Genomic DNA, 72,089 nt, shown 5'->3' on the forward strand with positions numbered 1-72,089 from the left:
GGCCTATAGGTGAAGTGACATGGAGTCTGGGACACAGACAGGCCTATAGGTGAAGTGACATGGAGTCTGGGACACAGACAGGTCTATAGGTGAAGTGACATGGAGTCTGGGACACAGACAGGTCTATAGGTGAAGTGACATGGAGTCTGGGACACAGACAGGTCTATAGGTGAAGTGACATGGAGTCTGGGACACAGACAGGTCTATAGGTGAAGTGACATGGAGTCTGGGACACAGACAGGCCTATCTATAGGTGAAGTGACATGGAGTCTGGAACACAGACAGGCCTATCTATAGGTGAAGTGACATGGAGTCTGGGACACAGACAGGCCTATAGGTGAAGTGACATGGAGTCTGGGTGAGTCCATATAACATTGCATCCTGATGTCCAAAACAATATTTCTAAGGTTGTTATGTGTACAGTATATGGAGTTATGGACAATCACAATCAGTTGGGAATATTTCATTTAGATATGGTATATGCCACACTGACTATCACAAAAAGTAAAACATGGGACTTTATGTGAAAACTATTGCAGACCCCTGCGGTACAGTACAGTACAGTACAGTACAGTACAGTACAGTACAGTACAGTACAGTACAGTACAGTACAGTACAGCACAGTACAGTATGGCCCCTCTGGAGTGAGTGTGGAAATATAGCGGCCTCTGCCGTCTCTTTTCCAAACAACCTGGATACAGCGCACGCACGCACGCACGGACACATACATGCACACACACACAAACAGACACATCACCTGTTGTTGACTGAACAGACTCAAAGAGATGTATTTATTGTAGAGTGGTAAATGGAAACAATACTAGACTTAAGGTGACAAAATAAGCACACCTGGGGCCTATTTCACGAAACTTGGATTAGAGATTAAGCCGGGCTTTAACACATATCCTGGCTTAATATATCCTGGATCAGCGATTAACCGGTTTCATGAAAGCTGGTTGATCTTGCCAATTAACTTAACCAGTTAACCTGGATATGTTGAGGCTTGATTCGGTTTCAAGAAAGTGATGCTACATAAGTTACCATGGGAACTTATGCTTTGGACTTGCTAACAGCCAGGTTTAACCTAATCCTGATGTCTTTACTGTTCATTAAGCAGTCAAACTGATCACAAACCAATGATGTTTTCCAGATTTATTCAATTATTATGGGTTTATGTTGCCTTATTTGTATCGGTCTGCATTAAAGGACTAATTTAAGCACTATATAAAATCAAATAACCAAAATATATAGGCTGCACAACATCGTGACAGCTTGTGAGCTTGTAGATCAGCTGCTTTTGATGAATGTTCCCCACGAATAGGTTTGCTGTCGTGCAAGTGCACGGTTAAGAAGAATTATTATTTATTTTTATTTTTTTGTAAAAGTGAAAACCACTAAATATTACCATTACTCATTGTTTTACAACATATTACGATTATAACGTTTCACCCATAGTCCTACATACTTACACCTAGAAACCCCATTCAAACCTATTTAGGTTCATTCTACGGTGGACATGTGTGCCTGAAAAGGAATCTTTGAAATGTTTCATAGTTTTAGAAATATAGTGCTTTCAAATTTGAGACATTTATAGGCTCAAATTATGATGGAATAATACATTCTGAAAAATCGGTAGGCTATTGCCATGCCATGCAATCGTGACACTACAGTGCATGCAGACAGATAGACAGACAGACTTAATGTAATGTAACATTTCATGGCGCACAATACATGTAGATTAGTAGGATATAATTCCATACCGTACCGAATCCGGAGCGCACTCGCCTATTAGTTTGGCGTTTGCATTGCACAAATGAGCTCAGTGCGCTATTTCGAGAAAGTGCCCTTAAAGTTTAAACTCGTTTGGAACTATAGCTCACCCTCCACAACTCGGGGCTATAGGTTCACTGAATTATATATTTATGGACTTCGACTATACGCCTGTTAGGATATAAAGTTCAACTGGAGCCACAAACCACCAGGATTCAGGATTTTGTATTATCCAGTTTTATTTGCAGGATAAAGGTTGACATTTGCATGAAGATTGCCTTTATGGTTCTATAAATAAACAAAGAAAGGAAACAAATTATAATATATATTTCTATATAAACATTAAATTATAAAGTATGGCCTTTAGTTCATATTTATACATTTCCTATTGTACGGACGGCCCGGAGGCTGGATAGGAGCGGAACTGGCCGCCCCAGTCAGGAACGGAGGGTGACCAGGTGGTCGGGATCCAGGGGACCACGGCCGTCGACACTCTGGCGGTCGACTACTGTACGGGAGCCAGACTGGAAAACCGCCGACCCTGGCGGGGCCATACTGGAGGGCAAATTCGGTCTCTCTGCCACTCTTGAACACAGGAAGTGATGGCCTGGGTATCCCATATGTAGAGGCTATAAACAGATCCATGGAGTTGGGGGTTTGAACCTGTGAATAAGCAGATTGTGGCTGCTGGTATGATGTGGCTTGTAGCATTGGTGGTTGGCTACTACTGATGGAACTGGGCTGTATAGGGCCAGGCATGGGCGCCGTATAGGCTGGGGCATGGACGGTAAATGGAGGTGGACGTACATGGTGAGTAGAGAGGGCAGAGTGTGTTACACTGGCAGCTGCATGGTGACTGGAGGATGGCATTGTCTGGGCAGACATGTGAGGGATGGACGGCGATGCAGCTTGGGCATGAGCTACATGGGGAAAACTAAGAGCCTGAGTAGGGCCTAAGGGCTGCATAGTGGCTTGGGCATGAGCTACATGGGGAAAACTAGGAGCCTGAGTAGGGCCTAAGGGCTGCATAGTGGCTTGGGCATGAGCTACATGGGGAAAACTAGGAGCCTGAGTAGGGCCTAAGGGCTGCATAGTGGCTTGGGCATGAGCTACATGGGGAAAACTAGGAGCCTGAGTAGGGCCTAAGGGCTGCATAGTGGCTTGGGCATGAGCTACATGGGGAAAACTAGGAGCCTGAGTAGGGCCTAAGGGCTGCATAGCGGCTTGGTCAGGAGATACATCTTGCTGTCTTGATTGAAGCATGGGGGATGTTGGAGATGGCTGAGCAGTAGGGCTGTCAGAACGAATTTCATAATATGAAAGAAATTCGAATATTAAAAAATATATATATATTCGAAAGCTAAAATTGCCATTCGAATGGAGCTTTTATAATTTATTCATTCTATTTAATATTATTATTTAGTTTTATGTTATTTTATCCGCTCACTAAATGTATTGAGTAACGGATCTACCGCTGTGAAATCTCCCCGCCGCTTCCACTGGGTGTGAAAGGTGCACGCCGGTCACGTCGCAGAAGAGGTCATTGATTGGCTAACGTAGGGCCAGATTTCAGGGTAAGCCAATCAGAGACAGTCTACAGGGTGGGCGGGCTTACTGGCTGTTGTAAACAGTAGCACATTTAGTCACAGACACACAAACCCTTGTAACACATACATAGATACTAGTATACTACGCAGACAGAAATCGCCGGTAGAACGAAAATCATAATACAGTCTCACGAGTCACGACGCAACTTTATTGCACATCTGTGCTTGCCTTTCATCCACGCTTCTATAGCCTTTTAAATCTCATTTCCCATCCACGGGCACAAGCAAAGTGATATCAGCATCTTCCACCCGATCTGTGGTGTTGTTTCTGACGAGGGTAGCAACTAGTTAGCATGGGAGCTAACATTAGTTTAACTCTGGTCCATATCGTTAGAAGCCAAGGAGTCCTCCTTAATAACACACTCGATGCTGCGTTTACACGGGCAGACACAGACGAATGCTAATATCATTTGGAGCAGGCCGAGCAGCTACTGTACACGTCTGTTTGCATCAACATGTTGCTGGCTTCACAATGAATGATAGATTTTATCGTTGCCTCTGCCCGTGTTTAATGGTCAGGATTTCACTGTCCACAGCAGGCTTTTTTTTCTCCTCCCTGGAAATAAAAACGTCTGGGTTTCCGAGGCTAACAGCAGGCAGACCTGTCAAAACTATGCACTTCCCAAAACTCACAAGACATGCCAGCCACGTGTATTATTATAGGCTAAATATGAGCTAAAATAAACAATGTAAATATTCGAATATTTTCGAAAATTACAAATAATTAAGCAATGGAATTTGAATTGGATTATAGAGGTGAACTGACAGCCCTACTGAGCAGTTGATGATGTTAGGGGATGTGAGTCAGCATTCATCGTTCTTGAGGAGGCAGGAGTGAATATGGGAGGCAGGCCATAGAAGGAAGAGGTGGCTTTTCCATCAGGAGAGGGAATGAGCGCAGCAGCTCCCTCAGGGTGCTCATCAGAAATCATATTCTGATGAATAAAGCTGGAAACAAGTTGGGCTGATTGAAGCTGGTGCTCTTTCATGCGGATGCGTCGGTCCATGTCGACCTGTCTGACGATTCTCTCTCTCTCCTTATGTGCATCTTCTTGCGTGTGCTGAGCAGCTCTGGCTCTCTCATCAATTGTCTTACATTGGTCATCAAGCTGCTTTTCCTCCTGTCGTTGCCTTTTAAGCTCCTCTAGTTCATCTCTCCTTTTCTTCTCATCCAGAACACTGATTTGGAGATCACTTAAGTGTGACGCATGGCTACTGCTGCTTGAATGCCTACTTATTTGAGACCTAGCCTGGAAACTAAAGCCTGATTTTGTTCGAGTCCTCCTGCTGTGAGAACTTAGGGCACAGAGGGACAGTGCAGGTTGCCTTTGCTGTGAAATACCATACCAATCAGGTGGGCGTCTATTCCTTTTAGGTCTAACATCAGGACCTGGAATGGCTTCACCAGGTGGTGAAGGGTTTTGATCCTCTTTGTGAGAGGAAGTAGATGATGGCTTTGGTGAAAGGTGAGGCTCTGTTTGTGTGTGAGTTATAGTTGGACTACTAGGTGTAATAGTTTGAGACTGTGGGGTGGCTTCTTCTGTGAAGAGCTGGGTTGAGTCTGTTACACTAGTAGCAGGTATACTCTCAGTGGACAGAGCTTCTTCACCATTCTGTTCGTCGGCCATTTTAGGTGGTCACTGTGTGGTTGTGGCTCAGTTTCCGGGTCGAAGGACCATTTTGTTAGGGTATAAAGTTCAACTGGAGCCACAAACCACCAAGATATCAGGATTTTGTATTATCCAGTTTTATTTGCAGGATAAAGGTTGACATTTGCATGAAGATTGCCTTTATGGTTCTATAAATAAACAAAGAAAGGAAACAAATTATAATATATATTTCTATATAAACATTAAATTATAAAGTATGGCCTTTAGTTCATATTTATACATTTCCTATTGCATATTCAAATAATAATTAGCCACATATGTAGTATAAGTTCATACTATAAATCAGAATATCAGTTATAAATCAAATGCAGTCTTAAATATAACCCACATCATGGAGGTGACTTACATTGAAACAAGTTCAAAGACGCATAGGAAATCATCTGCATCATGCACACAGCAAACAAGGGTATGGCTGTGTGGTTGGGGATAAAGGGACAAGTGAGCATCCAGGCCTGCTTTATTGAGAGGAAGTGAGGAGGAGGAAGTGAGGGAAGCAGTGAGGCACTGCCACAAGTCCTTCCTGAACCACTGTGGAGTCTCCTTGTGGAGCGGAGGGGAACTTGCCCTTTACAGTTTGTGACAACGCCTATAATATGCTTTACAATTTACACGTTCAATCTGTCGGCAATATTTTGCCACGCTCTCTCCCTCGCCTTAATTAATGGCGCTTGTGTTTCCCTTTTTTTAATTATTTCCTTGGCTTCCGTAGTATATCATAAGATTTTCTTGCTCCTCATCGGTGAAAGCCGCAGCTCTCCCTGCAGATTTGCTCGCCTCGCTCATGATTGGTCTCGCTCAAGAAATCTATGATCGGCATCATGGCTTTTCAAGGAATGCGTGCACGCGCTTGTAAGCGAGGCTTGCTGAGCCCGGCTCGCCAAATCCGCCAATTCTGAGCCTCGCTTGGCTTTAGTGGAACGGAATAAACCAGGCTGTAAAGATCAGGATTTTAAAAGCCTCGCTTTGGCCTATATCCTGGATTAGTTAATCCAAGATTCGTGAAATAGGCCCCTGGCCAACTTAGATAAAATGTCAATGTTATTAAAATGCATCAAATGTACCAAATGATTTATATTGTCAACCCCCCCCCCCTGTCTATTTGTACATCTCTACAAGTGTAATGCTTTATTGAGTCGTCCACTCACAGTTAACTCAGTCGTTAAGATCCATCCCTTACGGGATTATAAGACACCAACAACATAAATAAACAATATCACGTTCACTTCCCACACAGAAGTTTAGATCATTTGATCAAAACAAAAACAGAAATAAGCATTAATGCATTATCATAAAATAAAGTGTATTGAGTCGTGCTTGAAATGTACTGTAATTATCCAAACTGTTTATAAATATTTCGATCAATCGATCAAATGTTTGTTGGATCACATGAGGAGTTCTAGTCCAGTGCTGTAGTGACCTTTACCTGTGGTAGTTCTGGAGGTAGTCTTCCTCAGTCCCAGCGGCTGGCGTCTGCAGGCTGCAAGGCTCACACGGTCCAGATCCTCCTGGGTCCAGTTCAGGGTCCAGCTCATCTCCAGGACCTTCAAGTGGGTCAGATGTGGGTGACCGATGTCCCGCGTTGTGTCCTCATGTCCTCGTATGGGGTCAGAGACAACACAGACAGACAGGTTGTTCTGCACCGTGGATGGAGACAACACAGACAGACAGGTTGTTCTGCACCGTGGATGGAGACAACACAGACAGACAGGTTGTTCTGCACCGTGGATGGAGACAACACAGACAGACAGGTTGTTCTGCACCGTGGATGGAGACAACACAGACAGACAGGTTGTTCTGCACCGTGGATGGAGACAACACAGACAGACAGTACAAAGGTAAACTGCAGTGATTCTCAGAAGGCTTTCATTTCAAAGACCCACAGTTTGATATGTGTTAGACTAGTGGTTCAAAGACCCACAGTTTGATATGTGTTAGACTAGTGGTTCAAAGACCCACAGTTTGATATGTGTTAGACTAGTGGTTCAAAGACCCACAGTTTGATATGCGTTAGACTAATAATAACAAACAAATAATGTTTTTTATCCACGAGTTTAGTGGGTCCCACTTGCTCCATCAGTAATGACAGTTCTTATTGGTGTCCACGTTTAGAGTGGTGTCAGTTTAACATGAGACATGTCCATGAGGTAAGATGTGTTCCTCAGCACACTATACTTTCAACAAGAGTCTGTATGTTTACTGTGATACTGTGATGAATATTAGTTGTTCTAAAACATGCTAAATGTACCAACATGAAGTTGTTTTGTACATGTTTTCAATTAATTATTTTGACATACTAAACTGTAAACTGTTTATAAAAAACATGCTCTTGGTCACGTTGCTAATTCTGTTATAGATAGACGTGCTGAGGATTGGGTGTGTTACACAGACAGAAGCTGACCAGATACGTCTGTGTATTTTATCAGATTAAAAGCTGTCAACAAAGAGAGAAGTTGTCCGGAACTTCATTATTCTACAACACAACGCAGATCACACGTTACATATACATGCATATGAATTATGAATGTCCTCTTTGACAGTCGAGCTGTCTCTTTTAAGTGTCCATAACAGGGGGGCAGTCAGACGGATATTTTGTGAAGCCACTAAGGAAATGAAAGTTCATATAATGGCCTGTTGTGGCGCTCTCATTGGGCTCAAAAAAACCCATAGCCCCATAGAAGTCCATGTATTTGGGCCCAACTTCACCTAGACTGTATTACCTTAATAAACATGGTCATGAATACTTTTTGCTTCCAGTCACTAGTTTAAAGTCTCATTTCTAATGTCATAATATTCTTTTTGGAAAATTATGGTCCCATTTATTAAAAAAATGACCATAAAGTCGCGCATGTTCTGAGGGGCGTGGCTACCGTTACAGTCTATGAACGGGATCCCCCACCCACTCGAGTCAAAATAAAAACCAACGAAGAAGAAGGGGGAAGTCCCGCCTCGTTGTCTGGGCCAGCCAATGGGCCAGCTGGCCTGAACTGGGCCAAAACGGATCTAGAAAGATGGCGACTTCCATTGCAAGGACTGACAGGCTTCATTTTACGTTCACGTTAGACCCGCGGAACGCTTTGTCCATATTTTTTACAGTCTATGGTCCATAATCATGAAATCGTCCATGTTCATAAATGTCCACATTATAAACAAACACAATGAAATGTCCATTACATTCACATGTTCACAAACGACATGACAACAATACTGTTTACAAACAAAACAACAACATGTAACATACCGTGTGCACCTTCTGCCAATTATTTTAGGAGAGTTAGTTAATTTTAATCCTTATTTATTTATTTTAAGGACACTTGTTTGACGTAGTAAGAGCTCCACCACTGAAACTCTGTTTGTTCTGACTGAGCCTCTAGCTCACACAGGTGCACTCAATGCTGCTCAACACTAATCAGAGGACTCTGCCCCTGCATGCCCTACATTGGCTTTAATACATATTATGCTATACCAGGGCTCCCCCTGTTGACAACTGTTGATGGTGCATTCCAGCACAACTGCATGTGCACCATGCAGCCTGTATATGCTCCCGCTTGTATTCATTCAGTAAATAACCCGGCATCCAAGTGTCCATTCATAAATACTTACAGAACCCGATATATTACAATAATGAAGCGAATATGGTTTCATCTGTGGGTTTGAGTAAATGGTGCGCTGTGTGACTGGCCAGTCGCTGTGATTGACAGCCTACACCTATAAACCTAACCCTAACCTTAACCTCAGTAAAACTATACCATAGTTTTACATAGGACGCACGCACGCACCTTAGTCGTTCTGAATTTGAGCCGCTTTCTGCAGACATTCAGAAGTGACTCTGCATTCACCTTGCCTGTTGCCTCCATGTGGACCCTTGCCTGTTCCCTCCAGGGGGAGGTGCTGGTTGCTCAGCTACACACAGAGCACAAAGATCTGCTCCAATCACTATCCAATTAAATTCAATTCAAAGGGCTTTATTGGCATGAGAAAACATACGTTTACATTGCCAAAGCAGAAAGAACAATACAACAATACAGCAATACAATCAAAACAAAAATTATGTACTTTGAAGGTCAGAATCTTCAATAGATCAACTTCTGTGTACCAAGATCACTGGATGCAGGTATAGTGCAGGAATATACACAATGATTAGTCTTTAGGGTGGTTGTGTTCCATTTGATATCCTTCTCCTATCACAGCAACTCACAAATCTTGCTGCTGTGTTTGTTTGCACATTGTTGTACTTCGCCCAGCAGATATGAGAGTTTTTTGTCATTGGTCATGTTTTCAAAATCTCCGTGTGTGGTTGTAATCTGTGGGAAGTACAGTATGTGTCTCTGATGTCTTGGTACAATGGACAGATGGTTAGGAAGTGTAGCTCGGTTATCCACAGCTTCACTTCCCTCCTCCTGGGCTGGGTGACTGACAACCACCGTGTGTGTGTGTGTGTGTGTGCGTGTGTGTGTGTGTGTGTGTGTGTGTGCGCGCGGCCGCGCGCGCATGTGTGCGTGTGCGCAGGTAATTGTCATTACACTATAGCTCTGTTAATAAAAGTTAACGAAGACCTGGAAGAACGACTGTGACAAGATAATGTGCTTTATTTTGCCAAAGCTTGACCGCATGGTCAAAGTGCTCCAGTACGTTTTATTTGGGTCGTCTTGGGTCGTGTCCACTAGGGGGCATTCACTTCTATATAGTCATTTTTACTAGTTGACTATAGTTGCCTATAGTGCAGTAAGCTGCTTTATAGCAGAGACAGTTTGAGGGTCCAATGGAGTTAACCCATTTTGGTGTTAGCATTACGTTATGCTTTAGCTATTTAAAAATAGCAGATCTACAAGCTCATAGCGCGCCACCGAGTGGCGCGCTACGAGCTTGTAGGTCTGCTATTTTTGAAAAGAGAAGAGCGACTGACATAGAAGACATTCTTTTAGAATCTGATCTCAGGTCAGAATGGAAAACTGTCAGGATGTAGAAGACATTTTTTAGAATCTGATATCAAGTCAGAATGGGTTAAAGGTAGGCATGTAACGATACACTCAACTCACGATACGATTCGTATCACGATATGAGGTTCACGATACGATTTTTCACGATATTTTAAACAAATTATTTTCCAGACAAAAATGACAGAAGAACATTTATTTTAATTTCTCTTAAACAAATCCAGTACTTTCTTTTGCAATACGGTTTGTTCTCAATACTGTATAGCAACCACAAATGACAGGAAACTTTTAATTTCTCTTCCACAAATCTCAAATCTTTTTTTTAAACAATACTCACTCTAGTCTCTTACCCTCTTTTCAATAATGTAGGCTTTAGGGCCTAAAGCCTAATTATGGATATTAACAACACGACTAGCCTATTAATACCTTTTATATTTCATATTGTGAGTTTGTAGAACTGTTGAGTGTTGCCACGTCTAGTCATTATAAACTACTTTGGACTTGTTTATCTGTACATTTCTTAGAATATTAGTGGTCCATGACATGAAAATGTTTGAGAACCACTGCTCTAAAACAACATTGGACAATGATGTTTGACAGTCAGCAATATTGTTGCTTATTCTAGATTTATTTTCTGACTTTTTCGGATTTTCTGACTTGATATGGCCTGTTAACATTTTCATAGACCTGGTTGCTTGTTTCCCTCTCAGTCAATGTCAGGCAACCCTGCGTTGTTGACTGTGTTGTGGTTCCATATGATAGCTTAGCACACAACAGCTAGGAGAATGCCTGCCGTCACGTTTAGCAGTATTTTGCGCAATTTATGTCCCCGAATTTATGGATATGGAGCTCCATCGCTGCCTCTTTCTTTAGTAGAAATATAAATTTAACGTGTTGCTGACCGTTTACCGTCGCGCACAGCGCGCGCGCGCGCACACACACACGCACACACACACACACACACACACACACCGCCTCCTGGCCATGACTGAGTCACTTTTCCCCCTCTTTTCTCTCTCTTTTCCCCCTCTTTTCCTCCTCTTTTATCTTGCTCTCTCTCTGTGTGCTGCCGCCCGTCTGCACTCCACATTAGCCTGTTCTTGTCTTTCTTTCCCCGCGGTTCTTCTATCATGGACGCTGAACAAGAATGGGAGTTTAACGCTATTGCGCCCTCTGCTGTTTGGATCGCGATATATGCATTTAATAAATCGATACGTAGCGTCAACATTTTATATCGATATATATCGATCTACGATATATCGTTACATGCCTAGTTAAAGGTAGAGTCAGTGATTTCACTTAATTCAAATATCACTTATTTTTTTGTTTTGTTGTGATAATCCTCTCTACTATAGAGTGTGCTGACCATATAAGGAGTTCCTCCCTGTCCCCAGTTAACCCCTGGGGGTCAAAAAACCTTAGGTTTCGTTTTTGTTCTCTATCCTGATTGGATGAAAGCTTGTGTCCCAAGGCAAAAACGAAACCTAAGGGTTTTTGACTGAAATCACTGACACCCCCTTTAAGAATATAAAAAAACAGAGGTGGCTATACTAAACAGAGGTGTTTTCCAAAGCGCAGCTCTTCTTCCTCAGTGGTGGATGGTGGATCATGTTGTGGATCCACCAGTTGACCTGCACGGTCCAGCCCTTGTCCTCGCACAGGTCGATCTGCCGCAGGAAGTGCTCCCTGGCCACGTCCTCCGTGCGCTCCTCCTGCAGCGCCTCCCGCAGGTAGCGCATGTCATCCGTCTCGGCGCTGCTCAGCTTGGGGATGCCCGTCAGCAGCATGAGGGAGAACAGGGTGACCAGCAGGCGCTGGTGGGAGCGCAGAGACAGGTAGGCCTCCACGCACATGTCCTATAGAGAGGAGGGGAGGGGAGGGGAGGGGAGGGGAGGGGAGGGGCGGAGAGGGGAGGGAAGAGGGGAGGGGAGAGGAGAGGAGAGGAGAGGGGAGGGGAGGGGGGAGGGGAGGGGAGGGGAGGGGGGAGAGGAGAGGAGAGGAGAGGAGAGGAGAGGAGAGGTTCAAGTTTGTTTAGTGTCCCCAAAGGGCAAATTGGGTTGCAGCATAGACAGTACATTAAACAATGAATGAAACAGTACAAACAAACAAACAGTTCACATAGCGGAGGAGAGGAGAGGAGAGGAGAGGACAGGACAGGACAGGAGAGGAGAGGAGAGGAGAGGAGAGGAGAGGAGAGGAGAGGAGAGGAGAGGAGAGGAGCAAAAACAGAAAAGCATATAACCAACTATATATCATATGACATACACACACACACACACACACACACACGTCAAAGCAGGCGTTCTTCTTACCCTGAACCGTTGGAAGTAGAGGCTGGTGCGACCCTTGACCCGGCCCATGACAAACAGGAAGTCAGGCGTGAGGACGAAGGGGACGCGCTCCCTGCGGACACCCCGGAAACTCTTGATGTTGCCCAGGATGTGACCGAAGTCTATGTGGAACAGGTTCCCTGAGGAACCAGAAGATCTAAATCAGGATGTGACCGAAGTCTATGTGGAACAGGTTCCCTGAGGAACCAGAAGATCTGAATCAGGATGTGACCGAAGTCTATGTGGAACAGGTTCCCTGAGGAACCAGAAGATCTAAATCAGGATGTGACCGAAGTCTATGTGGAACAGGTTCCCTGAGGAAGCAGAAGATCTGAATCAGGATGTGACTGAAGTCTATGTGGAACAGGTTCCCTGAGGAACCAGAAGATCTAAATCAGGATGTGACCGAAGTCTATATTATGGTAGCCTGAGCTAACGTGTTAAGTTTCTGGTCTATAGGGGTGGGTCGAAACCCAACAGCTGGAACGCTGGAGGGAACACTTCCACGAACTCCTAAACAGACCTCCTCCAGAAATAACACCAGAGATCCCCATGGTTCCAAACAAAACCCTGAAGATCAACTGCGGGAGGATCTCAAAGGACGAAATAACAAGAGCCATCAAGAAGCTGAAGGCTGGAAAAGCACCAGGAGTTGACAACATCAGCCCTGATATCCTGAAAGCTGACCCCAAGGCAACCACTGAGGTTTTATACCTCCTTCTCAACAACATCTGGGATACGGAAGTCATCCCAACAGAGTGGAAAACCGGCCTAATGGTCACCCTTCCTAAAAAAGGAAACCTTAGTGAATGCAGCAACTGGAGAGGCATAATGCTATTGTTTATCCCTAGCAAAGTCTTCTGCAGGATTATTTTAGATAGGATACAATCAGCCCTGGACAAACAGCTAAGAAAAGAGCAAGCTGGGTTCAGGAAAGACAAATCATGCACAGACCATATTGCAACCCTGAGAATCATCATCGAGCAGTGCGTAGAGTGGCAATCCCCCCTCTATGTAAACTTTGTAGACTTTGAAAAAGCTTTTGATAGCCTAGACAGGGAAGTGCTGTGGAAACTGCTAGGGCACTATGGCCTACCCTCTAAAATCACCAACCTAATAAAAAACATGTACCAGGATTTCAGTGGCCGTGTGATCAGCAAGGGCAAACTTTCAGACACCTTTGCAATCACAACAGGAGTACGGCAGGGTTGTCTCCTCTCTCCTCTGATCTTCCTCATTGCCATTGATTGGATAATGAGAAAAACAACCAAAGATCATCGGACAGGAATCCAGTGGACCTTGTTTACACAGCTCGAGGACCTGGACTTTGCAGATGACCTCGCAATACTCTCTGAAAACCACACACACATGCAACAGAAGACAGACAGACTGCAGGCAAACAGCGAACAGCTTGGGCTCAAGATCAACACCGGTAAAACGAAGACTATGAAGATAAATCCGCGGGTACACGACCCCATCACACTTGGAGGAGAGGCCATAGAAGATCTGGAACACTTTACATATCTAGGGAGCAACATCAGCAGGGATGGAGGAGCAGACAGGGACATAGAGCCAGTGTTGGGGAAGTTACTTTGAAAGCGTAGCTTGTAAAGCTACAAGTAGCTCGCCATGGCAGTAGCTTGATCAAGCTACATAGCTACCCCTGGAGAAATGTAGCTTGTAAAGCTACAGCTACATAGGAAAAGTAGCTCAGCTACTTTTTTTTTTCAGCGTTAAATTGAGAATGTACATGCAGGAGACCCCTCCTCCCCTCTGTGAGACCCCTGCTCCCCTCTGGGAGACCCCTGCTCCCCTCTGGGAGACCCCTGCTCCCCTCTGGGAGACCCCTCCCACCCTGCTCCCCTCTGGGAGACCCCTCCTCCCCCTGCTCCCCTCTAGGAGACCCCTCCTCCCCCTGCTCCCCTCTTGGAGACCCCTCCCACCCTGCTCCCCTCTGGGAGACCCCTCCCACCCTGCTCCCCTCTAGGAGACCCCTCCTCCCCCTGCTCCCCTCTTGGAGACCCCTCCCACCCTGCTCCCCTCTGGGAGACCCCTCCTCCCCCTGCTCCCCTCTGGGAGACCCCTCCCACCCTGCTCCCCTCTGGGAGACCCCTCCCACCCTGCTCCCCTCTGGGAGACCCTTCGCACCCTGCTCCCCTTTGGGAGACCCCTCCTCACCCTGCTCTCCTCTGGGAGACCCCTCCCACCCTGCTCCCCTCTGGGAGACCCCTCCTCACCCTGCTCTCCTCTGGGAGACCCCTCCTCCCCCTGCTCCCCTCTGGAAGACCCCTCCTCCCCTCTGGGAGACCCAAAATTGTAGCTTGTAACTTGAGTAGCTAAGCTACAAAAAATGACCCAAAAAGTAGCTGAGCTACTTGACGAGGTACACAAATATGAATGTAGCTAAAATACCACAAGCTACAGCAAAATGTAGCTAAGCTACGTAGCTCAGCTACATGTAGCTTAATACTCCCCAACACTGCATAGAGCAAAGAATCAGCAAAGCACAGCTGGCATTTAGGATCTTGCGACCAATCTGGATATCCAAACAGCTCTCTAAGCTACGGATCTTCAACACAAATGTGAAGACCGTCCTGCTCTATGGCTCTGAAACATGGAAGACTAACGAGGGCCTAATAAACAAGCTACAGGTGTTTGTAAATAAATGCCTGCGTTACATCCTCAAACTATGGTGGCCCATCAAAACCACAAATGAGGAGTTATGGAGGATCTCAAAACAGGACAGTATAGATAATACCATCAAACGCAGAAAGTGGAACTGGATAGGCCACACCCTTAGAAAGGACACAGAAAACATCACAAGGCAGGCCCTGGACTACAATCCACAGGGGAAGAGGAAACAGGGTAGGCCAAGAAACACCTGGAGACGTTCCACTATCCAGGACCTTAAGGACATTGGAATGAGCTGGCAGGAAGCAAAAGCGCAGGCCCAGAAGAGAGTGAGATGGAGAGCTCTGGTGGACGCCCTATGCCCCTCGACGGGGTAAAGAGGATTAAGTCAAGTAAGTCAGGGGTGGGTCGCGGCTGAGATTTGTGCACGCCCTGATTGGATCTCACCGATCTGTCCGTCAGCCCTGGCCACTCCTCTCCCACCTAGTGAAGCGCTACGTCACATAATTTGGAACGACACCCACCCGGAAGCGTTGACTCCCACTTCTAGACCAAGGCAGCCAATGCGTTCCTCCAGGCTTTCATTTTTCGCGCAGACGAAATGAAAGCCTGGGTATCGAGGCTAATATTATGGAACAGGTTCCCTGAGGAACCATGAAGAACTGAATCAGGATGTGACCGAAGTCTATGTGGAACAGGGTTGAAAACCACTGGTTTAAATGGTTATAATTTAACACTGTGTATACACACTATAGCCTACATACCTTGGTCTGTGATCATGATGTTGTCATTGTGGCGGTCTCCTATCCCGAGCACGTACGTGGCCACACAGTAGCCAGCACAGGAGTTCACAAACCGCTCCACGGAATGGCAGTGCTGTAAGCAAATCAATCCATTCAGGAGGGAACCCCTTTTGGTGTTTTAAGCATTGTTATGCTCTTAGCTATTGAAAAATAGCAGATCTACAAGCTCATGATCTATGATATGATATGATATGACAGCAGATCTACAAGCTATGATCTTTGTAGGTCTGCTATTTTTGAAAAGTCGTGAAAATGTGGTGCAAATCTTTGAATGTATATTATTTTAGAGCGAATGTTATTTAATTCAAATCTGTGCTTCTAGGGATGGGGGGGGGGGCTAATGGGGGCCCGTAGACTAAATGCATGTCAAACTGGGGGGTCCTTGAAATTAAACGTGTTGAGAATCACTGCTAGAGCCGTAAAAATCTTCTATTGTGGGGGGGGTCCCTGGCACATGTTTTCAAATGGGGGGGGGGTCCGCGGGCTAATTAGTGTCAATTTGGGGGTCCCAGTGGTTTGGGAACCGCTGCCAGTTTGAACTAATGGATCTATTATACTTACAATTTCCTGAAATGGGCATTTGTTCTTAAGCCACTCAAACAAAGCATCTTCCGCAAAAGCTCCGTTGCGTGCTCCCTCATTGGTCTGGACCGTAGCGATGGTCACCGCATCTCTTACAATCTCTATCATACCTGTTGGATATAGGATGCTTCATTATTATTAAGGCCATATTTAAAGATATTTGTGTACATATTGGAATTGGATTAGTATACACATATACAGTAGATTGTTTAAACATCGTTTAAACAATCTACTGTATATGTGTATACTAATCCAACAAGTTATTAAAATATAACTTGTTGCTATAAAGCAACGCTGGGTCTTGGAGGGTTAATTAATTACTTATTTATTATTATTTTATTTCTGTTCTTTATTTCACCTAAACGTCATCAGTGTTGTTCATTGCAATGCCATTTCAATGCCATTGGTCATGATATTTGCATAAATACCCCCCACAGAGGCTGAAATCCACACAAATTAAAAGTTTCTGGACTCTGTGCAATTTTGATTTTTTTTAACCTATGACTTTTGACCTTTAACCCTAATAAAATTAAGTAAAATAATTGTAATATATGTTTTTTTGTGATCATTAGAATGTCTAGAACATGTTTTATTCATTATTGTGAAAGATATCCCCCAAATGTAAATTATTAATTTATTATATTATTATATAATTATTATAAACTGTTCATCAAACTTTATTTTTTTTATTTTTTTTTTAACATATTTTTTAGTCTTAGTCCTAGTAGTACAAAGTAGTAGTAAGGTTGAAATCATTTTTTTGCAAGTAGAAATGAATGCGGGTCTTAGAGGGTTAAAACAAACAGTCAAAGTGTGCGTGTGTCCATTCGTGTGTGTGTGTGTGTGTGTGTGTGTGTGTGTGTGTGTGTGTGTGTGTGTGTGTGTGTGTGTGTGCGTGCTTGTACCGTACCGACGTTCTGTCCTGTGGAGATGCAGCCATAGGGAACCAGACACAGATCCAGGGATCTCTCCTGCCAAATGGAGTCCATCAACACCAGCATCTGATCAGGGAGATTTGACCAGAGTTTCCACATGGTTACCAACAATGTCAACCAACCGCCCTACTGTACCATATTCACCCATGCAGTCACTAGTATAGGCAAGGTTATTGTAATTATCTAAAAATATTTAAAAACAAAATGTCCGCTCTGGCGCCATTCATCTTGGCAGTAGAACGCTCCAGTAAACAAAAGCAATTAATCCAATTAATTTCTCTTCAAATTAATAGTCTGTTCAAAGCAGTTTTTGATAATTATTGTTTTCTCGAATAGCAGCAGTTGAGGCAGCTGATAATATTATGCGTTTGGACCATAGACTGTAAAAAAAAGCGTTCTCCGGGTCTAACATGAACGTAAAATGAAGCCTGTCAGTCCTTGTATTGTAAGTCGCCATCTTTCTAGATCCGTTTGGGCCCAGCTGGCCCATTGGCTGGCCCAGACAACGAGGCGGGACTTCCCCCCTTCTTCTCCGTTGGTTTTTATTTTGACTCGAGTGGGAGGGGAATCCCGATCATAGACTGTAACGGTAGCCACGCCCCTCAGAACATACGCAACTTTATGGCCATTTTTTTAATAAATGGGACCATAATTTTCCAAAAAGAATATTATGACATGAGAAATGAGACTTTAAACTAGTGACTGGAAGCAGAAAGTATTCATGTTTATTAAGGTAATACAGTCTAGGTGAAGTTGGGCCCAAATACATGGACTTCTATGGGGCTATGGGTTTTTCTGGGTCCAATGACAGCGCCACAACAGGCCATTATATGAACTTTCAGGAAATCCCGATTTCCTCAGTGGCTTCACAAAATATCTGTCTGACTGCCCCCCTGGTTTGGACAGTATATGGATGGATGGATGGAGGCGTGTGATTGGACAGTATGGATGGATGGATGGAGGCGTGTGATTGGACAGTATGGATGGATGGAGGCGTGCTGACCTGAATCACCAGCATGTCCTGCCGGAGGTCGTCCCCCTGCTTGAAGATGATGCCCACCGGGGGCGTGGCCGAGACCGGGGACGGCATGGAGTGGAACTCCAGCCACAGCGGCTTCTTCTTGGAGGGCATCACTTTACATTTGTCCTCCTGAAGGACACATGTCCATTACTTTACATTTGTCCTCCTGAAGGACACATGTCCATTACTTTACATTTGTCCATCTGAAGGACACATGTCCATTACTTTACATTTGTCCTCCTGAAGGACACATGTCCATTACTTTACATTTGTCCTCCTGAAGGACACATGTCCATTACTTTACATTTGTCCTCCTGAAGGACACATGTCCATTACTTTACATTTGTCCTCCTGAAGGACACATGTCCATTACTTTACATTTGTCCTCCTGAAGGACACATGTCCATTACTTTACATTTGTCCATCTGAAGGACACATGTCCATTACTTTACATTTGTCCATCTGAAGGACACATGTCCATTACTTTACATTTGTCCTCCTGAAGGACACATGTCCATTACTTTACATTTGTCCTCCTGAAGGACACATGTCCATTACTTTACATTTGTCCTCCTGAAGGACACATGTCCATTACTTTACATTTGTCCTCCTGAAGGACACATGTCCATTACTTTACATTTGTCCATCTGAAGGACACATGTCCATTACTTTACATTTGTCCTCCTGAAGGACACATGTCCATTACTTTACATTTGTCCTCCTGAAGGACACATGTCCATTACTTTACATTTGTCCTCCTGAAGGACACATGTCCATTACTTTACATTTGTCCTCCTGAAGGACACATGTCCATTACTTTACATTTGTCCATCTGAAGGACACATGTCCATTACTTTACATTTGTCCTCCTGAAGGACACATGTCCATTACTTTACATTTGTCCTCCTGAAGGACACATGTCCATTACTTTACATTTGTCCTCCTGAAGGACACATGTCCATTACTTTACATTTGTCCTCCTGAAGGACACATGTCCATTACTTTACATTTGTCCATCTGAAGGACACATGTCCATTACTTTACATTTGTCCTCCTGAAGGACACATGTCCATTACTTTACATTTGTCCTCCTGAAGGACACATGTCCATTACTTTACATTTGTCCATCTGAAGGACACATGTCCATTACTTTACATTTGTCCTCCTGAAGGACACATGTCCATTACTTTACATTTGTCCTCCTGAAGGACACATGTCCATTACTTTACATTTGTCCTCCTGAAGGACACATGTCCATTACTTTACATTTGTCCTCCTGAAGGACACATGTCCATTACTTTACATTTGTCCTCCTGAAGGACACATGTCCATTACTTTACATTTGTCCATCTGAAGGACACATGTCCATTACTTTACATTTGTGCGCGCACACACACACACACACACACACACACACACACACACACACACACACACACACACACACACACACACACACAGTCTTACTCTTACCAAGATCCTTCCTGCTTTGATACGAGGGTCAAAGGGCACCAGAAATTCGGATGGAAGGTCAGCGTTTCTAAGCAGATCCAGAAGTTTCATGGCAACTAATAAGAGACACAATAAATACATATATTCTTTTTAAATATAAAGCTTAAATCTTAATTATTCGATTAATCAAATGACAATAATTGCTAGCTACAGGTAGCCATAGTTCCCCCATATAGGTCCCCCATAAAATATAAAGCTTAAATAATAATTATTCGATTAACCCATTCTGGGCGGGAACCCCTTTTGGTGTAAGCATCATGTTATGCTTTAGCTATTGAAAAATAGCAGATCTACAAGCTCATAGCGCTCTTCGAAAAATCGAAGAGCGACTGACATTTTTTCTTTCCAAGTCAGAATGAAAACTGTCAGGAGGATGTAGAAGACATTTTTAGAATCTGATCTCAGGTCAGAATGGGTTAATGAAATGATAATAATTGCTAGTTACAGGCAGCCATAGTTCCCCCATATAGGTCCCCCATAAAATATAAAGCTTAAATCATAATTATTCGATTAATGAAATGATAATTGCAGCCTATAGTTTGGTCCCCCATACCTGTGGCAGGTGTCGGCGGCTCCAGCCCGGCCCGGTAGAGCTGTTTGATCTGACCCGCGACCTCCTCCAGGGCCCGGACGGCCTGGACCTGCAGCGCCAAGCCCTCCAGCATGGCCCGACCGCAGCCCAGCAGGTAGGCCTCAAGGACCACCGCCATGCGCTGGCGGAAGTGTGGACACCCCGCCACCTCGCTCCGCACGTACCAGAAGAAGAAATGCCCGATCCTCTTGCTCTGTTTGTTATAGGGGAACACATACAACAAGCAGAGGACCTGGGTGACTTTACGGAGAATATATACGCCAGCTATACTGAGGGAAGGTAGAATGTTTACTTTGAAAAATAGCAGATCTACAAGCTCATAGCTCGCTCATAGCTCATAGCCGCGCTATGAGCTTGAATAGATCTGCTATTTTTATATATATATAGCTAAAGTATAACATAATGCTTAAAGGTAGAGTAAGTGATTTCACTCAAAAAACCTTAGGTTTCATTTTTGGCTGTGGGACCTAAGCCTTCGTCCAATCAAGATAGAGAGTCAAAAACGAAACCTAAGGTTTTTTGACCCCCAGGGGTTAACTGGGGACAGGGACGAACTCCTTATATGGTCAGCACACTCTATAGTAGGGAGGATTATCACAACAAAACAAAAAAATAAGTGATATTTGAATTAAGTGAAATCACTGAATATGCCTTTAAAACACCAAAAGGTGGTTCCCGCCCCAGAATAGATGAATACTACTTGACTCACACGAAGAGCTCTCCTGATGAGGAAGCGAGCCAGGAAACTATCGTGATACGGTTCCACTTTGAGGATCTGTAATGAACCGATCAGAACAGATACATGATGAAAGCAGGGTGGTAGATCATTGATTGATTGATTGATTGAAATATGTATTAACAGTTTTCAGAATTACAGTACATTTCAAGCACAAACTCAATACACCTCAATACACAGACTGTTAACTGTGAGTGGACGACCCAATTAAGCATTACACTTGTTTACAACAGGGTCCACCATGCTTAATTCATCAAAACATTTAGAGACGTACAAATAGACACTTCTATATATAGTTAAAGAACAGAACAGGAATTCATCATAAAGGAAGCAAAAAGGGAAAAGAAACATATACAGTGAGGGGAAAGGGGGGGGGGGGATTCAGATGGGGGCCAGTTTCGAATTACAGCCGTCCGTAGGTGCCCTTTGAGAGCGGTTTCACATGTCTTAATGACTGTTGGTAGGGCGTTCCACATTTTGGTGGCATAGGAGCGAGAATAATTTAGTCCCTATACAGTAGTCCAACGAACAAGCCAGTAGCCTACATATTATATTAATAATTAAAAATACCACATCACTGTCACTGACAAAATCGTCATAATCGATCATCGAAATATGACATTCTAGGGATATAGCTATTCTGTCTATAGGGTTTGTACTATAGAGCGCCGCAGTCCCCGCCCCCTTTCAGAAAAGCGAGTGGCCCAGGAAGTGGAAGCCCCATGCATTCTCCCATCGGCACTTTTAATATAATTTATTTAAAGACGGTTACGCCGCGGACAAAGCCAATTCGGATCGTGACGAATCATGACAATGAACACAATATTTTGGGACGATCAAATCATTAGAAAGAAGAAAAGAAAGTCAGGAGACAACACTATTTGTTTTATTTTTCGTCTTATAAATTATTTGATCGGCCCAAAATATTGTGTTCATTGTCATGATTCGTCACGATCCGAGTTGGCTTTGTCCGCGGCGTAACCGTCTTTAAATAAATTATATTAGAAGTGCCGATGGAAGAATGCATTGGGGTTTTCATTTCCTGGGCCACTCGCTTTTCTGAAAGGGGGAGGGACTGCGGCGCTCTATAGGGTTTGTACTATAGCGTCTGACTCTTTGTATTGGCATCTTCAGCACCCTCTGCTGGACACATTTGCATACAGCGTGACAAAATACATACAGACAAACGGACGGCCTCAACAGCATGCAGTGTTGTTCTTGGCAGCAAATTTAAAATTTAGTTTTAGTCATATAGTCTCTTGAATATATAGTTTTCATTTAGTTTTAGTCACATTTAAGTCACCTGGAATGTTTTAGTGTTAGTCCAGTTTTAGTCGACTAAATATCATACGTTTTTAGTCGACTAAATCTACAGTTGATTTAGTCGACTAAAATGTATTTTGGCGGGCCTTGATGCCGCTGTAATGACTGTTTTTACACCGATCTACAAGCTTGTAGATCTGCTATTTTGTAAAATGACTTATACTGGATCTCTTGTCCACTAGTCCCTTCCTAACATTTTAGTCTAGTTTGTATTTGTTGACGAAATTGTCAGTATATATTTAGTCTTAGTTTTAGTCACCGTAGCTTAGTTATCATTTAGTTTCTATTTAGTTTTCCTCGGTGGAAAGATGTAGTCGACGGACATTTTTCGTCTCAGCTTTAGTCGACGGAAATCAACACTGCTCAACAGTTCGCACGTGCTTTGCGGACGAACTACTATAAAGGAAACTACCGGTATTACCTGCACCAGCTGCAGCAGATACTTCAGCACGTCATCGTTGGACAGAACCTCCAGCCTCCGGACCGCCAGTCTCCTGACCCGCTCGTCCACGAAGTCCACCCCGAGCAGCTCCAGCGCCACGGACAGCTCCAGCTCTGCGGGCCGCTCCCAGTGGCCCAGGAGCCAGTGGACGTCCTCCACCGCGGTGCGGTTCAGCCAGTCCACGCTGCGCAGGTACTGGGGCAGGTTGGAGGCGTAGAGGCAGCTCTCCTCCCGGAACCTCTGGAGACGAGACCCGTCCATGGCGGCGGCCGGCGAGGGGGGAGGTGACGTGCTGACGTCAGAGAGCGAGGAGGGAGATGCCTGCATGGAGTAATGGAAGGTAAAAAGAGGGGGACTGGTGCCAGGTGGTGATGGGGAAAGAGAGGGACTGGTGCCAGGTGGTGATGGGGAAAGAAGGGGACTGGTGCCAGGTGGTGATGGGGAAAGAGGGGGACTGGTGCCAGGTGGTGATGGGGAAAGAAGGGGACTGGTGCCAGGTGGTGATGGGGAAAGAAGGGGACTGGTGCCAGGTGGTGATGGGGAAAGAGGGGGACTGGTGCCAGGTGGTGATGGGGAAAGAGAGGGACTGGTGCCAGGTGGTGTAGGGGAAAGAAGGGGACTGGTGCCAGGTGGTGATGGGGAAAGAGAGGGACTGGTGCCAGGTGGTGATGGGGAAAGAAGGGGACTGGTGCCAGGTGGTGATGGGGAAAGAAGGGGACTGGTGCCAGGTGGTGATGGGGAAAGAGGGGGACTGGTGCCAGGTGGTGTAGGGGAAAGAGGGGGACTGGTGCCAGGTGGTGATGGGGAAAGAGGGGGACTGGTGCCAGGTGGTGTAGGGGAAAGAGGGGGACTGGTGCCAGGTGGTGATGGGGAAAGAGGGGGACTGGTGCCAGGTGGTGTAGGGGAAAGCCCGACGGGGGAGTGCGCACTACGCACACGCTCGGTCGCGTCAGAAACGGAGGCGGCTTTGGAGGAGACGCGCTCCTCCTCCGGGCAGTCCCACAGGGAGATCATGAAGACGTCCTCCATGAGGTCCTTCCCGTCCAGGCGGAGGTCCTCGTGGGAGCCGGACCGGCCCGCGAAGCCGTCGACGAGCGGCCAGTCCACGAGCGCAGCGGGAGCCTCGTCGACGAGCTGCGCCACGGGGACCACGTACAGGTGGAGCCCGAACTTCAGACACTGTCGAACCCAGAGGAAGTCGCCGAGGGAGACGCCGCCCGTCAGGAACTCCTCCCTCCCCGAGACCTTCAGGACCAGGCCGTCCAGCGGATCACAGTGGAAGCCCTGGTCGGCCATCACCTGTCGGAAGACCTTGAGAAGGATGTCGGGCGTCGCCGTGAGGTCCACCTTCACGGTGAAGCTGACGCGGTTGAAGTGGTGGAGCGTGACCTTGAGCTTTCTGCTCAGGTGAGCCTGCAGCTCGTCGGGGACGGGGAACTCCGTGGCCCTGGACCGTCGCCTCGACGACGCCAGTTTTCTGGGGCGGGGGGCCTCGCCGTCATCAAGGACGTGGCCAATCAGCTGGACCAGACCTTTCCGCAGCTCCCGCCTCTCCTTCAAGTCGTCCACCTCGCACGGCTGCGTCGTGACGCGCTCCTCCTCCGGGCTCGGCGACAGCGGGGGGGAGGAGGATGTCGTGGTCGTGCGGTTGCAGGGCAGGACCACGGGGAAACCGTAGCGGTCTAGGAGGATGGTGACGGCCATGGAGTCGTTCACGTCAGGGTTGGTGGCCGAAGACAACTTGTCTGCTGGGTAGGTGAAGGCCTCCTTCACCTCCTCCTCTGGGTAGGGCCACATGTGGAGGGTGTGAGGCCCCTGGCAGAGGAGAGACCTGGAGAGATGGAAATATTAGATTTTCTTTTTTTTTTGTCATAGTCTTTAAAATAGTTTTAATTTACTTTTAGTCACACATTTTTGTCCCCTGGAATGTGTTGGTGTTAGTCAAGTTTTAGCCGACTAAATCTACAGTTGATTTAGTCGACTAAAATGTATTTTGGTGGGCCTTCATGCTGTCGTAATGACTATTTTTACACTTGCTTAAAATTGCCGATCTACAAGCTCACAACGCGAGATCAGCTATTTTTTAGCATGCAACCAAGTGTAAGATGACTTATAGTGGATCTCTTGTCCACTAGTCCCTTCCTAATATTTTAGTCTAGTTTTGTTTTGTTTTTGACGAAAATGTCTGTAGGCCTATATTTAGTCATAGTTTTAGTCATCATGACTTAGTTTTCATTTCGTTTCCATTTAGTTGTCGTCAGGTAGGAAAAAGGTAGTCGACGATCATTTTCGTCTTAGTTTTAGTCGACGAAAACAACACCGTTTCATACAATGTACGAAGTAAACGCATAATTATTGTAGTTTAAGGGCTCTGTTTTCGTCCATGCTAAACCCCTTATCTCTAAACTATACTTTGCCCTTTCTTATACAATTTTGAAAAACATTTTTGAATAGACTTTGTATTATAAACTAGCAGCTATAGTTGAACTATTCAAAAATGTTTTTCAAAATAGATCAGCTCGTTACTCTAGCTGATCGACAGTAGATCGACACGTTGTGAGCTTGCAGATTGGCTATTTTAACTATTCAAAAATGTTTTTCAAAATAGTAAAAAAAGAAAGGGGCAAAGCAGTTTAGAGATAAGGGGTTTAGCACAGACAGAAATAGTCTTGTTACTAAACTGTCGCTACACTCTAACTGTTGCGGCGGTTTATAGGCCGCCGCGAGGAGCTAAACATGAGATTAAAGAGACGCTTGTATGACGCGCACGCACTGAATTCAGGTCCATTCCAGCTGTAGGTTTTACCATTTATTCTTGTCACCACACGTAAGTTACAACAGTTCCTAAGTAGTCTTATATGATGGTCTGACCATACCTTTTTTGGCCACTAGTGGCGCTAGTGAGCAATTAATGCATAATTTGCATAATTAATTATGCAAATTAGTAATTAAAATAGATAGATATAAATAGATATAATTAGCATAATCATAAATCATAAATATAAGTATCCATAAATATAATTAGCATATAATAGTTTATAATTAAATAATAATAAAAACTAATAATAGGTTATTTATAAAATGCATGATGTGTGTGTGATTAGCTGATCTCATCTCTCTCTCTCCCTGCGTCTCCATGTGCCATGCCTCCCCAAAAGCCTGCAGAGATGCTGACTCGAAGGTGTGAAAAACAAATAAATACAATATGTAAATTTGTCACTGGGGCTGAGGTGGGGGGATGGGCTCCCACTCTTTGTGGAATGCCATGGGCCAGGTGCGACATGCAAATTAAATGAAGCGCGGGGGTGGGGTGGGGGATGGGTTCTAACCAGGTGTCAGTAGTAAACATGCAAATTAGATAAACACAGAGGTGGGGGCTCCACTCTTTGAAGTGAATTGTATGCATAAATTATTTAAGTTAGTATTTAAATTCCTTACATACATTGACAGTGGGTGTGTGATTGGCTTATATTTGTGGGTGTACTCTAGCATGACTTTGGCTATTTCTTGTGTAAGTCAAGGATATCCCCCTAATGGTCAATCTCTATATGAATATTTACACTGCAATACCATTTATGCCCTGATGTGATTTCAGTCATCTAGGGCAATGTTTTTCAATCAATGGTCTGGGGACCACCAGTGGTCCTTGAATGTAATACTTGTGAAAGGTCAATGATACCCCCCCTATTGGTCAATCTCTATATAAATATTTACACTGCAATACCCTTTATGCCCTGATGTGATTTCAGTCATCTAGGGCAATGTTTTTCAATCAATGGTCAGGGGACCACCAGTGGTCCTTGAATGTAATACTTGTAAAAAGTCAAGGATATCCCCCCCTAGTGGTCAATTTCTATATATATATTTACAACTGCAATACCATTTATGCCCTGAGGTGATTTCAGTCACCTAGTGCAAATGTTTTCAAGCAATGGTCCGGGGGCTACCGATGGTCTTTGAGAGGGTTCAGGTGACCCTCCCCCAGCTAAATCATGATAGTTGGTAACCAAATAGCCCCCTTATAGATCTTTAACTCTATACTTTTCAATATTTTGTGTTTTTGAATTTTGTATGTTTCATGGTGTCCTAATGGGGTTGGGTATTGTATATCTTGTATTATTTTTTGTGTTTTGTGTTGTGTCTTTGAATGTTGCATGCTTCATGTGGTACTAATGTGTTTGGGTTATTGTATGTCTTGTATTATTTTTGGTGTTTTGTGTTGTGTCTTTGAATTTTTTATGTTTCATGTTGTCCTAACGGGGTTGGGTATTGTATATCTTGTATTATTTTTTGTGTTTTGTGTTGTGTCTTTGAATTTTGCATGCTTCATGTGGTACTAATGTGTTTGAGTTATTGTCTGTCTTGTATTATTTTTGGTGTTTTGTGTTGTGTCTTTGAATTTTTTATGTTTCATGTTGTCCTAATGGGGTTGGGTATTGTATATCTTGTATTATTTTTTGTGTTTTGTGTTGTGTCTTTGAATTTTGCATGCTTCATGTGGTACTAATGTGTTTGAGTTATTGTCTGTCTTGTATTATTTTTGGTGTTTTGGTGTTGTGTCTTTGAATTTTGCATGCTTCATGTGGTACTAATGTGTTTGGGTTATTGTCTGTCTTGTATTATTTTTGGTGTTTTGTGTTGGGATCTTTGATTTTTTTTATGTTTCATGTTGTCCTAATGGGGTTGGGTATTGTATATCTTGTATTATTTTTTGTGTTTTGTGTTGTGTCTTTGAATTTTGCATGCTTCATGTGGTACTAATGTGTTTGGGTTATTGTCTGTCTTGTATTATTTTTGGTGTTTTGTGTTGTGTCTTTGAATTTTTTATGTTTCATGTTGTCCTAATGGGGTTGGGTATTGTATATCTTGTATTATTTTTTGTGTTTTGTGTTGTGTCTTTGAATTTTGCATGCTTCATGTGGTACTAATGTGTTTGAGTTATTGTCTGTCTTGTATTATTTTTGGTGTTTTGGTGTTGTGTCTTTGAATTTTGTATGCTTCATGTGGTACTAATGTGTTTGGGTATTGTATGTCTTGTATTATTTTTGGTGTTTTGTGTTGTGTCTTTGAATTTTTTATGTTTCATGTTGTCCTAATGTGTATGGTTTATTGTATATCTTGTATTATTTTTTGTGTTTTGTGTTGTGTCTTTGAATGTTGCATGCTTCATGTGGTACTAATGTGTTTGGGTTATTGTATGTCTTGTATTATTTTTGGTGTTTTGTGTTGTGTCTTTGAATTTTTGATGTTTCATGTTGTCCTAATGGGGTTGGGTATTGTATATCTTGTATTATTTTTTGTGTTTTGTGTTGTGTCTTTGAATTTTGCATGCTTCATGTGGTACTAATGTGTTTGGGTTATTGTCTGTCTTGTATTATTTTTGGTGTTTTGTGTTGTGTCTTTGAATTTTTTATGTTTCATGTTGTCCTAATGGGGTTGGGTATTGTATATCTTGTATTATTTTTTGTGTTTTGTGTTGTGTCTTTGAATTTAGCATGCTTCATGTGGTATTAATGTGTTTGGGTTATTGTATGTCTTGTATTATTTTCGGTGTTTTGTGTTGTGTCTTTGAATTTTTTATGTTTCATGTTGTCCTAATGGGGTTGGGTATTGTATATCTTGTATTATTTTTTGTGTTTTGTGTTGTGTCTTTGAATTTAGCATGCTTCATGTGGTATTAATGTGTTTGGGTTATTGTATGTCTTGTATTATTTTCGGTGTTTTGTGTTGTGTCTTTGAATTTTTTATGTTTCATGTTGTCCTAATGGGGTTGGGTATTGTATATCTTGTATTATTTTTTGTGTTTTGTGTTGTGTCTTTGAATTTTGCATGCTTCGTGGGGTACTAATGTGGTTGGGTTATTGTATGTCTTGTATTATTTTCGGTGTTTTGTGTTGTGTCTTTGAATTTTTTATGTTTCATGTTGTCCTAATGGGGTTGGGTATTGTATATCTTGTATTATTTTTTGTGTTTTGTGTTGTGTCTTTGAATTTTGCATGCTTCGTGGGGTACTAATGTGGTTGGGTTATTGTCTGTCTTGTATTATTTTTGGTGTTTTGTGTTGTGTCTTTGAATTTTTTATGTTTCATGTTGTCCTAATGGGGTTGGGTATTGTATATCTTGTATTATTTTTTGTGTTTTGTGTTGTGTCTTTGAATTTTGCATGCTTCATGTGGTACTAATGTGTTTGGGTTATTGTCTGTCTTGTATTATTTTTGGTGTTTTGTGTTGTGTCTTTGAATTTTTTATGTTTCATGTTGTCCTAATGGGGTTGGGTATTGTATATCTTGTGTTATTTTTTGTGTTTTGTGTTGTGTCTTTGAATTTTTCATGCTTCATGTGGTACTAATGTGTTTGGGTTATTGTCTGTCTTGTATTATTTTTGGTGTTTTGTGTTGGGTCTTTGAATTTTTATGTTTCATGTTGTCCTAAGGTGTATGGTTTATTGTCTGTCTTGTATTATTTTTGGTGTTTTGGGTTGTGTCTTTGAATTTTGTATGCTTCATGTGGTACTAATGTGTTTGGGTTATTGTCTGTCTTGTATTATTTTCGGTGTTTTGTGTTGTGTCTTTGAATTTTTTATGTTTCATGTTGTCCTAATGGGGTAGGGTATTGTATATCTTGTATTATTTTTTGTGTTTTGTGTTGTGTCTTTGAATTTTGCATGCTTCATGTGGTACTAATGTGTTTGGGTTATTGTCTGTCTTGTATTATTTTTGGTGTTTTGTGTTGTGTCTTTGAATTTTTTATGTTTCATGTTGTCCTAATGGGGTTGGGTATTGTATATCTTGTATTATTTTTTGTGTTTTGTGTTGTGTCTTTGAATTTTGCATGCTTCATGTGGTACTAATGTGTTTGGGTTATTGTCTGTCTTGTATTATTTTTGGTGTTTTGTGTTGTGTCTTTGAATTTTTTATGTTTCATGTTGTCCTAATGGGGTTGGGTATTGTATATCTTGTATTATTTTTTGTGTTTTGTGTTGTGTCTTTGAATTTTGCATGCTTCATATGATACTAATGTGTTTGGGTTATTGTCTGTCTTGTATTATTTTTGGTGTTTTGTGTTGGGATCTTTGATTTTTTTATGTTTCATGTTGTCCTAATGGGGTTGGGTATTGTATATCTTGTATTATTTTTTTGTGTTTTGTGTTGTGTCTTTGAATTTTGCATGCTTCATGTGGTACTAATGTGTTTGGGTTATTGTCTGTCTTGTATTATTTTTGGTGTTTTGTGTTGTGTCTTTGAATTATTTATGTTTCATGTTGTCCTAATGGGGTTGGGTATTGTATATCTTGTATTATTTTTTGTGTTTTGTGTTGTGTCTTTGAATTTTGCATGCTTCATGTGGTACTAATGTGTTTGGGTTATTGTCTGTCTTGTATTATTTTTGGTGTTTTGTGTTGGGATCTTTGATTTTTTTTATGTTTCATGTTGTCCTAATTGGGTTGGGTATTGTATATCTTGTATTATTTTTTGTGTTTTGTGTTGTGTCTTTGAATTTTGCATGCTTCAAGTGGTACTAATGTGTTTGGGTTATTGTCTGTATTGTATTATTTTCGGTGTTTTGTGTTGTGTCTCTGAATTTTTTATGTTTCATGTTGTCCTAATGGGGTTGGGTATTGTATATCTTGTATTATTTTTTGTGTTTTGTGTTGTGTCTTTGAATTTTGCATGCTTCATGTGGTACTAATGTGTTTGGGTTATTGTCTGTCTTGTATTATTTTTGGTGTTTTGTGTTGTGTCTTTGAATTTTTTATGTTTCATGTTGTCCTAATGGGGTTGGGTATTGTATATCTTGTATTATTTTTTGTGTTTTGTGTTGTGTCTTTGAATTTTGCATGCTTCATGTGGTACTAATGTGTTTGGGTTATTGTCTGTCTTGTATTATTTTTGGTGTTTTGTGTTGGGATCTTTGATTTTTTTTATGTTTCATGTTGTCCTAATGGGGTTGGGTATTGTATATCTTGTATTATTTTTTGTGTTTTGTGTTGTGTCTTTGAATTTTGCATACTTCATGTGGTACTAATGTGTTTGGGTTATTGTCTGTCTTGTATTATTTTTGGTGTTTTGTGTTGTGTCTTTGAATTTTTTATGTTTCATGTTGTCCTAATGGGGTTGGGTATTGTATATCTTGTATTATTTTTTGTGTTTTGTGTTGTGTCTTTGAATTTTGCATGCTTCATGTGGTACTAATGTGTTTGGGTTATTGTCTGTCTTGTATTATTTTTGGTGTTTTGTGTTGGGATCTTTGATTTTTTTTATGTTTCATGTTGTCCTAATGGGGTTGGGTATTGTATATCTTGTATTATTTTTTGTGTTTTGTGTTGTGTCTTTGAATTTTGCATGCTTCATGTGGTACTAATGTGTTTGGGTTATTGTCTGTCTTGTATTATTTTTGGTGTTTTGTGTTGGTGTCTTTAAATTTTTATGTTTCATGTTGTCCTAAGGTGTATGGTTTATTGTCTGTCTTGTATTATTTTTGGTGTTTTGTGTTGTGTCTTTGAATGTTGTATGCTTCATGTGGTACTAATGTGTTTGGGTTATTGTCTGTCTTGTATTATTTTTGGTGTTTTGTGTTGTGACTTTGAATTTTTTATGTTTCATGTTGTCCTAATGGGGTTGGGTATTGTATATCTTGTATTATTTTTTGTGTTTTGTGTTGTGTCTTTGAATTTTGCATGCTTCATGTGGTACTAATGTGTTTGGGTTATTGTCTGTCTTGTATTATTTTCGGTGTTTTGTGTTGTGTCTTTGAATTTTTTTATGTTTCATGTTGTCCTAATGGGGTGGGGTATTGTATATCTTGTATTATTTTTTTGTGTTTTGTGTTGTGTCTTTGAATTTTGCATGCTTCATGTGGTACTAATGTGTTTGGGTTATTGTCTGTCTTGTATTATTTTTTTTGTGTTTTGTGTTGTGTCTTTGAATTTTGCATGCTTCATGTGGTACTAATGTGTTTGGGTTATTGTCTGTCTTGTATTATTTTTGGTGTTTTGTGTTGGGATCTTTGCTTTTTTTTATGTTTCATGTTGTCCTAATGGGGTTGGGTATTGTATATCTTGTATTATTTTTTGTGTTTTGTGTTGTGTCTTTGAATTTTGCATGCTTCATGTGGTACTAATGTGTTGGGTTATTGTCTGTCTTGTATTATTTTTGGTGTTTTGTGTTGGTGTCTTTGAATTTTTATGTTTCATGTGGTCCTAAGGTGTATGGTTTATTGTCTGTCTTGTATTATTTTTGGTGTTTTGTGTTGTGTCTTTGAATTTTGTATGCTTCATGTGGTACTAATGTGTTTGGGTTATTGTCTGTCTTGTATTATTTTTGGTGTTTTGTGTTGTGACTTTGAATTTTTTATGTTTCATGTTGTCATAATGGGGTTGGGTATTGTATATCTTGTATTATTTTTTGTGTTTTGTGTTGTGTCTTTGAATTTTGCATGCTTCATGTGGTACTAATGTGTTTGGGTTATATATTATTCAAAATATTATATTAATACAACAGGCCGCCTGTTTGTAATAATATAATATTTTGAAAAATATATATATATATAATATTTTTGAATTGAAAAAAATAATACAAGATATACAATAAACCAGACACATTAGGACAACATGAAGCATACAAAATTCAAAGACACAACACAAAACACCAGAAATAATACAAGACAGACAATAAACCATACACCTTAGGACAACATGAAACATAAAAATTCAAAGACACAACACAAAACACCAAAAATAATACAAGACATACAATAACCCAAACACATTAGTACCAAATTAAGCATGCAAAATTCAAAGACACAACACAAAACACAAAAAATAATACAAGATATACTACAATACCCAACTCCATTAGGACAACATGAAACATAAAAAATTCAAAGATCCCAACACAAAACACCAAAAATAATACAAGACAGACAATAACCCAAACATATTAGTACCACATGAAGCATGCAAAATTCAAAGACACAACACAAAACACAAAAAATAATACAAGATATACAAATACCCAACCCCATTAGGACAACATGAAACATAAAAAATTCAAAGACACAAACACAAAACACCAAAAATAATACAAGACAGACAATAACCCAAACACATTAGTACCACATGAAGCATGCAAAATTCAAAGACACAACACAAAACACCGAAAATAATACAAGACAGACAATAACCCAAACACATTAGTACCACATGAAGCATGCAAAATTCAAAGACACAACACAAAACACAAAAAATAATACAAGATATACAATACCCAACCCCATTATGACAACATGAAACATAAAAAATTCAAAGTCACAACACAAAACACCAAAAATAATACAAGACAGACAATAACCCAAACACATTAGTACCACATGAAGCATACAAAATTCAAAGACACAACACAAAACACCAAAAATAATACAAGACAGACAATAAACCATACACCTTAGGACCACATGAAACATAAAAATTCAAAGACACCAACACAAAACACCAAAAATAATACAAGACAGACAATAACCCAAACACATTAGTACCACATGAAGCATGCAAAATTCAAAGACACAACACAAAACACAAAAAATAATACAAGATATACAATACCCAACCCCATTAGGACAACATGAAACATAAAAAAAATCAAAGATCCCAACACAAAACACCAAAAATAATACAAGACAGACAATAACCCAAACACATTAGTACCACATGAAGCATGCAAAATTCAAAGACACAACACAAAACACAAACAAAATAATACAAGACAGACAATAACCCAAACACATTAGTACCACATGAAGCATGCAAAATTCAAAGACACAACACAAAACACAAAAAATAATACAAGATATACAATACCCAACCCCATTAGGACAACATGAAACATAAAAAATTCAAAGTAACAACACAAAACACCAAAAATAATACAAGACAGACAATAACCCAAACACATTAGTACCACATGAAGCATACAAAATTCAAAGACACAACACAAAACACCAAAAATAATACAAGACAGACAATAAACCATACACCTTAGGACAACATGAAACATAAAAATTTAAAGACACCAACACAAAACACCAAAAATAATACAAGACAGACAATAACCCAAACACATTAGTACCACATGAAGCATGCAAAATTCAAAGACACAACACAAAACACAAAAAATAATACAAGATATACAATAACCCAAACACATTAGTACCACATGAAGCATGCAAAATTCAAAGACACAACACAAAACACAAAAAATAATACAAGATATACAATACCCAACCCCATTAGGACAACATGAAACATAAAAATTTCAAAGACACAACACAAAACACCAAAAATAATACAAGACAGACAATAACCCAAACACATTAGTACCACATGAAGCATGCAAAATTCAAAGACACAACACAAAACACAAAAAATAATACAAGATATACAATACCCAACCCCATTAGGACAACATGAAACATAAAAAAAATCAAAGATCCCAACACAAAACACCAAAAATAATACAAGACAGACAATAACCCAAACACATTAGTACCACATGAAGCATGCAAAATTCAAAGACACAACACAAAACACAAAAAATAATACAAGATATACAATACCCAACCCCATTAGGACAACATGAAACATAAAAAAAATCAAAGATCCCAACACAAAACACCAAAAATAATACAAGACAGACAATAACCCAAACACATTAGTACCACATGAAGCATGCAAAATTCAAAGACACAACACAAAACACAAAAAATAATACAAGATATACAATACCCAACCCCATTAGGACAACATGAAACATAAAAAATTCAAAGACACAACACAAAACACCAAAAATAATACAAGACAGACAATAACCCAAACACAGTAGTACCACATGAAGCATACAAAATTCAAAGACACAACACAAAACACCAAAAATAATACAAGACAGACAATAAACCATACACCTTAGGACAACATGAAACATAAAAATTCAGAGACACAACACAAAACACCAAAAAGAATACAAGACAGACAATAACCCAAACACATTAGTACCACATGAAGCATGCAAAATTCAAAGACACAACACAAAACACAAAAAAATAATACAAGATATACAATACCCAACCCCATTAGGACAACATGAAACATAAAAAATTCAAAGATCCCAACACAAAACACCAAAAATAATACAAGACAGACAATAACCCAAACACATTAGTATCATATGAAGCATGCAAAATTCAAAGACACAACACAAAACACAAAAAATAATACAAGATATACAATACCCAACCCCATTAGGACAACATGAAACATAAAAAATTCAAAGACACAACACAAAACACCAAAAATAATACAAGACAGACAATAACCCAAACACATTAGTACCACATGAAGCATGCAAAATTCAAAGACACAACACAAAACACAAAAAATAATACAAGATATACAATACCCAACCCCATTAGGACAACATGAAACATAAAAAAAATCAAAGATCCCAACACAAAACACCAAAAATAATACAAGACAGACAATAACCCAAACACATTAGTACCACATGAAGCATGCAAAATTCAAAGACACAACACAAAACACAAAAAAAATAATACAAGACAGACAATAACCCAAACACATTAGTACCACATGAAGCATGCAAAATTCAAAGACACAACACAAAACACAAAAAATAATACAAGATATACAATACCCAACCCCATTAGGACAACATGAAACATAAAAAAAATCAAAGATCCCAACACAAAACACCAAAAATAATACAAGACAGACAATAACCCAAACACATTAGTACCACATGAAGCATGCAAAATTCAAAGACACAACACAAAACACAAAAAATAATACAAGATATACAATACCCAACCCCATTAGGACAACATGAAACATAAAAAATTCAAAGACACAACACAAAACACCAAAAATAATACAAGACAGACAATAACCCAAACACAGTAGTACCACATGAAGCATACAAAATTCAAAGACACAACACAAAACACCAAAAATAATACAAGACAGACAATAAACCATACACCTTAGGACAACATGAAACATAAAAATTCAGAGACACAACACAAAACACCAAAAAGAATACAAGACAGACAATAACCCAAACACATTAGTACCACATGAAGCATGCAAAATTCAAAGACACAACACAAAACACAAAAAAATAATACAAGATATACAATACCCAACCCCATTAGGACAACATGAAACATAAAAAATTCAAAGATCCCAACACAAAACACCAAAAATAATACAAGACAGACAATAACCCAAACACATTAGTATCATATGAAGCATGCAAAATTCAAAGACACAACACAAAACACAAAAAATAATACAAGATATACAATACCCAACCCCATTAGGACAACATGAAACATAAAAAATTCAAAGACACAACACAAAACACCAAAAATAATACAAGACAGACAATAACCCAAACACATTAGTACCACATGAAGCATGCAAAATTCAAAGACACAACACAAAACACAAAAAATAATACAAGATATACAATACCCAACCCCATTAGGACAACATGAAACATAAAAAAAATCAAAGATCCCAACACAAAACACCAAAAATAATACAAGACAGACAATAACCCAAACACATTAGTACCACATGAAGCATGCAAAATTCAAAGACACAACACAAAACACAAAAAAAATAATACAAGACAGACAATAACCCAAACACATTAGTACCACATGAAGCATGCAAAATTCAAAGACACAACACAAAACACAAAAAAAAATACAAGATATACAATACCCAACCCCATTAGGACAACATGAAACATAAAAAATTCAAAGTCACAACACAAAACACCAAAAATAATACAAGACAGACAATAACCCAAACACATTAGTACCACATGAAGCATACAAAATTCAAAGACACAACACAAAACACCAAAAATAATACAAGACAGACAATAAACCATACACCTTAGGACAACATGAAACATAAAAATTTAAAGACACCAACACAAAACACCAAAAATAATACAAGACAGACAATAACCCAAACACATTAGTACCACATGAAGCATGCAAAATTCAAAGACACAACACAAAACACAAAAAATAATACAAGATATACAATAACCCAAACACATTAGTACCACATGAAGCATGCAAAATTCAAAGACACAACACAAAACACAAAAAATAATACAAGATATACAATACCCAACCCCATTAGGACAACATGAAACATAAAAAATTCAAAGACACAACACAAAACACCAAAAATAATACAAGACAGACAATAACCCAAACACATTAGTACCACATGAAGCATGCAAAATTCAAAGACACAACACAAAACACAAAAAATAATACAAGATATACAATACCCAACCCCATTAGGACAACATGAAACATAAAAAAAATCAAAGATCCCAACACAAAACACCAAAAATAATACAAGACAGACAATAACCCAAACACATTAGTACCACATGAAGCATGCAAAATTCAAAGACACAACACAAAACACAAAAAATAATACAAGATATACAATACCCAACCCCATTAGGACAACATGAAACATAAAAAAAATCAAAGATCCCAACACAAAACACCAAAAATAATACAAGACAGACAATAACCCAAACACATTAGTACCACATGAAGCATGCAAAATTCAAAGACACAACACAAAACACAAAAAATAATACAAGATATACAATACCCAACCCCATTAGGACAACATGAAACATAAAAAATTCAAAGACACAACACAAAACACCAAAAATAATACAAGACAGACAATAACCCAAACACAGTAGTACCACATGAAGCATACAAAATTCAAAGACACAACACAAAACACCAAAAATAATACAAGACAGACAATAAACCATACACCTTAGGACAACATGAAACATAAAAATTCAGAGACACAACACAAAACACCAAAAAGAATACAAGACAGACAATAACCCAAACACATTAGTACCACATGAAGCATGCAAAATTCAAAGACACAACACAAAACACAAAAAAATAATACAAGATATACAATACCCAACCCCATTAGGACAACATGAAACATAAAAAATTCAAAGATCCCAACACAAAACACCAAAAATAATACAAGACAGACAATAACCCAAACACATTAGTATCATATGAAGCATGCAAAATTCAAAGACACAACACAAAACACAAAAAATAATACAAGATATACAATACCCAACCCCATTAGGACAACATGAAACATAAAAAATTCAAAGACACAACACAAAACACCAAAAATAATACAAGACAGACAATAACCCAAACACATTAGTACCACATGAAGCATGCAAAATTCAAAGACACAACACAAAACACAAAAAATAATACAAGATATACAATACCCAACCCCATTAGGACAACATGAAACATAAAAAATTCAAAGACACAACACAAAACACCAAAAATAATACAAGACAGACAATAACCCAAACACATTAGTACCACATGAAGCATGCAAAATTCAAAGACACAACACAAAACACAAAAAAATAATACAAGATATACAATACCCTACCCCATTAGGACAACATGAAACATAAAAAATTCAAAGACACAACACAAAACACCGAAAATAATACAAGACAGACAATAACCCAAACACATTAGTACCACATGAAGCATACAAAATTCAAAGACACAACCCAAAACACCAAAAATAATACAAGACAGACAATAAACCATACACCTTAGGACAACATGAAACATAAAAATTCAAAGACACAACACAAAACACCAAAAATAATACAAGACAGACAATAACCCAAACACATTAGTACCACATGAAGCATGAAAAATTCAAAGACACAACACAAAACACAAAAAATAACACAAGATATACAATACCCAACCCCATTAGGACAACATGAAACATAAAAAATTCAAAGACACAACACAAAACACCAAAAATAATACAAGACAGACAATAACCCAAACACATTAGTACCACATGAAGCATGCAAAATTCAAAGACACAACACAAAACACAAAAAATAATACAAGATATACAATACCCTACCCCATTAGGACAACATGAAACATAAAAAATTCAAAGACACAACACAAAACACCGAAAATAATACAAGACAGACAATAACCCAAACACATTAGTACCACATGAAGCATACAAAATTCAAAGACACAACCCAAAACACCAAAAATAATACAAGACAGACAATAAACCATACACCTTAGGACAACATGAAACATAAAAATTCAAAGACACAACACAAAACACCAAAAATAATACAAGACAGACAATAACCCAAACACATTAGTACCACATGAAGCATGAAAAATTCAAAGACACAACACAAAACACAAAAAATAACACAAGATATACAATACCCAACCCCATTAGGACAACATGAAACATAAAAAATTCAAAGACACAACACAAAACACCAAAAATAATACAAGACAGACAATAACCCAAACACATTAGTACCACATGAAGCATGCAAAATTCAAAGACACAACACAAAACACAAAAAATAATACAAGATATACAATACCCAACCCCATTAGGACAACATGAAACATAAAAAATTCAAAGACACAACACAAAACACCAAAAATAATACAAGACAGACAATAACCCAACCACATTAGTACCCCACGAAGCATGCAAAATTCAAAGACACAACACAAAACACAAAAAATAATACAAGATATACAATACCCAACCCCATTAGGACAACATGAAACATAAAAAATTCAAAGACACAACACAAAACACCGAAAATAATACAAGACATACAATAACCCAACCACATTAGTACCCCACGAAGCATGCAAAATTCAAAGACACAACACAAAACACAAAAAATAATACAAGATATACAATACCCAACCCCATTAGGACAACATGAAACATAAAAAATTCAAAGACACAACACAAAACACCGAAAATAATACAAGACATACAATAACCCAAACACATTAATACCACATGAAGCATGCTAAATTCAAAGACACAACACAAAACACAAAAAATAATACAAGATATACAATACCCAACCCCATTAGGACAACATGAAACATAAAGAATTCAAAGACACAACACAAAACACCGAAAATAATACAAGACATACAATAACCCAAACACATTAATACCACATGAAGCATGCTAAATTCAAAGACACAACACAAAACACAAAAAATAATACAAGATATACAATACCCAACCCCATTAGGACAACATGAAACATAAAAAATTCAAAGACACAACACAAAACACCAAAAATAATACAAGACAGACAATAACCCAAACACATTAGTACCACATGAAGCATGCAAAATTCAAAGACACAACACAAAACACAAAAAATAATACAAGATATACAATACCCAACCCCATTAGGACAACATGAAACATAAAAAATTCAAAGACACAACACAAAACACCAAAAATAATACAAGACATACAATAACCCAAACACATTAGTACCACATGAAGCATGCAACATTCAAAGACACAACACAAAACACAAAAAATAATACAAGATATACAATAAACAGTGTTGGGACCGTTACTTTTAAAACGTAACTAGTTACAGTTACTAGTTACATCATTTCAAAAGTAACTTAGTTACTTTACTGTTACTTAAACCAAAAAGTAAAGCGTTACTTCGAAAAGTAACTTTTTCGTTACTTTTCGGCTCGGCTCGCCGGTGCCGATTCCGGCGAGCCGCCCCGCATCCAAAACACTTGGTGGAGAAAATATGCTATTTACGTGCTCAGACCCAGGGACACAGCCAGCCAACCAGGGACACACATAGTTGTCTATAATAGAGTGGTTGCACCACTCAAAAAGAAAAACGGGCTCCCACTTCCAGGCCATTCATTCATGCCTTCAGTTCAGTACAGTGATAATAATATACCAATAGCAGGGGGGACTGGTGGTGATTTTGATGATGCTATGTAGGCCTATCAATACATATTTATAGCAAACAACTAAATACAAGTAGGCTACAACCAACAACATGAGGGTTCCAGTTCCACTGCTCCAGTGAACGTTGTATACTGTGCAGATAGATAGGCTGAGATAGCTAGCTGCTCTTATTGGTGGTGGTGGCAATACTAATTTGAGTCTGGATTTATAAACAAAGTAAGACCAAAACCAGAATTAATATTTGATAATCAAACACACGCGCAAAGTCTCTTTCAGTATCTGTCCGTCTCTCGCTCAAAAGTAGCTAGGCTACGCACACTGTCACTGTCTCACACACACACACACACACACACACACACACACACACACACACACACACACGCGCAGCCTCTTTCAGTGTCTCTCTCTCTCTCTCTCTCTCTCTCTCTCTCTCGCTCTCTCTTTTTCTCTCGCTCGCTCGCATGATGTGCATAGCCTACACGGCGCACACGACACACACACACACACACACACACACACACACACACGCGCGACCGACATAAACAAACACACGGTGGTATAGCCGGTGGGAATGGGATCATCGTAATTTGCTGGGACTCAACAACTTACTTTGACTGTACTTTGTGCTGGATTGGAGCAGCTGAAGGAAATAAGGAGGAATATAGCCATTTGCGATATGGGCGCCGCCATGACACTAGTCAGAGTAAACAAACTTGCGCATCACCACGTGTAGTACACACACACACACACACACACACACACAAACGCACACACACTCCTCCTCCTCCCCCTTCTCTCCCGCAAGGCAAGCATGACAGTTCTTTTCATTCTCCCCCGATCGAGACTACATGAAAAATAACGGAAGAGTAACGGAATAACGCACCATATAGTAACTGTAACAAGTTACTGAATTTAAAAAAATAACGCGTTACAGCAACCGTTACTGCCGAACGTAACGGCGTTACTGTAACGCGTTATTTACGTTACGTTACGTCCCAACACTGACAATAAACCATACACATTAGGACAACATGAAACATAAAAAATTCAAAGACACAACACAAAACACCAAAAATAATACAAGACATACAATACCCAAACACATTAGTACCACATGAAGCATACAAAATTCAAAGACACAACACCAAAACACCAAAAATAATACAAGACAGACAATAACTCAAACACATTAGTACCACATGAAGCATGCAAAATTCAAAGACACAACACAAAACACAAAAAATAATACAAGATATACAATACCCAACCCCATTAGGACAACATGAAACATAAAAAATTCAAAGACACAACACAAAACACCAAAAATAATACAAGACAGACAATAACTCAAACACATTAGTACCACATGAAGCATGCAAAATTCAAAGACACAACACAAAACACAAAAAATAATACAAGATATACAATACCCAACCCCGTTAGGACAACATGAAACATAAAAAATTCAAAGACACAACACAAAACACCAAAAATAATACAAGACATACAATAACCCAAACACATTAGTACCACATGAAGCATGCAACATTCAAAGACACAACACAAAACACAAAAAATAATACAAGATATACAATACCCAACCCCATTAGGACACCATGAAACATACAAAATTCAAAAAGACAAAATATTGAAAAGTATAGAGTTAAAGATCTATAAGGGGGCTATTTGGTTACCAACTATCATGATTTAGCTGGGGGAGGGTCACCTGAACCCTCTCAAAGACCATCGGTAGCCCCCGGACCATTGCTTGAAAACATTTGCACTAGGTGACTGAAATCACCTCAGGGCATAAATGGTATTGCAGTTGTAAATATATATATAGAAATTGACCACTAGGGGGGGATATCCTTGACTTTTTACAAGTATTACATTCAAGGACCACTGGTGGTCCCCTGACCATTGATTGAAAAACATTGCCCTAGATGACTGAAATCACATCAGGGCATAAAGGGTATTGCAGTGTAAATATTTATATAGAGATTGACCAATAGGGGGGGTATCATTGACCTTTCACAAGTATTACATTCAAGGACCACTGGTGGTCCCCAGACCATTGATTGAAAAACATTGCCCTAGATGACTGAAATCACATCAGGGCATAAATGGTATTGCAGTGTAAATATTCATATAGAGATTGACCATTAGGGGGATATCCTTGACTTACACAAGAAATAGCCAAAGTCATGCTAGAGTACACCCACAAATATAAGCCAATCACACACCCACTGTCAATGTATGTAAGGAATTTAAATACTAACTTAAATAATTTATGCATACAATTCACTTCAAAGAGTGGAGCCCCCACCTCTGTGTTTATCTAATTTGCATGTTTACTACTGACACCTGGTTAGAACCCATCCCCCACCCCACCCCCGCGCTTCATTTAATTTGCATGTCGCACCTGGCCCATGGCATTCCACAAAGAGTGGGAGCCCATCCCCCCACCTCAGCCCCAGTGACAAATTTACATATTGTATTTATTTGTTTTTCACACCTTCGAGTCAGCATCTCTGCAGGCTTTTGGGGAGGCATGGCACATGGAGACGCAGGGAGAGAGAGATGAGATCAGCTAATCACACACACATCATGCATTTTATAAATAACCTATTATTAGTTTTTATTATTATTTAATTATAAACTATTATATGCTAATTATATTTATGGATACTTATATTTATGATTTATGATTATGCTAATTATATCTATTTATATCTATCTATTTTAATTACTAATTTGCATAATTAATTATGCAAATTATGCATTAATTGCTCACTAGCGCCACTAGTGGCCAAAAAAGGTATGGTCAGACCATCATATAAGACTACTTTCCTAGGCTTTAGATATAACTGAACGTGGTTGTTAAGGTGAATAATAGGTGCGATTGATACGGTCAACAGAATTGTCTTCTCCCACGCTCACCTCCTCTCTCTATCCAACTTCCCTTACCCAAGTGACAGGTAACGCCATAAAACCAGAGTGACAGCGCCCCACCCCCGGTGACACGCCCACTACCTGTGCAGTGCCATTTAAAGTGACATACCTTACGTCAATCATAATAGCACATTAGAATGCCACACATTACGGCTCCTACACTAACAATTCATTAAAGGATAGTTGTTGTGATGTACTGTATCAGGAAATGTTTTTAAAAAAAACCCAAAAAACCAAAAGAGCATTCAGTAAGGGAACGCCGTGGTCAGATATTCAGGTATTGTAACTTGCTTGTTTGTGTGTAAGTTGACATTTCTTATCATTTAAAAAAGAATGTCTGTAATTCACTTAATTTACAACAACATGTTGGGAAAGTTTGAGAGCAAGAGTGTCTGTCCTGTTGTCCGTTTTGTTTGTCTGTAAACTCACTGTTTAACAGTTTTTAGTTATTTAATGTTTATCATATTTATGTATTTTTTATTATGTATTTGTATGTGGAACATTTACATTGCCTGTTTTAACTGAACTACTCATTATCATTGTCGATAATATTCTGATGTCATACAAAAAATGCCTAATAAAAACAGTATTAAAAAAAAAAAAAACTGTGAAGTTGTTTACAAAAAGAAAAAATACTTGGAAAACATGCACATGTACATATGATACTATTTTTCTACTCTTTGTCTTTTTTTGCACTCTATATTATCCTTGCTGTGTTTTGCTGTTTGCTGTTATATTATATATTTGCTGTCTGAAGGAAGCCAAACTAAAATAAGTTTGACTCTCATGTACCTGTAGTGCTGTAGCTACACAAGACGTGACAATAAAGCACAACATTGAACCTTGAACAGACAAAACATCTGTTCTTATAACTCTTTCTACGTATGTAGAACACATGCAACAGTTTTAACAACCAAATTGATGCTTTGAAACTTGAAAATGACACTTCATTAATGATCTTGTTTGCCCCTCTTTTGATTTTATTTCTAGTTTTTAACCTTTTAAACCTTTTAATTTGTTTCCTAATAAATATGTCTGTACTTCTTTCTGTAAAGCGACTTTGGGTACCTGGAAAAGCGCTACATAAATTGTACACACTAAACCCAAGCGTTTAGGTTATAAACTGTTTTAAACACATAATTTGTAACACTTTTTAAACGTGTCACAGTGTTTAGATTATAAACGGAAGAACATGTTTAATCGCATGTAACACTTTTTAAACACATAAACGTGTTTAGTTTTTACAATCAAAGTCAGTCATATAGGCGTTTAGAATTTGAACACTAGGTGTTCTCTATCGTGTTCGAGACTGGCTCTCCACTACATATTTTCAATATGTACGGGAACTGACCCGACGGGGCAGTGTTCATGGATATCTCTTTAAGACACATCTTCTATGGTGGCCCTGCCCAGATTCCAATCAGCGGGCTATTTAAGCCCCATCTGTGCAGTGCCACTTTGATTTTTTGATTTCCACGAGAGCAGACGTTTCGTGTATCTCAGCAGTTTTGACACTATTAAACAACATATATATATATAAATATATATATTTAGAACATGAAGCTGCGTGGCACACAGTCCACTTACCTAGGTAAGAAGAGAGCTGGTCGTCTCGACGACTCCTCTCGGGGCGCCGCGTAGCTCCACAAAAAAACAACAACAGCAACAAGCTGCAGGCCTAATCCGCTAGACAGTGGAGGAAGCCTCAGCTTGTCCGTGCGTCCGTTCCCTGGTGAAACCCGACCACGTTGGGGGAAACCTTGAGACGGCGTTCGGTCCGTGCGTCCGTTCCCTAGTGAAACCCGACCACGTTGGGGGAAACTAGGAGACGGCGTTCGGTGTGGCCAAAGCCAAGTGCGAAGCCGACCACGTTGGCGGAGCCCTGGTTCCCTGGCTGCAGAAGCGGTGAGACCTCCGGGTCTATCATCGCAGCTGTACACCGCGGCGGCGATTGGCGGGGTAGAACCTAGAGGAGCTGACCCAGTCGGCGTACTCTGAGGCCATCTACGTTCGCTGATCGTTGCCGCCGCGGTCCGGGCCAGACCACACGGCAGAGAGTGTAAACAAACAATTCCAGCGTGTTCCAACTTCCTCATTGACAGGTTGACGTGAGCGTCATAGTGTAGGAGGTATGCTCGTCAGGGACGGCTGCCCAGACTGCACTGTGCGTCACGGTTCACAAGAGGGCGGTGTGGCTCAAAGATCAGGAGACAAAAACTCCAGATGACCCACCGTGTTAGGCGCAATCGCTTACTCTGTCACAATTGGTTCTGGTTAATATATACTTATATGCTTATATATATATATATACCTGTGTGTATCAATACAAGCATACAGGTATGTGTATCACGCAAGCTGATACACTACCAATGTATTGTACAGTCTGTACAATACAGTACAGGCATATATATATGTACCATTGTAAAGCGCTTTGAGCACTTGGAAAAGCGCTATAAAAATGCAATTCATTATTATTGTTATTATTATAAGTATGATAATGGCTACAACAACACACTATGCATGTGGACTTGTAGGCCCACTGGTATGATATACAAAAGTTTGGAAGCCTCCAGTGTGCTTAATGTCAGATTGTTTTGTGCTAGATCGCCTCAGAGCGGCCGAGCAGTTTATGTACAACCTCTTCCAGAGGTCCATAACTCTGCTCGTGACACAAAACTAATTGTGGACATTGATTTGGTATGGACTCTGTCCTAACAAAGAGAGAGCACACAGAGAATCCGCGTCATGGGGATGTCTTAGGGTACCATGTTGCCTTGATTCGTTTATGCAGCATTGTGAGCTGCAAAGGGTAGATTATGACCCCTCACGTTCAAGCAATTACTATGGGCCCACTCCCTGTGGAGCACATTCCGAACAGTTAAAATATGGTGTACAATACAAGATGTATACATATATGTATATATAGGTACACATATAATAAATAATATATAGGTATACATATGAATATATCTATATAGAGACAAGAGGAGATGGAAATAGCAGGGGTTTCTCAGGCTGCATGTGGAGCTCACACGCCCACAGAGGATGGCCATGACCAGTGTGTGCCCTGCGGGGGCCCTGGTATGAGGACCTCCTGTATGAATGGTCTCTTCCTTCCAGCTGAAGCTGGAGGGGCCATGCCGGTTTTAGAGGCAAAAGACCAGTCGTTTCCACTGACAGACCCATAAAAATGTATTTTTTATGTGAACGGGTATATGCTATTTGTATACAGCTGTGACTCTGTCTCCAAGACAATGTTTTCTCAAGAGAGACAAATAAAGACTACCTTGAACCTTGTCCCAGGTTGGCAGAGCTGGGCGAGCTAAGCTCAGGCTATAGCTCCACCTCTTTCCTGCCCTGCCTGGTACGGACAGGTCTGTAAAGAAGGATTTAGTGAAAGTTTTCGGGACTAACACAATTCCTTGGGGTCAGACGGCCATTAGAGCACTATACAGGGTATGGTTTACTGAATGGATCCCCATTAGCTGATGCCAAAGCGACAGCTAATCTCCCTGGGGTCCATAGGAAATAGACATACAAAGAGTACATGAATACATGTATTGTGGGTGTTGCGCCAGCTTACACCCCGGTGATGTAGTTCGGTATTGTGGATCTGGGTTCAGTGACACAAACAGAACGTGCTGGGTCAGTCGAAGGTTTCCCTTTATGTTGGGCAGTCATCATAGCGCACTATACTGTCGTATTTCTGGCGGGGTGTCAGCTCACGCGACAGTGGTGTAGTTCTGTCACAGACAGGACATGCTGTGTCTGTCCGACGTTTGGTAACATAGACATGACATGCTGGGTCTGCCAGGAAGTATGCCTGAATCTCAGCCATTATCACACTATAGGGCGTATTGCTGACGAGGTCAGCTCATGCGTCCGTGGTGTAGTTTCACGGTGGAGCCGGGCTCAGTGACACAGCAGAGCGTGCTGTGGCTGTCGGGCAGAGCACACGATACAGTGTACAGTGTGTCACGGCGAGCCGTTTATGCACCTAGGTGTGTCTCTGCGGGGTAGAATCCGGTTACCGGTCTGAAACCACAGAGAAAGCTCTTCTCATCCAGAGAAGTCACGAAGTCATGGCTATCTAGGCGCAGCTAGCCAACAACAACAGCAACAAGACTGAGTGCCGAATCTGCCTCGCGGAAGAAGCCTCAGTCTTGTCCGTGCGTCCGCTCCCTGGTGAAACCTGCTCGTCGGGGGAAACCTTGAGACGGCGTTCGGTCCGTGCGTCCGCTCCCTGGTGAAACCTGCTCGTCGGGGGAAACCTTGAGACGGCGCTCGGTGCGGCCAAAGGGTCCCAAGTGCGAAGCCGACCTCGTTGGTGGAGCCTGGGTTCCCTGGCTGCAGAAGCGCTGTGAGACCCCGAGCGAAACCGACCTCGTCGGTGAACCTCCTGGTTGATCATCGCGGCTGTAAACCGTTGCGGCGGGTAGCGGGGTAGAACCCAGAGGAGCTGACCTAGTCGGCGTACTCTGAGGCCATCTACGGTCGCTGATCGTTGCCGCCGCGGTCCGGCCAGACCACACGGCAGAGAGCGTAAACAAACAATTCCAGGGCCAACCGGCGGGGTATGGCTAGAGGTGCTCAGCACACCGAGCCCACTCCTCAGTCCTGACAGTTCAGGATACCCAGCCCCCACATGCTGTCTCTCGAGACAGTGGCGGTCAATTCAGGTGGACCCCTGAGTAGGTTCCACCATGTCATGGGTTGTAGCTCTCTCGAGGTCGTCCTCAGACGAGCCCTCCATTGTCGTTTCCGGTGATCCTGGATCTCCATCTGGCCAGTTTTGTTGGTACTTTGCGCTCCTGCGTCGTTCTTGAGTACATCCACGGATGTTGGCGTGGGACGTCCTCGTGACCGGTGCCCGTTTGTTGGATCCCACAGCACTAGTTTGCTGGCTGGCATCTCTTGGCAGTGAGCCAGCTGGTGCCTCCGCCCCTTAGGGCTGAGGGAGACCACGGTGTACCGGGTGCTCGCACATTAGGTCGGCAGCCCCCCCACGGGAGGTGGTACTGTCTGCCTTGCGGCATGAGCCAATTAAGCGTGGACACTTGGGTGGCTTCTCGCAGGACAGCATTTTTGTTGTTAGCAGTGTCGGCCACAAGAATGTCCCTATCAGTGCATGAAGGAGGCTGCCGCTTCCTACATGGCAATGGTTAGGTGGTGCTGGCGCCAATCCCTGCACTCTATACCATACGGCCTGATCAGAGAGTGCTCGGGTAGACCATGGTCGAAGGGTGGACTGTCCCACCGGATCACAGGGGCGATCCAACAGGGACAAGCAGGCAGGAGTGCCAGGGTCGCCTGGAAGGCGGGCACACTCTGCCCATGGGACAACAGCCCCCTGGTTGCTGTAGAATGGTGTATCTCTGACAGAGATCTACACAGCAGTGACATGGGCGACTCTGTCTACATTCACCTTGTCCTACCGATGGAACGTGGTGGCATCCGCTCCCCCTGTGGGAGTCGCTCCTGCGTGCTACTCAGCGGTAGGGTCACCAGCACCTTGACCGGTCAGGTCGGCCGGGCATCTGACGGGCTGGCTTGAGCAGCCCTTCACCCCGGTGGTCACTGGCCTAGCATCATGCTGGGCCAGCTGAGCCTAGGTGGCGTCTTGCGCCTAGGCCACGAGTATTACTTACTTGGTATGAATACTGAAGTTTTGGAGCGTTTTGGCAAGCGCCTGTGACTCATGGCGCTCACCACTTATAGGCTCGGACGGAATTCAGGTTAAACTGCCTCGGGCTGCCGCAGGGGCAGCTGGTCTGCTTATTTCCTCGCGGTGTGTCTTAGAGAGTTCCCGTACATATTGAAAATATGTAGTGGAGAGCCAGTCTCGAACACGATAGAGAACGGAGGGTTACACTCTCTGTAACCCAGGTTCTCTGAGTGGAGAGACTGGCTCTCCACAAAAGAGCCGCTCCGAAATGCGTGTCAATCAAGAATTAATCAAAGTGGCACTGCACAGATGGGGCTTAAATAGCCCGCTGATTGGAATCTGGGCAGGGCCACCATAGAAGATGTGTCTTAAAGAGATATCCATGAACACTGCCCCGTCGGGTCAGTTCCCGTACATATTGAAAATATGTAGTGGAGAGCCAGTCTCTCCACTCAGAGAACCTGGGTTACAGAGAGTGTAACCCTCCGTTCTCGTGAGGTGTTTGAGTGAACTCGTGTTCTACTGTATTTTATGACCATTAATAAACATTTGGCATTTTATTATTACACACATGGTGTTAAGGTTTAAACGCGTCGTGTTCCAGGGATTTACAGTTTAAAAAACCCCAAAAGAGCATTCAGTAATGGAACGCCGTGGTCAGATATTCAGGTATTGTAACTTGCTGGAGTGAGTTGATTAAATGCTGTTTGTGTGTGAGTTGACATTTCTTTCTGTAGGAACCAAAGCGCAGTCTGTTTGACAAACAGGTTTAGAGTCTCACTCTTACTGCAAAAAAGCTTCTATCCCCGAAAAACCAGATACATGAACGAACAAGGAAAACGCTAGCCCGCACCCCCCCCCACACACACCTTTGCCCCCTTCCTGCACTGTTAAGCTCAAATTGCACCTCTATAAACTATTTCTGTTGTATATTTATGGAACATAGCCTACTGTGAAGTTGTTTACAAAAAGAAAAAATACTTGCTACTACAAGGAAAACATGCACATGTATACATATGATACTCTTTATCTACTCTTAATACTCATAGATATGTCTGTACTTCTTTCTGTAAAGCGACTTTGGGTACCTAGAAAAGCGCTAAATAAATCGTATATATTATTATTATTATTATTAAGTGTCATTTGAAGCACCATATGTTTCAGCATCAATTGCGTTGTGCACATGTATCAGAGAATGACTGACTGAATAAACACGCGGCCATGCATGTGGACATTGGACGCAAACTGACCTGTGGTCAAAGAGCAGAAGGTTGACAAAGTACAGCACCTTCCCCTTCCCTTTCTGCTGGCCGTCCGGTGCCTTAGCATTGGCACCGCCGGCGGCGTTGCTGTCGTTGGTGTTGATGGTGAGGCCCAGCTTGGTGCCGCGCGGCAGGTCCCTGAGCAGCATGTCGAACTCCAGCCACTCGTTCCACAGCACCTCGCCGGCGAAGGCCTTCGGAGAGGACACCACCGCGGAGAGAACCTTGTTGCCGAGAAGTAGGGTGACTTCCACGTACGCGGACTGAGGGGCTTTGTCGGGGAGCGTCGGGACGTCGAAGCCCAGGAGTTTGACCCTGAACCTCCGGTGGCAGTCCCACAGGGAGATCATGAAGACGTCCTCCGGGTCCCTCCCGTCCAGGCGGAGGTCCTCGTGGGAGCTGGACCGGCCCGTGAAGCTGTCGACGAGCGGCCAGTCCACGAGTGTGGGAGCCTCGTCGACGAGCTGCGCCACGGGGACCACGTACAGGTGGAGCCCCAGGTCGGACTTCAGACACTGTCGAACCCAGAGGAAGTCGCTGAGGGAGAAGTCGCCCGTCAGGAACTCCTCCCTCCCCGAGACCTTCAGGACCAGGCCGTCCAGCGGATCACAGTGGAAGCCCTGGTCGGCCATCACCTGTCGGAAGACCTTGAGAAGGATGTCGGGCGTCGCCGTGAGGTCCACCTTCACGGTGAAGCTGATGCGGTTCAAGTGGTGGAGCGTGACGGGGAGCTTTCTGCTCAGGTGAGCCTGCAGGTCGTTGGGGACGGGGAGCGCCGTGGTCCAGGGCTCTGTGGCGTAGGCCTTTTCGTCTCGGCCCTTCAGCTCCCGTCGCCTCGGCGACGCCAGTTTTCTGCGCGTGAACGTGAGCTCCCCCAGCCTGTCGGGGGCCTCGCCGTCGAGGTCGTGGCCAATCAGCTGCACCAGACCTTTCTGCTGCTCCCGCCTCTCCTTCGAGTCCACCTCGGACGGCCGCGTGACCACCATCCTCGCCGCCATGCGTCCGGTGGCGTCGCAGGACCATGGAATGTCTAACGTCCTTAGGATCTGATAGTCGTCGTAGACCTCGTACCAGTCCTGAGCCCTGGCGTAGAGCAGGATGTACTCTTCAGGGTCCAGCAGCGCCTGTGGGTCAGGAATCCAGTTCTGCTCCTGTGCCTGCAGACCAAAGAAATGATCAGCAGTGAAAAAAGTACTCCAATGTTTTACTTAAAGGAGAATTTCATGCTAGAAGGCTTTCTTATACCTCTCGTTGCACCAAAGTGGTCTAGCTGTTATTTTGTGCAAAAACGCATTAATGGGCCCTCATGGGCCCTCAAGGGGCACTGGGTTTTAGTGCTAATTCGCTTATTTCCATCGCTATAACATTTTTTTTGTATAAATCCTCTCTTCATAATGTCAACAGTATGTGTAAAGACACTACAACTCTCGTGTATCGCAAGACCTCACAAGACTTTGTGAGCTACATGCAAGTGGATGAAAAATCTGCCACAGATTCGAGTGCAGGTTTCGTAGTACACCCACGTCGCCACGGCATTTATAAAGTGATCGCAAACAGCTGATCCTTCCTTAATTTCGTTCTGACGTTAATAAATGTGACGGCTGAAATCTATCTGGCACGCCCTATGAAATCAAGCCTCGCCCTCGTTTTTGCGACATGAACAATTGCAATACGACGGCTGGTAAGTTTTGTAACCAGGGTTACAGGAAAAAATACGTTTCTCCCGTGCCTTATTGCTGCCCACACCCCCCTCTCTTGACACACACACACACACACACACACACACAGACGCACACGCAACTTGCAAGCCCAAAAAGAACGAACACCTGCATGAATTAAATAAAGTTGTAGGCCTACCCTGTCTGTTTTCCTCTCACCTCGCTTGCTTTGCTGTCATGTCCACGCATGCATGCATATACATGACACATCGACATCGCATCGCCATGAATGGAATTAGTTTGTAGGCTGGCCTATATTAATTTTACCCATTCGTGCTCAGTGCACGGCGAAGACTGCGCACTGCTGTGATATTAAAGTCCTGTAGGTGACTGCCGACATGATAGCCTGGCTCTCTCATACAGCATGAGAGAGGCTATCATGTCGTCAAGGCAGTCATAATCAACGTTTATGTAGTGATTTCTGATTTGATCATTGATGAACGAATCATAAACATATGGATGAAGGCTTGCCGCTTGCATGTGTGCTGGTATGTGTTGGCGACGCACGCCGCGGTCCCGCGATCCTCCCGAGCCCCGAAAATGATCTCGCTTTTATCTGAACTGTCAAAACTGTCAAAACTGTCTAAGCACTTATAAATGGTGAATGATTAAGCCCCTTACGCCTATAGCCTGCTAGTACTTACTACAAATAGGCAAGCTGTATGCTTGTCACATGTCACTTGGAAATAAAGGCGTGCAGTCCATTCATGCCTTTTTTTTTAAATAATATCATAATCGCATATGCCGCATTACCGTGTCCGCATGCGCTCCAAAATCATCTCACAAGTGCGCTCACATAACAAGGCCAGTAAAGCAGTGTTTGATTAAGCACAAACTAATACATTGTAAACATGTTATATTGTTTTTAATTGCGCGATTTTAATTACTTGTAAAGTTGGAAATCTCTCTTTTGTTTTTTACATACACATACCGTTTTATATTAACATTTTAGGAGTGAAAACATATGTTTAGATGCCTGTGACAGTGTCAGCAGTTCAGACAAGGCTGCTCCGCTTGTGTACGACAGAAAAACAGCCAAGGAAAAAGCGTAAGCAAGCTGCCGAGCAGACGTGGGATTTGAACGTTGTCACGTTCAATTTCAAGCTTTGCCGGAAATGGTAAATGTCAAAAATGTCGGCAATTTCGGCGTGCACCCATATTTTGGCGTACGCACGGTTGATAAATGAGGGCCTTAGAGTATATATGAATAGAGAAGACACCCGAGTTCTCCTTCCAGAGGCTCCATAGAGACAGATAAAAACCCCTGTGTTCACCTGCATGTAGAGGCGGAGCCGCAGCTCTCTGACGTTGCACCGGGCCGGCAGAACCACCTCCAGATCACCTGGACCGGTCCCTACGGAACCACCACCACTGGACCGCTGCTGTGGCAGAACCACCTCCATGAGATCACCTGGACCGGTCCCTACGGAACCACCACCACTGGACCACCGTGGCTGTGGAGGAGGTCCTCCTCCTGGCCCTCCTGGGACAGGGCGGAACTCAAACAGGAACAGCACGCTGTTCTCAGACCATTTCCCAGACAGTGTTTCTGCTGGGAGCTCCGTAGCATGCTGTCCTATGGACTGATCCAGGAACCCAGAGCTGCTCATCTTGAGCTATATGGAGGGAGAGAGAGAGAGAGAGAGAGAGAGAGAGAGAGAGAGAGAGAGAGAGAGAGAGAGAGAGAGAGAGAGAGAGAGAGAGAGAGAAAGTCAGACAGACAGACAGACAGACAGACAGACAGACAGACAGACAGACAGACAGCAAGCAAATGTTGGTTGAATTTTAGTTCTGAAAACCCCTCTGCATATCAATGATAAAGAGTATGTATAACTTCCCATTATGCAACAATGCAGTGTTTATTATTTAACTGCTTTTTTAAATGCCATTTTTTACATAAATGCCAAATCACCATAACATATAGCAGCACAGGACAGGACAGCACAACACAATGAGCAACTGATAAATAATAAAAAACAGAAATCTTACCTGCTTTAATAAATGCTATTCCTAAATGAGGAAACAAAGTGTGTGCGCTTCGTCTGCACGTAACCGTGTGCGTGTGTGTGTGTGGGTGTGGGTGTGTGTGTGTGTATAGAGAACTGGACTCACCTGAGCTTCCTGTTTCCTGCTCCAGGACTTCCTCATTCTCGTGTGACTCCAGAGTCCAGAGGACGTGCACAGAATGTCAGAGAGGCAGGGGCACTTTTGGACAATAATAGCTCGCGACGCGTTGAGAGCTTGCACAACCCAGCACTCTTTAGCTAGTGGAGATGCAGTGTGTGTGTATACGACATGGATTTCTAAACTAATTTGTTCAACGCAAAAATACTGTGAGTTCGGGAGGGGAAATACTGTCAAGTTCGGGAGGGGAAAAAAAGCTATTCTCCTGAATGAAGTTCAAGAGGGGAAAAAAATATATTCTCCTGAATGCTGCTTTCCTTCCGGCATGGCATGGAAAGGAGAGGAGTGGCATTTATTGCATTTCTTTCACCATGTAGTAAACGCTATACATTCGTGGTCTGGGAGAGGGCAGTTGTTTTACAGACGGGGTAAAAGGGGCAGGGGCTGAAGCCCCCTTTGATGTCTACGTCCTTGTGTGACTATAGAGGGTATATATGCACGTGACATCATCGTACCTGGAAGTTATGCGGGAACGCCCACTGAGTGGCAAAAAAAAATAACTACTTTCTGGCCTCGACAGCCCCGTTCATCCAAACAGAAAAGTCCTGTCTGATTGCATTAAACCAGGGGTAACCAACCAGGAGTTCGGGAGCTACCAGTATAGCTTGCACGAGCCATTCAAGTAGATCCCGCGGAGTGAGCTGGTGTCAGACTGACAGGCAGCCAGCCATCACTACCAAAACACAGGACGTGGATTTTGACTAGCTTGCAGACATGTCGAGTCATCAACTGCAGAGTTTGTTTGTTCTCTTGTTTGACCGCTATCCGTTGTGAAGCACAACTTGTGCATAATGGTCATGCATATCAGAACAGAACTACGATATAAAAAACCCACTGAGCTAAACAGCCTCTGACTCACCACTATACCTACACATGGAAAGCAGTCCGACTATGGAAAAATACATTTGTCTTAATATTTTGGCATTGATTATCAGTATTTATTCTTATTTAAACTATAGTGTTTGTGTGCACATGAATTGAGCCTGTCAAAGTGTTTTTTTAAACATAGCCTATTTTAGTGGTAGATCATGGCTTACAATTGGGAATAAAATGGGCTCTTGGGCTTGAAAAGGTTGGTTACCACTGCATTAAACAATGTTAAACTCACCAACATTGCAGCTGTACGAAAAGCTTGAATTATCCTCTTTCTATCTGCAAAGTTTTTGTTTCATAAAAATCCACCATGGAAACGTTATGAGTTACTTTCTGTCAAAAAAATTCCTGGAAGTGCTTGTTTTCAATAACACAACATTTCGCTGCCTCCTGCACTATGTGACATTTAGAAACAGGTGGTACGGTCGGACGGTTGAGTGATTTCCAAAGAGCGCTTCCAACACTCCAACACTCCAACATGCTGCTCAATGTTCTGCCACTCAGTCTAGATGAGGGGGGCGTGTCCTGATGGGGAAATCATGCATGTGCATACATGACAAGTTTTACTGGAAAGGGGTTTTCCTGCACCATTGTTCCTCCATTGTCGTGCTCAGGTAACAACCTACACAAAGACAATGAACTGACAATTAGTGTAAGTGCCCATGCAAAGACTTTAACCCCTTTTGGTGTTTTAAAAGCATTATGTTATACTTTAGCTATTGAAAAATCTTCAACTGGTTTGGCTTGTTCACAATTAGTGTTGATTTCGTCGACTAAAACTAAGACGAAAGATGTTCGAGACTAAATATATTGACAATTTCGTCAACAAATAAAAACTAGACTAAAATGTTAGGAAGGAACTAGTGGACAACTAGAACTGCACTCTGCCGAGTGCATACTTGCTTGTTGCACACTAGTAGGCCATAAATGGCCTACTAGTGCGCAAGCAGAGCGCGCAAGTACTTTCGACCGCTGGAAAGTATCACATCTCAGTATCTCTGTGAAGGAACGTTTGAAATGTATAATCATTACGTGTAACTATTTGCTACCTAACTACTTTTTTACAGAAAAATGAATCATTGATATGTGATGAAAAAAAAGGTATATAAACTGAATTAAAATATATTATACAGTATAATTATTTTATTACTTATTGTAAATTGTCAATTGTTTTAAATGTATTTCATTTTGTACTATAGTGATATTAATACTAAATCATGATCAGAGTAATATGTGTCTCTAACTTCAATTTCTGTAATAATACTTTCAAATTTGTTGAAATATACATCCCAGCAGACCAGGCACAGATTTACAAATTACAAATCACATTACAACTACATACAGAGTATGTAGTTGTAATTTGATTAGCAGTATACTGTGGTTACTTGGTTCCAAAAAGTGAAGACAAGTTTTCTTCAACGGTAAATCTGTGCCTGGTTTGCTGGGACTAGTTACAACATTACGTCATCCTTGAGAGAGTACATGGTGTGTATATGACGTAATGTTGTAACTTGTAACTTGTAACTAGTCCCAGCAAACCAGGCACAGACTGTATGTAGTTGTTCTAGTTACAACTACATACAGAGTATGTAGTTGTAATTTGATTAGCAGTATACTGTGGTTACTTGGTTCCAAAAAGTGAAGACAAGTTTTCTTCAACGGTAAATCTGTGCCTGGTTTGCTGGGACTAGTTACAACATTACGTCATCCTTGAGAGAGTACATGGTGTGTATATGACGTAATGTTGTAACTTGTAACTTGTAACTAGTCCCAGCAAACCAGGCACAGACTGTATGTAGTTGTTCTAGTTACAACTACATACAGAGTATGTAGTTGTAATTTGATTAGCAGTATACTGTGGTTACTTGGTTCCAAAAAGTGAAGACAAGTTTTCTTCAACGGTAAATCTGTGCCTGGTTTGCTGGGACTAGTTACAACATTACGTCATCCTTGAGAGAGTACATGGTGTGTATATGACGTAATGTTGTAACTTGTAACTTGTAACTAGTCCCAGCAAACCAGGCACAGACTGTATGTAGTTGTTCTAGTTACAACTACATACAGAGTATGTAGTTGTAATTTGATTAGCAGTATACTGTGGTTACTTGGTTCCAAAAAGTGAAGACAAGTTTTCTTCAACGGTAAATCTGTGCCTGGTTTGCTGGGACTAGTTACAACATTACGTCATCCTTGAGAGAGTACATGGTGTGTATATGACGTAATGTTGTAACTTGTAACTTGTAACTAGTCCCAGCAAACCAGGCACAGACTGTATGTAGTTGTTCTAGTTACAACTACATACAGAGTATGTAGTTGTAATTTGATTAGCAGTATACTGTGGTTACTTGGTTCCAAAAAGTTGTTACAAGTTACAAGTTACAAGTTACAACATTACGTCATATACACACCATGTACTCTCTCAAGGATGACGTAATGTTGTAACTAGTCCCAGCAAACCAGGCACAGATTTACCGTTGAAGAAAACTTGTCTTCACTTCGAAGAGACCAAGCGAAACGATTACTTGCGCGCTCTGCTTGCGCAAGTAATTAAGAGACCCAGTAGAAGTCATTTTGCAATTGGTTACATGCTGAAAATAGCCGATCTAGCTCAGCTTGTGAGCTTGTAGATCGGCTATTTTCAGCAAGTGTAAAATTACGACATAATAATCAAGGCCCGCCAAAACACATTTTAGTCGACAAAATTAACTGTAGATTTAGTCGACTAAAACTAGACTAACACTAAAACATTCCAGGTGACTAAAATGTGACTGAAACTAAATTAAAACTATTCAAGAGACTATGACTAAAACTAAAATCAAAATGTGTTGTAAAAAAAACAACACTGTTCACAAAAGAGTTTGTTGAGATGCTGTAGAACTGTAGGTGAATAAAAGCTTGACCGTTGATGAGTTATTTATTGCGAACGCTGTGAGCACTTACTATGAGACCTAGCAGATCATGTCTGTCCGTGTGTCTGTCTGTCCCGCTATACGTCCAAATATGGAGTGTGTTGCATCAATACGTCCAAATATGGAGTGTGTTGCATCAATCACAAACAAATCACTCAGCTCCATATATGGGCACAAAAGGGGCCAGGTCCACATATACAGTAACAGCGGGACAGACACACAGACAGACAGACAGACAGACATGATCTGCAGGGTCTCAGCTGCGTTCGCTTCCCGCGTTTGCGCGTCTTACTGGTTATTATTATTATTATTCAATGTTTGATTGATTGATTGATAATTTTATTAGACAATTTTGATGCAAACAGTACAGGGTACAGTCAAGCACAGCATTGGTCCAAAAGGATGGTACCGAAGAAAGACCTTGCGGTCTTGTTTCCATTCGGGTCCCAAGCATTCATTCACAATGACAATAACAGTGACAACAAACAATACGTTTCTCAAACACACTAGATCTATATGTACAGGTTGGAATATAAATACATTAATAAAACATAAAAAAAGGGGGGGGGGGAGAGCCAATCACCTTTTCTCCGTTTGACCTGATGACAGTGACAGGTGAGTTTTCAGACACTTTTTAAAGGAGACCAGTGATCTGCTTGTTTTGAGTGAAGGGGGCAGGGCATTTCACACTTGAGTGGCAGTGCTGTGAAAAGTGAATTTACCCATATTTGTTCTGAAAATGGGTGGTACCAGATCATTATTTACACTCCCTCTTGTATTATGGCTGTGGGAGTTGCTCACCTTTTTGAGGTAATCAGTCAAGTAAATGGGCACTGTGGGCATGGACGGCAGAGCTGCATTTACAATCTTGAATGCTAGTCCCATTTTCAGTTGATTGACTCTGTCCTCAACACTGAGCCAACCTATGCTATCAAATTGTGTTGCACAGAGGTGGGTCATGGGCCCTAATCCTAGTAACAGTCTGATTAGTTTGTTTTGGGAGGTCTGGAGCTTATTTTTTTGTGACATTGAGATGTTGGAATACCAGGAGGTGCATGCATAGTCTGAAGGGCTGAATGAGAGCCCCAGCTAGTGTCCTGAGAGTCGTCTTGTTAACAAATGTGGATATTCTGCCCAAGAATCTTGTTCTCTGATTTACTTTTTTGATCGCTCTTGTTGCCATGCCTTCACCCGTCAGTTTATTGTCCAGTATACAGCCCAGATATGTAACCTCTTCTTTTTTAGCTATTACTATGTCATCAATACTGACCTTAAAATCCTTTATAATTAACCTATTAAGGGAATGGTTGGACCCAAAAAGTATGGAATCTGTTTTACCTAAATGCAATGAGAGTTTGTTATCTGTAAGCCAAGTTCGGATATTGGTGAGTTCTGAGCTGAGTGTCTCCTCAACCTGAGTTTTTTGTTCTCCCGAAATCAGGAGTGCTGAGTCGTCTGCAAACAGGAACAATTTACAATTACAGGCAGCACTCATGTCGTTAATATATAATAGAAATAATAGTGTCCCTAGTATGCTTCCTTGGGGCACCCCACAGTTCACTGAGAGGGGGGAGGACAAGGTTCCTTTTATGTCCACCATTTGTTCTCTACCCTCAAGGTAGGATTTCATCCAGCGTACTGATGTACTAGTGAATCCTATCGCCTCCAGTTTGTCAAGTAGGATTGAGTGGTTAACAGTGTCAAACGCTTTTTGGAGGTCCAGCATGACCATGCCACAGTACTTGCCCGAATCTACCTCACGCTTGATGTAGTCGTGTAAGTACAATAGGCAGGTGTCAGTGGAGTGGGATGTTCTGAATCCAGACTGGAACTCGAACAGCAGGTTGCGTTCGTTTAGGTAGCTGTTGATCTGTTCATAAATTAATCTCTCTATGACCTTAGATGTAGAACTCAGGATGGATACAGGGCGGTAGTTCCCAGTATCTAATTTGCTTCCCTTCTTAAATAAGGGGATTACTCGTGCCATCTTCAGTTCCTTTGGGACATAGCATTGGCTGATGGATAAATGTGTTATGTGGGCTATGATTGGCGCTATGGAGACAGCAGCGTCTCGGAGGAATCTGCTGGGGATGTTATCATAGCCAATGGCCTTGTTTGGCTGAAGGGCCATGAGTTTTTTCAACACTTCTTCCTTTCCTACTTGTTGTATTGAAAAGGAGTCTTGTTGGGCCCCTAATTTTGAATAGTGGGTTTTGATGTGTTCAGCACCGTACAGGCCTGAATGCGGGGGGAGTTTATTAACCAACTGGGTGGCAATGTTAGTGAAGAAATTATTAAAACTGTTTGCTACAATGTGTTTGTCTGTGATAATGGAGCCGCTTGAAATAATGGAGAAGTTTGAGGATTTGGTTTGAAGTTTATTGCTACACCCTAATTTATTTAAAGCCTCCCAGAGTTTTTCAGGATGTTTTTTGTTTGATTCAATGTTCTCATTTATGAAGTTTTTTTTGGCTTTTGAAATGAGGCTTTTTACTATGTTGCGTTGCTTTTTGTATTTTTCATGTGATTGATCGTTTTTGTTTTTGTTATATTCTGAGTAAACTGTATTTCGTAGCTTGATGGCATTCAATATTTCCCCATTCATCTAGGGCTCTGTACGGGCTTTGACCCTTACCGTTTTTGTCGGGGCAATACTATCCAGAATATCCCAAAAAGTATCTTTGAATCTGGTCCATGTTTCATCAACAGATGTGCAATCTAGGATATTTGACCAGTCTATTTTATCAAGAGCTTCTATGAGAGCTTCACTGGTATAATGTTTCATGGATCTGTTTTTGACTGTAGTGTGACAATGAACTGCGGATTTATGAATTTTTCGGGTACAAAATATGATGTTATGGTCGCTTAAACTACTCTCTATTACACCACTTTTTGTGATTCTGGACGGGTCTGATGACAGAATCAGGTCAATGGTTGATTGAGACGCTGGTCTTGTGTTGTATTAATTGTGTGAGGCTATGCAGGTTACAGAATTTGGTAAATTGTTTGAAAGTATTGTTTTTTCGGTGAACACTAGTGTTGAAGTCGCCGAGAATAATTACTTCAGAATGTCCTATTACTTTGATATCCTGTTCCATTAGATCATAACAATTATTTTGATCGGGTGGTCTATATATTGCTCCAATTATTAGGGGTTTGGATTTGGGGAAAAATATTTTGACCCAGACATATTCTGTGTTTATACCTGGTTCCAAGAGCACATTGTAGTTATATTTGATCTTATATATATATGCACACCCCACCCCACTAAACTTTATTTGAACTCACTTGTGGTGTGTGTGTGTGTGTGTGTGTGTGTGTGTGTGTGTGTGTGTGTGTGTGGGTGTGGGGGGGGGGGGGGGGGTGTGGGGGTGTGGGAGTGTGTGTGTGTGTGTGTGTGTACTGTGTGACTTTATTTGAACTCACTTGTGTGTGTGCATGTGTGTGTGTGAATTTATTTGAACACACTTGGTGTGTGACATCCTTCTACCCTAATGGACAGGGGGTACACAAGCACATGGCCGTTTATTCATGCTCCTACAAAACCACACAGTTAGCACACATCTCTCCATGCAAAAATAAATCTGCACGCTCCCAGAATCCAGCTTCACTACATTGCATCCACGCAACTGTCATATTTACTGTACAAATTTTACTTTTGTCAGACACACTGTTATTGCGCAACATTTAGCTGTGACGCAAATGACATCACAACTTTCTCATTCCCTGGCACCTCCCGTTTTTACGGCACACACGCACGTGCGCATACACAAGGCACAGCAGCACGGTACAGCACAGTATGCTACAGTACTGTACTGTACAGTATGGTAAGGCACAGCACAGTACAGTATGGAATAGTACAGTAGCGTACAGTACAGAAGAGAAGAGAGCAGTAGAGGAGTACAGCACAGTGGAGTACAGTACAGTACAGCACAGTTGAGTACAGTACAGTACAGTACAGTACAGTACAGTACAGTGGAGTACAGCACAGTGGAGTGCAGTACAGTGGAGTCCAGTCCAGTACAGTACAGTACAGTACAGTACAGTACAGTACAGTACAGAGGAGTACAGTATACTATTCCCGCTAGGTTGCTACATTTTTGACATCCAAGCAACTTGGTATATAGAAACATTGCCACTTGCCATGCTTGCTTTTAGACGGAAATAAAAACAAGCAAACAAACAATAGGGCCACTCAGCCAGGTTGCCAATTTTGCACTTTCCAAGCAACTGGATATATGAAAACATCATTGTTTGCTTTTCCAAGTAAAAAAACAAGGTGGGTGGAGGTTGTAGAGGTGGGTGGAGGTTGTAGAGGTGGGTGGATGTGGGTGGAGGAGTCTAGAGGTGGGTGGAGGTTGTAGAGGTGGGTGGAGGAGACTAGAAGTGGGTGGAGGTGGGTGGAGGTTGTAGAGGTGGGTGGAGGTGGGTGGAGGATGTAGAGGTGGGTGGAGGTTGTAGAGGTGGGTGGAGGTGGGTGGTGTCACGGTGCAACTCAGGATATGTAGAACCCAATTGCAGAAACAGAGCAGGAGCAGAGCAGGTCAAATGTAGGTGATTTATTCTCCAAAACACAGGAACACAAGAGAACGCAGGAGAATACAAAGAACACTACAAGAACATAACTAGGACTGAACACTAACAACATCTATAATCAAGCAGGGAACATAAGGGACTGAGGGTTTAAGTAGACACAGGGATCACAATACACAGGTGAACAGAACAAACAATCAACACTGGGATTGGCTGGGAGACTAACGGAGAAAACTAGTAATCACAGGGAGGTGAGACAAGACAGGCAAACACAACTAGGCAGAACAGGAAACACTAGGGCAACACTACATAATAAAAGTGTACAACAGACTGATATACGGAGGTGGGTGGAGGTTGTAGAGGTGGGTGGAGGTGGGTGGAGGAGACTAGAGGTGGATGGAGGTGGGTGGAGGAGACTAGAGGTGGATGGAGGTGGGTGGAGGAGACTAGAGGTGGATGGAGGTGGGTGGAGGTTGTAGAGGTGGGTGGAGGTGGGTGGAGGAGCCTAGAGGTGGATGGAGGTGGGTGGAGGTTGTAGAGGTGGGTGGAGGTGGGTGGAGGTGGGTGGAGGTTGTAGAGGTGGGTGGAGGTGGGTGGAGGTTGTAGAGGTGGGTGGAGGTGGGTGGAGGAGACTAGAGGTGGATGGAGGTGGGTGGAGGTTGTAGAGGTGGGTGGAGGTGGGTGGAGGTTGTAGAGGTGGGTGGAGGTTGTAGAGGTGGGTGGAGGTGGGTGGAGGTTGTAGAGGTGGGTGGAGGTTGTAGAGGTGGGTGGAGGTTGTAGAGGTGGGTGGAGGTGGGTGGAGGTTGTAGAGGTGGGTGGAGGAGACTAGAGGTGGATGGAGGTGGGTGGAGGTTGTAGAGGTGGGTGGAGGTGGGTGGAGGTTGTAGAGGTGGGTGGAGGTGGGTGGAGGTTGTAGAGGTGGGTGGAGGTGGGTGGAGGAGACTAGAGGTGGATGGAGGTTGTAGAGGTGGGTGGAGGTGGGTGGAGGTTATAGAGGTGGGTGGAGGTTGTAGAGGTGGGTGGAGGTGCCCAGCTAGCAAGTCATGGCGCGCCGCCTGCGGGAGGCGGTCGCCGCGCGCCGCCGATCGTGTCCTCCGCCGGGCGCGTCGCACGATGTGGCCGCGTCGTTCTTGATCAGCGTGTGCCGTGCGCGCCGACGCGCGTGTAGCCGGCGCCCCGCTACTCTGCCGCGCCTCGAACGTCAGCTACCGAAGGCAGCAGCAGGACAGCGTGGAGCTGTCTTATGACACCACCCCCCCCCCCATATATATTGCGACCCCGCACCACTCCTCCCCCATGCTCACCTCCCTCCCACATATTTATAGAAACATAATAAAGCAGCAAATGTATACTTAATTTTGTTTCTTTATTAGGAAAAAAAAAGGTTACAATGAAATAATTTAGGCACATGTAAACAACCAAGTTTAGAATACAAGAAAACAGTCATACCATTCAAACACTTTAACCATCATTGTTGGCTCACGAGCTTGTAGATTTGCTATTTTTGAAAAATCGTGAAAATGTGGCCCAAACACAGTGAACGTTTTAACTAAAAACTGCAAGGATTTAGAAGACATTTTGTGGAATCAGTTCTCAAGTTTAATTTCTATAAAACACCAAGTCTATTCTGTGTGGAGTTAGTTATGTAGGCCCAGTAATGTTGCAATAACAGTTACACAGCAATAAACAGAACACACAATCGAGATTCACCTTTTGAGCAAGAAATAGTGCAGCATACATTCAAGAGTCCATTTGGAAACCCCTATAGCGGTGGGTTTGAACCCTTTTCATGCCAAAGTTATTCAGCATTTGAGCCACGGACCACTGTTTGATGAGCTGCCTGCCATGCCTGTCCGTTTCCTTCCTTTATGAAGCCTGACTGGTGGTGGCCGCCAGCAGAAGTTCCAAAATGCACCCTGTCCAACGTCTCCGGCTCTCAGACCCCAGGTCCCTGTCACTGAAGTCCAAGATCCAGTGGTTTTAGCCACTTTAACCATTATTTAAAAAGCTGTAAGCTGTTGAAAACGAGTTTGCTAATTTTGAAACATCGTGAAAATGTGGCACAAATCTGTAAATATATATTCTTTTGCTGCAAACGTTTTAACTAAAATCTGTGAGGATTTAGAAGACATATCAGTTCTCAAGTTTAAGTGCTTAAGTCTTTAAAACACCAATTCTCTTCTGAGTGGAGTCAGGAGTTTCTGAGCGTAGCAATGTGTGTATGTCCCCGTGTCTGTATGTCCGAGCACGGAAAGCTGGGTGCGTTCCTTGAGGTCTGGATGTTGCATATAGTAGAGGGTCAGGGAAACCCGACTGGTGGTAGAGCAGAGGTTGCATTTGAAGTCGATAGGTCTTCCTCCAGCGAAAGTTCGTCTGAAATCACAGAATTAATTAAATAAATTATTTTCACCTTAATCATTTCTCTGGCTTGTGATCCATGACTTAACAGTTGCCCTGTGGGTAAAACCCAGCCATTTTCTAATTTCTATTCCTGTGCTAAAATGTGACATGTGACAAAATGTGAAAATGTTCTTACCATTTTTATTATCCATTTTATTTATCCATCACCATCATCTCCACGTGACCTCCTCATCTGTAATTTGAACAAAATCAAATACAAAATTGATATGGATTGCATTTGTATAGGGCTCACAACACGTGAGCTTGTAGATCGACTATTTACCATGCAACCAAGTGTAAATTCAGGCATTCTGAAATAGGCCTATACCTACCATCACTGCTGTGAAATGTGGGATAACGTTTTGATGGCTGTGAGAACCACTGCCTTAACCTATTTAGACCTGAGGACGCATCTGTGTCGCCTCATAGGTTTTAAACATTATTTTAAAAGCTGTTAGCTGTTGAAAAATAGCAGATCTACAAGCTCATCTCCCTTCTACACCTCAGTCATTTAAAATGTCATGATGGTAACAAATTAACAATGGTACAGTTAAAAAATGTGATTTACAGCAAAAATGCTGTTGTGGACTTTTATCAACATAAGAAGACGTTAGAAAAGAACATCATGATACATTATTATTGTTCGCTACTAAACCATTTTACTTAGCCTACTTCTGATGAAGTTGCTTTGTTTCCCCAGGCTCCACCGTCTGGGTCTTGGAACGTCATCTTGTTTGTCTGTAAAATGAAATAATATAAAACACCGTCCATAACGCTTAAGCTGCAGTAGCTCTTTCTTTCCAACGGAGCTGTTTTTAAGCCTGTTAAAATAGCATGAATTATACGTTTGCTAACCCCCGTCCAGACAATAGATTAGCTAGCTAGCTAGCTATAGCTACCGGTAATCTATTCCCTCTGCTAGCGTTAGGAAACGAAACGATTCTAACACGTGCAATTACACTACACACAGTATATAGCAGATATAAAAATACACTGACCTTTCAACTGAATTTCTCTGGAGAAAAACGGCGAAATATAAGCCTTTGTTGTGGAGTCTTGTCTTCCTAGCTCATTTCTCAATTCTCATTCAACAACACAACAACAACAACAACAGACTCAGAGAAGCCGCAATGCATGCCGGGTGAAGCCTCGGTCCCAGGCTTCACGGCCCACGGGTGAATTTACTGCACGACCACAGTAAAGTGTAGTCTGCAGGTACATATTATTATTAATAAAAATTAAAACTAAATATAGCTGCAAGAAGAAGTAGAAGAAGAATCCACTTAATTATATTCAATAATAGTTTAAAAAAACAACATAATAATCCTACAAAATATAATATTATTATTATTGATTTATTTTATACATAAGATGCACATCCTTGTCTGAGAGAGAGAGAGAGAGAGAGAGAGAGAGAGAGCGCGCAAAAGAAAGAGAGAAGAGAGGGGCGGGGGGGGCAAGCCTCAGGACAGCGTCACGAGGGCTGTAAATGCACACTGTTGCGCAGAGGAATGAAAATCTAACTGAGGCGCGATCGTTTGACGGGGGGACAGCGGGGGGAAGTCCAAGCCAGCCCGGGCGTGCTACGCTGTGAAGGCGACAGCGGGAGGCGGTAGCTAGCGGGGAAATGTTAGCTGGGTGGGTGGAGGAGACTAGAGGTGGATGGAGGTGGGTGGAGGTTGTAGAGGTGGTTGGAGGTGGGTGGAGGTTGTAGAGGTGGGTGGAGGTGGGTGGAGGAGACTAGAGGTGGATGGAGGTTGTAGAGGTGGGTGGAGGTTGTAGAGGTGGGTGGAGGTTGTAGAGGTGGGTGGAGGTGGGTGGAGGAGACTAGAGGTGGATGGAGGTGGATGGAGGTTGTAGAGGTGGGTGGAGGTGGGTGGAGGTTGTAGAGGTGGGTGGAGGTGGGTGGAGGAGACTAGAGGTGGATGGAGGTGGGTGGAGGTTGTAGAGGTGGGTGGAGGTGGGTGGAGGTTGTAGAGGTGGGTGGAGGTTGTAGAGGTGGGTGGAGGTGGGTGGAGGAGACTAGAGGTGGATGGAGGTGGGTGGAGGTTGTAGAGGTGGTTGGAGGTGGGTGGAGGTGGGTGGAGGAGACTAGAGGTGGATGGAGGTTGTAGAGGTGGGTGGAGGTGGGTGGAGGTTGTAGAGGTGGGTGGAGGTTGTAGAGGTGGGTGGAGGTGGGTGGAGGAGACTAGAGGTGGATGGAGGTGGGTGGAGGTTGTAGAGGTGGGTGGAGGTGGGTGGAGGTTGTAGAGGTGGGTGGAGGTGGATGGAGGTTGTAGAGGTGGGTGGAGGTGGGTGAAGGTTGTAGAGGTGGGTGGAGGTGGGTGGAGGAGACTAGAGGTGGATGGAGGTGGGTGGAGGTTGTAGAGGTGGTTGGAGGTGGGTGGAGGTTGTAGAGGTGGGTGGAGGTGGGTGGAGGAGACTAGAGGTGGATGGAGGTTGTAGAGGTGGGTGGAGGTTGTAGAGGTGGGTGGAGGTTGTAGAGGTGGGTGGAGGTGGGTGGAGGAGACTAGAGGTGGATGGAGGTGGGTGGAGGTTGTAGAGGTGGGTGGAGGTGGGTGGAGGTTGTAGAGGTGGGTGGAGGTGGGTGGAGGAGACTAGAGGTGGATGGAGGTTGTAGAGGTGGGTGGAGGTTGTAGAGGTGGGTGGAGGTTGTAGAGGTGGGTGGAGGTGGGTGGAGGAGACTAGAGGTGGATGGAGGTGGGTGGAAGTTGTAGAGGTGGTTGGAGGTGGGTGGAGGTTGTAGAGGTGGGTGGAGGTGGGTGGAGGAGACTAGAGGTGGATGGAGGTTGTAGAGGTGGGTGGAGGTGGGTGGAGGTTGTAGAGGTGGGTGGAGGTTGTAGAGGTGGGTGGAGGTGGGTGGAGGAGACTAGAGGTGGATGGAGGTGGGTGGAGGTGGGTGGAGGTTGTAGAGGTGGGTGGAGGTGGATGGAGGTTGTAGAGGTGGGTGGAGGTGGGTGGAGGTTGTAGAGGTGGGTGGAGGTTGTAGAGGTGGGTGGAGGTGGGTGGAGGTGGGTGGAGGAGACTAGAGGTGGATGGAGGTGGGTGGAGGTTGTAGAGGTGGGTGGAGGTGGGTGGAGGTTGTAGAGGTGGGTGGAGGTGGGTGGAGGTTGTAGAGGTGGGTGGAGGTGGGTGGAGGAGACTAGAGGTGGATGGAGGTTGTAGAGGTGGGTGGAGGTGGGTGGAGGTTGTAGAGGTGGGTGGAGGTTGTAGAGGTGGGTGGAGGAGACTAGAGGTGGATGGAGGTGGGTGGAGGTTGTAGAGGTGGGTGGAGGTGGGTGGAGGAGACTAGAGGTGGATGGAGGTTGTAGAGGTGGGTGGAGGTGGGTGGAGGTTGTAGAGGTGGGTGGAGGTTGTAGAGGTGGGCGGAGGAGACTAGAGGTGGATGGAGGTGGGTGGAGGTTGTAGAGGTGGGTGGAGGTGGGTGGAGGTTGTAGAGGTGGGTGGAGGTGGGTGGAGGTAATAGAGGTGGGTGGAGGTGGGTGGAGGTTGTAGAGGTGGGTGGAGGTGGGTGGAGGTTGTAGAGGTGGGTGGAGGTGGGTGGAGGTTGTAGAGGTGGGTGGAGGTGGGTGGAGGAGACTAGAGGTGGATGGAGGTTGTAGAGGTGGGTGGAGGTGGGTGGAGGTTGTAGAGGTGGGTGGAGGTTGTAGAGGTGGGTGGAGGAGACTAGAGGTGGATGGAGGTGGGTGGAGGTTGTAGAGGTGGGTGGAGGTGGGTGGAGGAGACTAGAGGTGGATGGAGGTTGTAGAGGTGGGTGGAGGTGGGTGGAGGTTGTAGAGGTGGGTGGAGGTTGTAGAGGTGGGCGGAGGAGACTAGAGGTGGATGGAGGTGGGTGGAGGTTGTAGAGGTGGGTGGAGGTGGGTGGAGGTTGTAGAGGTGGGTGGAGGTGGGTGGAGGTAATAGAGGTGGGTGGAGGTGGGTGGAGGTTGTAGAGGTGGGTGGAGGTGGGTGGAGGTTGTAGAGGTGGGTGGAGGTTGTAGAGGTGGGTAGAGGTGGGTGGAGGTGGCTGGAGGTTGTAGAGGTGGGTGGAGGAGACTAGAGGTGGGTGGAGGTGGGTGGAGGTTGTAGAGGTGGGTGGAGGAGCGGAGTCTATAGGTGGGTGGAGGTGGGTGGAGGAGTCTAGAGGTGGGTGGAGGAGTCTAGAGGTGGGTGGAGGTGGGTGGAGGTTGTAGAAGTGGGTGGAGGTGGGTGGAGGAGTATAGAGGTGGCTGGAGGTGGTGTTCCGAAAAATATTTTTCGGAACGGCAATGTTTCGGAATGGTGGGGTTTCGGAATGGTGGGGTTTCGGAATGGAGGGCTGTAACTTATAACATAACTCAGAGCAGAGTGGCGCAGCGGAAGCGTGCTGGGCCCATAACCCAGAGGTCGATGGATAGAAACCATCCTCTGCTATCTCTATTGGCAAATCATGTATTCTAGTTCTCAGCACTTACTAACCACAACATCAATCTGCTATCGTTCCGATTTCATGATGTTTCCTATTGATGGCAAATACATGCAGTTTATGTCTTTATGGAGTTGTGGCCTCAAATACCACCACTGCCAACACTGCTTTATAAATATGCCTTATACACATGTATTAGACCATGAACAAGCTATTTCAATCATGATTTACGACTCACTTCACAAACGATAGAAAAGTAGGATGAGTTGGAAACATGGCTTGTATTGAAAGTCATCAACAAACTATTAACTAATAAGTACTTCTTCACAGATTGTGGTAGCGTGGCCGAGCGGTCTAAGCCGCTGCGTTCAGGTCGCAGTCTCCCCTGGAGGCGTGGGTTCAAATCCCACCGCTGCCATTTGAGGTTTTAGGTGCCAAATTCCAGTACCGAAACTTCAACACTAGCTCACTCCACTGCCGAGTTACCACTAGAGCCATATTCTGTGCCTTTGTACATAATCCATCGTCTGCCAAGGCTGTGGACAACCTACCATTCTTTCTGAAGAGTTTAACTCTGGGAACACTAATCACTTTTCCTTACATCCTCCTCAAATGTGCCCTTGTCTGCTTTGCCTGCTTAGAGTTAAGAGCAAAGAGTAGGCATCAGCTAAACACAGTAGTACCGGTAGTGTGGCCGAGTGGTCTAAGACGCTGGATTAAGGCTCCAGTCTCTCTGCAGGCGTGGGTTCAAATCCCACCACTGCCACAAATGTGCAAACTTTGGTTTCACATGTCTGGGACTTCTGCAGATGCCCAAGAGCTAGTTAGAAAGGAACTAATCTGAGTTCCCAGACTATTTGGCCACTAGGGGGGCGAGAAAGAAAGTCACTAATCTCTGGAGATGAATTTACCGCAATATCAGTTTGCTCGTATTGGATGTCTACCCTCAGGTTTCACTTGACTATACATTCTGTACATTTGGCTAACAATTTTCACTGCATAAATACCTAATCTATAGAGATTGTAGGCAGGGGCGTCTGGGAGAAATGCGAGGCCCTGTGCGAGATTTCTGTGCGAGGCCCTGCGCTCGCAGCAAAAGTAATACTTACTTTTGCCTTCACTTTCCTACAAATATCAAGCCAGGTTCTCATCTCCAATGAGTAATAAATTGACATGCACTGCCCAGTTTAGCAGCCTAACAGTGTGAATGCAGAGATTGTGGTCCACATTATGTTATTTTATTTGTTGTGAGGAAGCTATAAAAAAAATAAAAAGGCTTACTGTGAAGGAAAATATATATATACTGCACGTTTAACACTGTTAGTTTATACATGTTTGATCATTATTATAAATAATGAAGCCTTAACATGACATAAGTTTGTATATCTTGTTTATTATACAACATCATTCACATCAATAATCAGCCATTGCCATTCCACACAAAAAATAATTATGTGAGAATTTTCCTCCTCGCTTTCCTTGCCGCGAATTCTGAAATAATGTCTTCATATTTTAATGTAGCGACAACGTCCTGCTCTATTGCTATGATGGAAAGTCCACACAGGCGCTCCTGGGACATTGTGGTGCGCAAATAGTTCTTTATTAGTTTTAACTTGCTGAAACTGCGCTCCCCAGATGCCACTGTGACAGGGGTTGTTAACAAGATACGAAGGGCAACTTCGCAGTTAGGGAATGTCTCGTCCCTTTTTTTTAGAAACTGAAGCGTTTCCAACGCAGTCGTGGCTTCATTGGGCACGGTTTGGCACAATAAGCGCAGTTCAGTGAACATGTCATCTCCGTTTATGTCCGTAGACGTTCCATCTGTCAGAGACGTGCTCAAAGCTTTACACTTTTCCATCAGTTCAGTGTCATCTATTCCACGAAGTTTGGATAGATTAAAAATAAATCCAAATGTTTCCTCGAATTGTTGCAATTGCTTAAACCTGGAGCTTAGTGCTGAGAGCGCCTGGTCCACTATTTTAATGAAATATTCCGTTTCGAATAGGCGCTCTGCAGATAGTGGGATACCAAGCGCGTCTCTTTTTCGCGCACGTGTCTCCCTGAAAACTGCCTCAATATTCATCTCTGCAGCAATCTCTTTTGCTGTTACGTTTGCAGAGGTAAATCCAGTTGCTTTGTATTTCGTCATGAATTGAATCAGTCCCTTAATATCAGACAAAGCCACATCCAGCTGCATATCCTTAGACTGCATATTCTTACTCACAGTGTTTACAGCAAACAAAATGTCATACCAAATAATCATGCCAAGAATGAATTCAAAACTTTTCAGCTCATAGTTGGCCAGCGACTTGGCCTCACTGTTAATTTTAGGATCAGTAGTGGTCTCTGCCGCTTCAAGCAACGCAGCCTGAATGTCTTT

The 72,089-nt window shown here is 42.6% G+C and overlaps 1 protein-coding gene across 1 annotated transcript; it reads right to left on the reverse strand.

Moving 5' to 3' along the window:
* Positions 1-6,429: 6,429 nt before the first annotated feature.
* LOC308311468 (phosphatidylinositol 4,5-bisphosphate 3-kinase catalytic subunit gamma isoform-like) lies at positions 6,430-54,036 on the reverse strand (the record flags this gene model as incomplete). Its single annotated transcript, XM_080758156.1, has 16 exons — positions 6,430-6,641; positions 8,884-8,947; positions 11,538-11,837; positions 12,294-12,451; positions 15,707-15,818; positions 16,307-16,437; positions 17,238-17,328; positions 18,266-18,412; positions 19,757-19,851; positions 20,349-20,580; positions 21,097-21,162; positions 22,868-23,180; positions 23,278-23,738; positions 23,825-24,719; positions 50,697-51,865; positions 53,701-54,036. 16 exons carry the CDS (start codon positions 54,034-54,036, stop codon positions 6,430-6,432), a joined length of 4,782 nt encoding a protein of 1,593 aa, XP_080614282.1.
* Positions 54,037-72,089: the final 18,053 nt, after the last annotated feature.

This window comes from Protomyctophum bolini (genome assembly GCF_963924005.1).
Source record: "Protomyctophum bolini genome assembly, chromosome: 24".
Taxonomy (NCBI): domain Eukaryota; kingdom Metazoa; phylum Chordata; class Actinopteri; order Myctophiformes; family Myctophidae; genus Protomyctophum; species Protomyctophum bolini.